Source organism: Silurus aristotelis, assembly GCF_946808225.1.
Source record: "Silurus aristotelis genome assembly, chromosome: 23".
NCBI lineage: Eukaryota > Metazoa > Chordata > Actinopteri > Siluriformes > Siluridae > Silurus > Silurus aristotelis.
In genome coordinates this window covers 1,696,964-1,762,921 of record NC_139596.1, presented here as the reverse complement: position 1 = coordinate 1,762,921, position 65,958 = coordinate 1,696,964, and the positions used below count along the sequence as shown (strand labels likewise).

The window sequence follows — 65,958 nt, the reverse complement described above, 5'->3', positions numbered from 1 at the left end:
GGGTATCTGCAAGAATGAAAGGGAAAGTTTATAGGACTGTGGTGAGACCTGCGATGTTGTATGGATTAGAGACAGTGGCATTGAGTAAAAGACAGGAGATGGAGCTGAAGGTGGCAGAGCTGAAGATGTTAAGGTTTTCGTTGGGAGTGACAAAGATGGACAAGATTAGAAATGAGTTTATTAGAGGGACAGCGCATGTAGGATGTTTTGGTGACAAGGTGAGGGAGGCGAGATTGAGATGGTTTGGACATGTGCAAAGGAGGGACATGAATTATATTGGTAGAAGAATGCTGAGGATGGAGCCACCAGGAAGGAGGAAAAGAGGAAGGCCAAGGAGGAGGTTCATGGATGTGGTGAGGGAAGACATGCAGGTAGTTGGTGTGAAAGAGGCAGATGTAGAGGACAGGGTGGTATGGAGACGGATGATCCGCTGTGGCGACCCCTAATGGGAGCAGCCGAAAGAAGAAGAAGAAGAAGAAGATCCAGCAAGAGACGCATTCACCTTCAGAAACACATTCAGAAAAACATTGACCTCCAATAAACGTTTGAAAAACCGGTTTCTGACAGGCCACGTGGCTTGTTTCTTGTGGAGCAGGGTATTCGGGTTCGAAGGATGAACAAAACTTTTGAAGACTTTCCACATTCCACTGCTTGCGTTAGGCTGTGCGGTAACAGGTCCCAATCCTCCTTGATACCAAGACTGTTACTTTTTCTTAAGTGCATTATTCGAACAACACCTGACCATAACACTGGTACTTTTTTGCACATCCCATTCCACGTTTAGTCCCCATTTTCCTGCGTAACCTCCACTCTTCTAGATCTATGACCTCTAGGGTTTTTTTTTTTTGTGGATATTTGTTCTCATTAAGTAACAAGGGTGTTAGTAAATTCAGGTTCTGATGAATTGCTGAGGAAGTCTGGTTTGCAGTCAGAGCTCACATCCATCATGTTCAATAGGGTTTGAGATCTATAGCAGGCCAATTAAGATCTTCCACACACTTCCACACACACAAGTATATCTTCATGGACACGGCTTTTTTTTGTTTTTGCCACACAGTGAATACTTAATGAGATAGTGATTAGATCAGAGGAGAATACTTATTTAGGGTGGAGTTAAGTTTGTTTTGAGACCAGAATGCTGGGGGGGAAGGTACATCTTTACCTGTAGAATACTATTTGTACTTCCAACTTCATGTTGGCATTGACTTCAGTGTATTTCTTTCTTCACATTTGGATTCAAGAGTCGTTTTTTTAATCCCCAAATAAAAAATGAATGAATATCCACATTCATCCCTCCAGATAACACCTAGCTGATCAATCATAAATACAATTTCTCCAATACCATGTTGTTCACAAAATTTTCACCCAGGTCAGCTGTGCGCAAAAACTAATTTGCCCAACACGAAATTGGAAAGGAAATGGGGGGGGGGGGGGGATTTTAAACTTTTTTTTTTTTTTTTTAAGTGGTAACTCACTCCTCCATCAATCTTCTATCCTTCATGTGCACACTTACCCAGGCAGATAGAGCGGTTTCCCAATGTCCAGGGAATGGTCAAGATAATTCCGTGAACTTCCGACATAGTCATTATGCTCGTTCAAGTAAGTCTCTGGATCCCCGGACACATCAGTGACCTGAGAACAAATATTTTTACAGATTACAACACTCCAACAACCTTCCCTTCCAACAACCTTCTAACAAACTTCTAACAACCCTCCAAACACCTTCCCTCCAATGACCCTTTAACAACCTTCCAACAACCTTCCCTCCAGCAACTTTCCAACAACCCTACAACATCCTTCCAAAAACATTTAACAACCCTCCAACAACCTTCCAACAACCTCCAACCTGCCAAAAACCTTCAACAACTCTCCAACAACCTCCAACCTGCCAAAAACCTTCAACAACCCTCCAATGACCTTTCAACAACCTTCCAACAACCAGTAACCCGGATTTGGTGTGTTTACTAAACAGGGGCCACTCTTTAGACTCTAAAGTTTAGAGAATTCCTAGAATATTTTGAAGAATATTCCGGCAACTATCAAAACATCATTACATCAAGAATTACATTGCCAACACAAGGCAAACTACTAAATACAGAACCCTGTTTATAAGGTCTCGTTTGTTGGGCGTTCCTCTGTCACTATTGATTCTGTTTTCTGTTGTTGTCATCATTTCTCTCTCTCTCTCTCTCTCTCTCTCTCTCTCTCTCTCTCTCTCTCTCTCTCTCTCTCTCTCTCTCTCTCTCTCTCTCTGTATTTTTCTCGATGGTAAACAAAATGCAAGAACATTAAGCCCTGGTAGAACCGGTTCCTCCAGTTCCTATCTGTAGATACCAGGACACAAAGAAGGAGGACGAAACTGCCCCAGCTTGTGCTGACATCAAAGTCCTCTCAGGCCCAAGTGCTGCCTCGAATGTCTAACGCAAATATGAAAGGAATTCGAAAAAAACAATAAGGAAAAGTCCAATAGTTTAATAATTAACACAGATACGTCTGATTAAACTTGATTTACTTCAAACAATAGGCGCTTTCACTGATTGTAAGTTAAGATGTAGCTAAGGCATTCAGGTATCTTGGCCACACCCAGAAACTTTACCCATGATGCCTTGTATATCAGATTCTTGAATAGGATTTGCTTTGGTTGTTTACCGCCGCAAAGCCTTAAAGCGTTCGACTCACCCATTTTTCAACTCCATGAGACAAACCGTCATTGAAAGATCGGGGTTCCTCCCAAAGCACGCGGTGTGGCCCATATCGGTTCATCTGGGAACGGGTTCTAATAGCAAACACCATCATAATGATGAGCCCGATGCTCACCAGGAAGCCCAAAACGATAGCAATGGCCTGGAAAAGAGAACGCAAGACTCAAAAGTAAGGAATGCGCCTTTTCAGGGGCTGTCATGACCTCTGGTACAACTGACGACTGCTCACCTCCTGAGGTTCCACAACACAATAGTGGTACATGTACTGGTTGATGAAGAGGCCTGTGGCCTGCTGTTGATTCTGGTACTGGGAACACAGCTGCCAGATCATGTTGTACATCATGGACCCGGTGCCCTGTGCCGTGGGGTTGACAGCCACCAGGTACACCACGCTGCCAATGAGCATGAACAAAGCCAGGATGGCACAAATTATAATGCTCGCCAGGTAGAACCTGGGGGATTTGGCTGTGCTCTGCCTCGAAATCACCAGTATAAAGATGATGAGCATGGCAAAGAACGTGATAGCGGAGATGCCAATGATGAAGCCTTTGCCCGTTGTAGGGTCCATGTAGTATCCGCCACCACCGTAGCCGTAGGACCCACCTCCAATGCCGCCTCCGTACATGTTGCTTCCTCCTCCTCCATAGGAGGAGCCCCCCATCCCGCCCATGCCCATGCCCATTCCTAAGCCCCCGAGTCCCATGTTATCCATGTCATAGTCCCAAGCCAGCGTTGATGCCACGCACGCGAACACTGCCACACACATAATGATGATGATGATGCTCAGGATCTTAATCACGCCAGGCGGCGAACCCCAGGTGTAGAAGTGGAGCAGCTTATCGTCCGGGTAGTGCGAGAACGTGTGTTGAGACATCCGGTGAGGACTGGAACAAAAATGAGAAACCCAATCACTCATGTCTTCTACGTATACATTCCCAAATCCCAAATCTATTTATAAACACAACTTACGTCCTCTTACTGCTGCTGCTGTATTTATGTGAAGGCATGATGGGTGTCTTCTGGTAGACGCGTGAAATTCCTGTTACCACAACAAAATTATTTCAGACAACAAACAGCAACACATGAGTTTACTCCCTCAAACACTGTTCTGGACTTCAGATTTTTGAATCGTATCCAGGCTAGAGTTAGGAGCTGTTGGAGAGCCCTGAGGGACGTGTTTTACATTCACCGCCGCAGAGTTTTGCATGCATGATGATGATTCTTCGCGACATGGCACGGAGAATGTGGATGCTCTTTTAAAAGTGCTTAAAGGAATAAGATCCAGATAGAGAAACGACTAATTCACGCCCTCAAGTGCTCATAAATAGACTTTCACAAAGAGAAAGAGAAAAACAGAACATAAAGGAGGTAAATGCCTCCTCACATGCATATTTGTTTTTTGTTTTTTTACATTTTTCTGTATTTACATTTTATAGAATATAGATGATAGAGTGTAATCACCGTGGATAAACTCAAAATCACAAACAAACAGAGCAACGTAATGCGATTACTCACCTGTTCACCTGAGACGAGCTCTCTCCCTCTTTCTTTCTCTCACTCCCTCTCTCTTTCTCTCTCTCCTTCTCTCTGCTGCTGCTGCTGTGAGACAGGTGAGCAGTGTGCAATAGGTATGTACAGGTACACAATCAAGCCACGCCCACTCGGGGACGGCCGCATCCCTCTCTCCGCAAAGGGCGTACACTATCGCGCATGATAATTTCATCTCCTTTGTGTTGTGCAAAATTCACGGCCTCCCCTGTATATTTTTCCCCACATTTCAAATGATTATCAAATGATTTACTAAAATTGACTTTTGAACTCATTTGAATGAGAATAAACAGTATACAATTATTGTAGGCCCTCGTATATCTGAAGAAAATTAAACACTCCGATCGACTGATTTCATGAAAAGTTTTGATAGAAATGTTTTGATTAGATCGGACAAGATTGCGCAAGTTACTGTAGAAGGCAGAGTAAAAATATTTACATATGTACAGGTTGATGCGAATAAATAATGAGAAACTAATGAATATGATATGAATAATATGATAAATAAATAGTACACAGAAAGGGGCTTTCCTTAGACTCTACTACTGTCCCAAATGGTCCAAATCACAAAATGATTTACGCCGTTAAACGTATTCTTTCAGTTTTCTCCTGTTTTTTGTTTGTTTTTTATGGTTTCAGGGTTTGACATCGATCTTTAATTTTCCTCTCCGTGTCTGTTTTGGTTTCCTCTGGTTTCATCCTACTGTTCAGAAAAAGGGTGATTGTTATGGTAAGTGCTATAGGTGTGTATGTGTATGTGTGTGTATGTGTGTGTGTGTGTGTGTGTGTGTGTAGCTCAGTATTCCCGGGATTGGATCAGGTGTCGCTTCAATCCTTACCAGAACATGTGAATGTGTTGTGAGGTTTTCATTTCCCTTTGTCAGAGTGTTTGGGTTACATTTTTTTTTTATGTTCCAGATGGCTGATTACAATGAGGTAGAAACTAATGTACTTCCTCTTGTGTTCATGACCATTTACCACTATAACACACACACTCAGAAACACACTGCATCCACAACAGCTTTAAAGTCTAATTGGAGATATTTCGAGCAAAAACAAACGTGTGTATCAAACATTTGAAGCTCTGATGGATCATTATGAAGGATGTCTAATAATATAAAGTACATTACTGTATAAATCACATTTCCAGATGAACGATACATATATTAGGCTTTCTATTTAATACTCCAGTTTCATTTATGATCAAAACTTTATTCATGAGGTATCAAGAGCATTGTAGAAGCCATGTTCCCATCCTCTCTCACACTCTCTTTTTTTTCTATCACTCTCTCTCCTATCTCTCCTTGAAAATAGTTGTGGGTAGTAAGGTGAAACTGGTGGCTACAAACCTGTCAGACCAGTCAATACACACACACACACACATCTTAAATTCCTTCATCACAACTCTGGCATTCTCAACACATCATAACACACCACACACCGAGAGCATGAGTACGCTGACAGGGTTGTTTTTAAGATTAAAGTAAACGATGAGAGAAACTTCTCTGTTGTATCATGCAACAATTTCACATATATAGGAGATTCTGCTCATCGAAGATGGAAAATATTTCCGACCTGAACACATTCGCATGTTTTTCTTTCTAAAAACTTGCTATCCTTCTTTAGTGGAATTGGATATTTTCTTAAATAATTTCCTTTTTTTTATTTTTGAGGTCAAAAACATCCAGAATTTTAGGACGTACAGGTACTCCAGCCTCAGAATTTGAAGGATCTAAGGGAGATTAGTCAGTAGACGAGAATCTGAACCATCACAAATCGCTTGGACAGAAATACAGACTATATGTTCAAACTCTATGGGACATGACTTATCCAGCCATGTGTGATTTTTCCTTAAACTGTAACCACACAAGATGGAAACACACAATTCTATAAAACATCTTCAAATGCATTAGCATAATTGTATATATTTTTTATAAAATGTTCACAAAATTCAGTGGAACATCCCCAGCAAATATGGACTGAATGTGGGATGGTCAAAAAAAAGGGTCCACACACTTATATAAGTAATGGGAGTTATATTACTGTTTTATTTATTTATTTATATTAATACTTTATTTTTTTTTTAAATCTCCTTCAGGGTTACAGCATCACCCATTCATATTGGTTATTTGGATTCGCTGAAGTTTAAGACGGAAATTTTCTTTTGAAACGTCGGAAGTGAAAAGTATGAGGTGAAAGTTTCGAGAAAAAACCTGAAAGTTTCAGAGATGATTTGTATAAATAAATAATGATTAAAAAAAAAAAATGACCACACACAAATAAGATTCTGCATTTTTACTCTCCTGAAATAAAAATGTAAAAAAAAAATTATAATTGATAAACGTCTAAAATCACCTCAGTGCCAACATTATGGTGAAAAGTAAAAAAAAGAAAGAAATTAATGATGATGTAGAAAACATTTTTTGGCTCAAAGGAAACAATTGAACATGAATCTAAAATGGAAACAAATCTTCAATCGTAATAAACAATTACAACACGTTCACATTTTTCAGAACCGGCAGCTACCGCAAGGAAAAAAAGCGATGAAACGAATGAAAACATTGCTAACATTCTAACAAAACACGATTTTTAGAAGCACGATTTCACGCTAAGCCACGCCTATTTTCGTAATCGTACGCTTTATATAAAACATTGAGAGCAAAAAAAAGTGTCAAATTACAGTTTTTTATGGCAGCTATTTACATAAGATTGGACAAAAGTATTGGGACACCTGACTAGCATGTATGTGAATCGGCGATCACAAACTTTTGTATGAATTGTGAAAGTCGGAAAAAAAAATCATTCCGCAATAAAGACCTTGTATAAAAAACGTTTTTCAAAGCTCCTCTTCTGCTCCAAACGGGTGTCTACGCAGTCGTTCCATCTTTGGCATGGAAATTAAAATCGTTTTTTTCAATGTTTTTCCTTCAAAAAAAAAAAAAAACTTTGTAAAGCGTTATGGTGTTCTGGATCTCCATGACCAGTCCTCGTGTTTATTATTGTTTTTTAAATGGAAAGTAAAGCATCGGATTTCACACACACTGATGATGCCGTAGAGCAGAGTGACGAGTTTAGTGGTACCCATCGTTCCAGTCCATCACTTTGTCGTATTCCTGGATCTTCAGCTTGATGTGCGAGAGTTTGCTCTTCAGGTACTCACACCGTTCCTTCTTCTCCAGGAACGTGGGGTCCTGTGAGCGCCCATGAACATGCACACAAACACATGTATGTAAATTTATGATTTCTAATCAACAGTACGAGTTCCTAAAACTGGGCGTCGGTTTTCCAAAACATACAAAATGGAACATTTGAGCCCTGCGCAAAATCTCAACCTTAGAGTGTAAAGCAGTGCAGATGATCTGAAGCAGAAGGATTCAGAAAATCTAAAGCTCCAAAATCATTCGAAATACCAAATACGCTGCGTAACAGTGAAATAGACTTACGTTCTTTTTCCTCTGGTACTCCTGCACAAGTTGACCGATCCGCTCTTGTTCCTGTGGGAGTGGAAACAAAGGTCACTAAAGGAAGCAAAAATAACAGAAGAGCGCTTGAGCTGCAGCCGAATCTCTCGTACGGATCGTGGAAGTTAAGTGCTCGTCGCTTGATGAGAAACGGCGCCTCCCTGACCTGAGATCATCGTGTTTGACTTGGAGGTCATGAATGGAAAGTTCATATCCTGTAGCAGATCTCACACTGTTAGAAATTGCTGTTAATTTATGGCAGAATTTCAACAGTATAATAATGTTATGTTCAAAAGCAGTAGATTAATGTTTTATTGTTGTTGTAAAATGATGTAGACACAATATAACGGCATTTTGCTGTATTTATTACTCAGAGAAAATAAAACATTACATTACAGTATTTTTTATCCGAAGACTTTTATCCGTCTTCATAACATTACCCGGTAAGTTTCCTTTTTGTTTGGCAGCTAACATGTATGGTGGATATTGGAAGTTAATCGATCTTCTATTTGCTTATTTTCAGTGATTAATACGTCAAATGCATCACTGTGTTGTGCAGCTGGATTTCAGACTCGGGTGGCATTATTCCCAATTCCGGGGTGAGTTTCATTCAGAAAAATGTTATAATCCTTCTGTAAAGTTAATTTTTCAAACTCCATTGCACTGAAATCACATTGTCCTTGTATCCCACTAAAATGACTGGTGTTTCCGCTGCTTTTCTGAAATTCGTGAAGCCTCCAGCGTTAGAAAAAAACCCTTAATTATCGGTGTTATTGTGTTTTACTTTTTGCCCAAAAGATCTGCGTGCTGTAGCTTGTTTTCTTTCCGAAATAAAAACCGTTCTTTATACAAGAATATACTTTGCTATATGTTCTCTGTGAGTAATCATTTCCCCTCCACTAGTTCTAAACACACTTTGTTTTGAAGGGGGTTATTCGGGATAAATCTGGAAAAGAGCACAAGCCCGTAGGAGTATCAAAGCGGACGTGTCTTCAGTCCACGTAAATAAGAATCTGTGTTGTTTTCTTTAATGTTATTTAGGTTTTATACTAAGACAGTTTAATAAAGAAGAGATGTTTTGAAACAACTCTTTAAAGCTGATTTACTTCTGTTAAAGAGTACATTTATACATGGTAGTAATGTGGTGTTTTGTAGTTAAACTGGGGCAATTTTTTTTATCACAAGGTTTAAAAAAAACTGCTAATTATATTTTCAGAAATATACTTTAATGTATAAACAGTGTTATGTTGTATTTGCAAAAACAGTAGCCAACTGTAAATTTCACCAACACCAAGACACTGGTAATTTTACAGTAAGTTGCTGGCAACCGTGCTGCCAGTTTTTCACTGTTTTTTAACGGAAAACTTTTTAACAGTGCAGGTCAGGAATCCAGTTGCTAAATGGCATGAATGTAAACAAACCGAAAACAGCCTGAATGCAAAGTTTAGGATAAAGATTAAGGTTGATAAACTCGTCGTAGCAGAACAAGAAAAGGAAAACCTAAAAACCAGGTCCAGGATCGAAACGCGAATCAGGTCGGGTTTTGGAACACGAGAGTTAATTACCATTTGACTGGACGGCTGCGGCGGCAGACTCTTAATCAGACTGTCCATCTCGTCAAACTTCTTGGCCAGCAGCTGAACCTCGGCGTGGAGCTCCTTATACTCGGCGTACTGATCGTTAAACACAGCCTTGTACTGGTCCCGCTCCTCATCGGTGCGGATGGTCGAGTATTTTCTGTATGGGGGGAAAGAAATCATCAAAATGTGGATGGAGAAACTGCTACACGTTCCTTAGAGGGACCCCGAAGACATGACCAGCATCATGCAAACTCATAAAAATATTAAGACTTGAGTATATACAGGTGTGTGAAAGTACCAAGAACAGGTACTTCCTTCAATACAACCTCATAAATCATCGTCGACATAAAACTCAGAACAAGAGATGCAACAAGAGAACCAATGCTGCAGGGAAATCTAGCTAGGAATAAAAATGGCAGGTTTTACCAATTGATAACTAAGAAATGCCAGTTTCAGTTAACCATAAACACATCTATCCATCTTTTTCTCCATCAAATATTTAGCTACTTTGCTACCCATAACCAACTCGTTAAATGCGCAATTGATAGGTCGTTTGGAACTCACGCCACGTAGTCTGCGATCACCACCGGTTTAGGGATGTGCCCTGCTGGGATGTGACCCCTCAGGTACTCCGGCTCCATCGCAACCGGCAGAGCATTCATATCCCCCCCACCATCAGGGGAAGCCATCGCATGAGACTTAAAGATCGGTCCTGATACGCTCGATCCGGCTCCAATCTGGGGATGAAGTGGATTAGTGCCTATGAATTGAACCGTTTCAATTGTAAACGAGAAACTTTTAGACCGTGAAAGTATTTACCATTGACAGCGGTAATGACGCGTCAGTCTGACCCTAAACAGAAAAATTGAAGAAATGCCATCAGACTTCATAAGTTAATTAACTGAATATTGCTCGAGAAGCTCATTCCACCCAATTGGTTTACCTCTCGCGCCAGGGCCTCTCGGCGAAGTCGTGCCCTTTCATGCCTCCACATTTTGAGACACACCCCGGCCCCCACAAAATACAGCAGCATGGTGATGAAAAGGAAGATGATAGCGGCCGTCTGTCCCGCTTCGGTTCGACAAAAGGCGGCGCTGGGGCCGTTGTTGAAAAACGGCGAGTAGCAGAGGCCACCGCGTACCGTGTCATTCACGTAGACTATCGCCGAACACATATACAAGATCCCCAGAACTATGTTTATGACGCACTCCGTCACCGGCCACCAGTTGGAGTCGAGCAAGATGGTGCGGTAGTACATGGTCATCCCCAGCACGAGGAGAATGACCGTGACAATCCAGGCCAGTCCGGCCACCACCAGGATGAAAGGTGTCTTTGGTCCCCTGTAGTTGTATCCGTAGTTACCATACATCCCGCCCATGGATCCTCCGTAACCGGCCCCGAAGCCGGCCTGATTGTAGCCGAACATGTTATACCACTCGTTATCCTTGTGCACGTACGCGCACACGCATGCGAAAACGGCAGCGCCAAGGAGGAGCTCGGCGCAGCCGAGGATGCGCAGCAATCCCGCCCACGACTTCATATATGCGTAGCGCAGGTGATAATCCTCCACCTTCTCGCTATACGTCATGGCCGTACGTGCCGATTGACCAGACACCGATTCGATCGGCTCGCCCAGCAGCGCCATCTGCTCCTTACGTGAGGCATAGCTACCCCCAGAGCCACCGTACGGATCAGTGTAGGAGCTGGCCGCATTCGGGGAAGGCGGTCGAGAATGCGGGGGTGAACACGGTACACCGTTGCTCGTGCTGTTCACGATTTCCGAAGGCGGTGGTGGAAACGAGTTGGTTTTGCTGCTCCGGAAGCTGCCCCCACGAAAGAAGTTCTTCACAGAGTCAGGGATGAACCGCCGCACTGGTTTGATGTCCATCGCTTCGTCCGTTTGCTCCTCGACTTCGTTCGGGTCGAAGCCCAGCCCCACCGGCAGCTCGTAGGGAAGAGGAGGAGGTGGCAACGGATCGGCGCTGATCGCCGACACCCCACCAACGAGGGGGTACGGGAAGTCCTGCTCCCGAGCCAGGGACCCCAATGGCACTTGGTCATAGTGAGGGCCTCGGACGTGATCAAACCGCCCTGCTGACCCGTACGCCGACGACATGGGTTTCGCTTTTAGTTTTTTCTATATCTCAGTTCCTTAAGATTGAAAAGAAGAAAATATCAGATTTAATAATAAATACAGAGCCCAAAATCTATCAAAAAACAACTTTTAGGCTTTAGAAGGAGTCGATAAAACGTTCTTTCAGTCAAATAACTGTATTTTACAGCTAAGGGACAGGACTCACGGCATAACTCAGGACATGTCTGCGTCCTGGAGTGAATGAGAAACTACAGGAAAAGCAACGAGATCAAAAAGAAAGAAAAAAAATCCAGATACTTTACGATGAAGAAACGTTTCTCACGAATCTCATTTTAGATTCTATTCCAGCACAATGTTTACTCATATCCGTGTTTGTTGAAAAAGAAAACGATATAAATAACAACAGCGCGCGCGCTTACCTTTAGGGTCGAACACTCCTCCTTCTACCTGGTGGGCAGGTGAAATCGGGCCGCGTCACGTGACCGAAACCGGTGATGTCATTGGCGGTGTTTAAACAAGATGTCGCGCAAGAAGAGCAAAAAAAAATTTAATTACTCATAATTATTTATAATATTTTGCGGATTTGCTCGTCTTATCTCACGTGTGCGCTTTTACTTCACGAAACACGTTGACAAAATAATTCTACATCCGTTTATTTATGTGTATTGCGGTAGTGAGTGATTTGGGACGCGGCCGCGCAGAGCAATAGCCATTTCGGAAAGGTTCTCACACACACACACACACACACACACACACACACACACACAAACACACCCCTTTAGCACATATAAAACACGCGTACAATAAACTTTGGATTGTTTATTAGAGATATTTGGGTTATTTTTTGCTCCAAGCTGCAGTTATTTATGAGGCTGTAAAAGTGGCTGTGTCCCAATCCCCACTTACGTACACTTGAGGTACACCTACACTATACGGACAAAAGTATTGGAACACCTGACTTTCCCAGCCTCTTATTTTCCCATCAAACGTATTGTACTGGACGTCTTTGGATACTGGAGCATGAGGTTTTCCTTTCACTGGAACTACAAGACCCAAAGTGCACAAAGCCAGCTCACTGAAGATCTGCTCTACATGGGGTTAAAGTGTGTGGAAGATCTCCTGCTCAAGAGCTTTACCCCTCAACCCTACTGAACCCCACCTCACCTCCATCAGTACCTCACTTTACTTACACCATCATAGATGAATCTCACACAAATCTTAACAAACTCTAGTGGAACATCTTCCCAGAAGAGAGGAGCTTATTCTTGAGGGTTGACACGTGGTTGTGGTGAAGAGGTTTTGTGTAGGATTCCATCACTGGGATCTTGATGCTGCTTGTAGGACCATGCAGTGACCAGATTTGTGGAGTGTGTCTAACAGCAGATCATCTTTTCCTCCATCCTCAGCATTATTTTTTTTTTTTACCGATACCCCCCCACTTGACCAAACGTCACCTCAAAACGTCGAGATATAAATTCAAATATAAAAAAAGTTTTCTCGAATCCTAAAAGCACAAACACACATGTATCATGGAATCGATTTATTCTGAAAAAATAGAGGTCCTGCAGAACACTCTAGAACCCTGTTGGGTTCTTTGGCACGGAGGGAATCCTCAGAGCGTCTACGCGTAACCGTACAGCGTTGGGTTTCAGGAACATTTAAACGCCTTTTTAATTGAAGTGTGCACCGTGTCTCACTACATGATGGTTTGTTTCTTCTCAGCGTTTTTTTCCCTTCCAGGTGCTCGATCGTGGCTCTGAGTCACACCGGTTTAATGGAATAATTGTGTGTGTGAAGGTGCATCAGTGTGTGTATATATATATATATATATGTGTGTGTGTGTCTAATAGTGCGTCGATCAGTTATTGTCCTTCATCCATTGCTCGATCCACTGTGATATCTGCTCCAGGTTCCTCTCCAGGTCATCGGGGTCGTTGCTGGGCAGCTGGTGCACGATCTCCTCTTTGTACGCCTCCATGGCTTCCTCGTAAATGGTCTGGAAGATCTCGCACTGAACGTTGTCCTGCAGCTTCTTGCCTGTGTAGCCCCTGTACGAGAAAGAAAAAGAGACACGGAATAAGGAGGACGCAAGAATCATCACGAGCCGACATGTGTAGGTTTTCTGTTCCGCGGCGACGCCTCTGACCTGCTCTCGAGGCGGTTATAGAGGTTGGTGTTGTCCGTGCGGAGGACGAACACGATGTGAAACCAGCGCTCGGGGAAGAAGTCGCAGCCGTGGTAGTCAACGATCACGCCTCCCTCCGTCATCCTGTCCTCCAGCTCATCTACAACCTGGTGGAACAAACGACTCGAAGTTAAAGGAACCAGAAGCACCCGAAGCGCTTCTCCGCAGCGTACGTGTGCGTCCGTGTACTCACGCGGTCTTCATCCAGAATGGGACACTGGTATTCGTCGTCGAAGCCATCGAACAGCTCACCTGAGATCACAATCAAATGATCATCACCGTGGACATTCTTCTTTAAAATTGCTCCGCACGTTTATATCATACCAGTGACATTAGTTTACCTTCCTTAGCCAGATCTCCAATGTTCACGTACGTCAGTCCGGTCCTCTGTGCCAGCTCCTTGCCAAGCGTGGTCTTTCCTACGCCCGGCGTTCCTGAAAACACACTCGATTCAAAAACAATGCAAAACTCTCCTGCTACAAATGGGCGATAAAATAAACCAAACGTGACCCCATGTTGCTTTACTCCCTCCAACCTATTCACTTCTTCGCTTTACTTTCAAGATCTTTCACTTTTTCCCTTTGAGCCAGATCTTCATCTTTATCTTCAGGAAGTATGATCATGTTGTGTCTCGTGAGAAACTCACTGGACTCCCAATGTACAGAGGACCATGTCTTTCTGCACACTGACTTATGAAGGGCGGTGCTCCCTGTGACTGTGCAGGCTGCTGCCATCTGTTGGCGTGTTACGGAACTACTCTTGAAACTTAGTCTTTAGATCAGAAGGTCATGAGCTCAAATCCCAGCCTCACCCAGTAGTATGAATCAAAACAAATTTAGGGCAAATGTCATAAATGTAAACATAGAGGTGATTATTGTGGGATTAGAACCAACACAATCGAGGCAATTGAAGCCTGATTTGTCAAGAATAATAATAAAAAGATGGACATCAAGATTGTGTGTTATTATGGTTTTGGATGTTTCCATGAAACTGCCTAGATCCCTGATTCTTATAAAAATCTCCTTCGACATCACAATCCTGGATCCCTGATTCTTATACATGCCATTTAATTTACTACTACTTATAATTAATTTGTCCTATAACTTTAACATTATGTATTATAGTGTCTACATGCTGTAACACATCTCTATAATCAATAAAATGAGAAAAACTCTAGAACCATTTCCACACCAATGGAAGCACATTGAGTTTATGTATCTGAAAGCTCACCGGTAAGGAGGATGTTTGGTCTCTTCATGATCCTCATCGCACGATTTCTACTTCACTAATCTTCAGATTTCTTCAGCAACTAGGCCAGTCTCGAGAACTTGCGAACACTGATAAAAGAACACGCAGGTTTTAGAGATTTCACATTATATACTCGACTCCTGGATCAAAACAAAAAACGTGCGCTGCAATGTGCTCAGTTACGTCATCAACCCGCGACCGATTCGGCGAGAGAACATTTATTTATTTTTCTTTATCATAGTAAGATGATTTTTTATTATTATGAATAATAAAAATAATGAATAAATAATAATAGATTGTATAATAAGAAAAATAAAAGCTATATTAAATTTTTTAATGATAGCCAATTATCATTTAGAAGGGTGGCAATGTTAGCCAATCACAGCACAGGAGGCGGGTCTTATGACCAAAAACCCCCTATAGATAGGCGGACCGTTGGAACTTTAAAGGGATATACAACTCATAGGTATATATCAATATATTAATGTTGACGTCATCAAAAGAGCGCAGAAGATTTAGGGCTTTTATTCAGCGCCGGAAATGACTGCGGTGAGTTCTTATTAGGTGTAAACTTTAATTTAACACGATTAGCTTAGCGTCACTAACCAGCATGCTAACTCAAACAGGCTAACGGTCAACAGCAGGGGACCAGAAAATGTCCTCAATGTGTGGAAAAAAGGGCATGCAATCATTTCTAGGGCAGGTTACAAGATAAAATACGTTTTTAAAGCACGCATTTTGTGCACATATCTATTGTTTGTTTCATTTACCTGGTAATGGAAACGAAACCTGTGGCTGTATTCCAAATTTCGTTTTATTCCCTATGTAGGAGCCCTAACGAGTGAACACTCAGTATACTCTGTACATTCCGTATAGTCCACTATATTATACTCAGGGCGCTGTTTGGTACTCGGCCCACTGATGCTCAGTGTGATGTACGATTTTCCTGTCAGTTTTTGTTGTTATGAAGGACTGAAATAATTAATTCTATCTTGTGCATCTTTAATATATATTTTGCAGTTTCAGACTGATTGAGCCGCCTGTGTGAATGGGAAGAGCTGATAATGTCAAAACTTTCTTTAGGAAGAAAGACGTCCTCTGGAAAAGTGAGTCAAACTGCTGGTTCTTCATCATCAATCATTATCATGAATCACGTGTTCGATCACTGTTGCAAAAATATTCACGATATTATAGATATGCATTGCTGACGCATCCTGTTCTAGCGTTCTGCCCGTCCTATCAGGTTTCTAGAATGGATATGCCCCGCCCCCTGGCCTGTGTCTTGCTCTACAGCAGCAGCTCAGCAAAACAGCTATTAAATCCACATGAATATATATGAGCTTGTGCAGTTTGCTACAGACGCAGATTGCAAGCTCTGACTAGTGTCGGAGGACGTTATTGGACACCTGCTAGATGGCCCCTAGTGTCACCAATCTGATTGGCTAAAGCTACAGCTTCATTGGTATGGATTTAAAGCTCCAGGCGCCCTCAGTGGTGATTCTGAAGAATCAAGACAGATGTTAGCGGACACTACAGAGAAAGCTACATAATGAAGATAAGACTTCTTCTTTCGGCTGCTCCCATTAGGGGTCGCCACAGCGGATCATCCGTCTCCATACCACCCTGTCCTCTACATCTGCCTCTTTCACACCAATGAAGATAATAGACTATTGTTAATAATTGAATGCAAAGTTGGCCCTGACCGCCAAAATTATCACTAGAACTCCAGAATCCACGTGGTGCGCCATGTTTATCTAGATCACTTATTTGCTGTCAGGTTTGTTTCAAGTGGGCTGGAGGTGCGGCTCGGTGCATCTCAGATGCTATCGGCTGTGGGATAAGTCCCTCAAGCCGAAAGAAATGAGATTCTATGACGACTTTGATAAGATTTCCTTGCATTTCATCGTCTTCAGTTAAGTAGCTGGGTCCAACCATCCTTCGGTGATTTTTCCGGCGACTCCGGCTTGAACAGCGTCCCGTCGTCGAAGGGACTTTCCGGAGAAAGCAAGTCCAAAGCGCGATCCTCGAGCACGGACGTCGGCGGCAAGAAGCCAAAGAAGAGAAAGGGGGAGCCTCAGAGTTCTAAACCCGAGCCTGGCATCTTCTCAAACAGACCAGGATCGCAGGATGAACCCTGGGTGGACGTGCATGCGCCTCAGACACAGGTGAGGAAACCATTCGAGTACATGGAATATAGATCACGTGTGTGTGTATAACACGAGTCACTGAGGTTTCTTTCCTGCACTCAGGCTGAACTGGCAGTCCACAAGAAGAAAGTGGAGGAAGTGGAGACTTGGTTGAAGGATCATTTGGACATAAAGAGCGGTAACAAGGTGTGTAAGGTTTTTTTTTTTATTGTTGTTTTTGTTTATCTTTATATATGAAGAAATGTATATATATATATATATATATATATATATATATATATATATATATATATATATATATATATATATATATATATATATATATTAAATAAAACACACTCTACGGTTCTGCGAAGGGCGGATCGGTTCTGGTACTGACCGGCCCCTCCGGCTGCGGGAAAACAGCCACGCTTCACGTTCTGGCTAAAGACTCGTCCTGTCACATCCAGGAATGGATGAACCCGACTACGGCGGAGTACAGGACGGACGAGTCGTTCAGGGACAGCTTCGATCCAGGTGTGGGGACGTCTGGCACAGTGTGTGTGTGTGTGTGTGTGATTTTGCGAGCGTGGTTTTGTGACGTGACGTTCCGCTTTCAGCCTCCAGGTTTAACAGTTTTCACAGCAGCTCACAGACGGCAGCGTTCCAGGAGTTTCTGCTCCGAGCCAACAAATACAACCGGCTGCAGATGAGCGGAGATGATGCAGGGGCTCCGGAGAGGAAGATCGTCCTCGTAGAGGTGCAGTGGCTCAATACAAGGCCATGCCTGATCTTTTTGGGCTTTGGGGCACCTGCTTTGAGCCCCCAGACCGCTTTCCCGTTATTTATCCTGGTCTACTTGTGCCCCCGCAGGACTTTCCAAACCAGTTCTACAGACAGCCAGGATGCTTGCACGATATCCTCAGGTATGTCGTTTTATAAGCAGTCTGAGAAGAAAAAAACAACAACAGACAAACGAGGCTGTGTGTGTTTCCTGCAGGCGTTACAGGCGGACAGGGAGGTGCCCCCTGGTCTTCATCGTCTCCGACAGCCTGAGCGGAGACACCAGTTCCAGACTTCTCTTCCCCAAAGATGTGCAAGAGGAGCTGAGCATCCATAACATCAGGTTTATATTCTATCTATCCATCCTTCCTTTTTGAAATCCATCCAATCACCCATCCATCTAAGAATCAGAAGGGCTGCTTTTGTTTTTTCCCCCAGTTTTAACCCAGTAGCCCCCACCAGCATGATGAAGGTTCTGAGCAGGATCGCGACTCTCGAAGCGAGCAGGGTAACGACCGATTAAACCCTCTGACTCATTTCTTCACCGCCCACTTTCGACTGCTTTTGCTCACGCGGTTTCGTTTTCAGAGCGCTGGGAGGAACTCGGTGCCTGATAAGGCGACGCTTGAGCAGCTGTGCTCCGGAAGTTCGGGAGATGTCCGGAGCGCCATCAACAGCCTGCAGTTCTCCTCGTACACCGGCGCAGGTTCTAGCGCGAGACATTTTGTTTGTTTGTTTAGTAAAAACTAGTTATAATAATAATAATTTTTTACGATCTCTTTCCTTCTCGTTGTTCTCCAGACTTCTCACTGGAACAGAGCCTCTGGGCATCTAAGAAGGGGAAATCTTCCACAGCCGCATCCAAACCCAGATCCAAAGGCAGGGGTCGGGCCGCGAAAGCCAGCGCCGCCGTGGAGGAGAGCCCCGCGATCGGCGGGAAAGACGCATCCCTCTTCCTGTTCCGGGCGCTCGGGAAGATCCTCTACTGCAAGCGTCAGTCTTTCAGTTTCACTTCTACTGCACCGAGTTTTGAATTTCATTTAGAGTGACGTCGGTTATAATTTCAGGAGAAAGCTACGAAGAAGGCGCCGTTCCCGAGCTCCCAGCTCATCTTTCTGAGCACCAGAGGGATAAACTGCTGGTTGATCCTGAGGTACACAGAGAATATGAACCCCCGAACCACTGTGAGAAAACAGTGCGATTCTGATGCGTCTTTCTTTCTCCCTCGTCTCTCATTAGCTTGTTATCGAGCGCTCTCACATGTCAGGCGAGTTCTTTAACCTCTACCTGCACCAGAACTACGTGGACTTTTTCTCAGACGTGGAGGACGTGGCACGGGCCAGCGAGTATCTCTCAGACGCTGACTTCCTGACAGCCGAATGGACCGTGAGTTCAAATCCAACAAGGAATTTTCAGGATGCACCATATCGGGAGAGATCTGCCACTCTTGGGCCCTTGAGAAAGGCCCTTAATTTTCCCCCAAATTTCTAATTAATTCCCCAAAATTCCCATCAATTCCTGGTGCTATGCCAAAAATAGAACTTTCCAGAACTTAAAATACCAGACGTTTTTCACCCATTCTTGACCCCAGACACAATATATATTAAGCACCCTGTTTCTTCACAGTCCAGGTCCACCATGCTGGGGTACGGATCCTCAGTGGCCACCAGAGGGCTGATGCACTCGAACGGCGCCCGTGCTAAGGCTGCCCACCAGTCGTCCGTCGGCTTTAAGCCACTTCACAAGCCCCACTGGCTGCATATCAACAAGACGGTAACGAAGAAATGCAGCGCTCTTGTTCTCCGCTCGCTAAAGAACGAACGCCACGCATCTCATTATTATGGTTTGTTTTGTTTTCCGGTTCAAGTTCCGAGAGAACTACCTGACGGCCCAGTCGCTCTTCATCAGCTTCTGTCTGACTCCTGTGAGCCTCGTGACCGAGTTAGTGCCCTACTTGGCCAAGCTCAGCAACCCTATGAGGAATCAGGGTAACACACACACACACACACACACACACACACACACACGTGTTATTTCCTGGATGCCATTGTAAGAATCAGACTGAACAATACTAAAAGCAAGTCTCTTAAGAACAAAGTGCATTAATATACAGGAAGTATACCATTGTTGATCTTCTTCCTCCTTCAGCTCAGATAACCTTCATCCAGGATGTTGGCCATCTGTCCCTCAGAAGATTCCCCGGCAGGTAAGTGAACTAAATGACTGTGAACACTTGAAATGACTCGGATCACTGGAAAGTCCAGAGTAGATGGAGATGGGGCATGTGGAGACTGAAAGGTGACCCAGTATGGGATGGAGATGGGGATAAGGTCTGTGAGGAGATGGACTGCAGATAGGGATGAGTGCAGAGATATTGTTTGATATGAACACAGAATTTCAGGGACTATAACAGATAAATCCATGTCGGGTTTCTTTCAGATTGCAGCTTGAAGCACTTGGTGATAAAGACCCCGGTCTGCTGGACCTGGACAGCGATCACGAAGACACGGGAACTAAGAGCACTGAACCTAGCACTCAAACCCCTCTGTTGGGAGAAACCATTGCTGTTCCCACCTTCCCAAACAGCCAGGAGCCAGGGGGCGACCTCCCCGCCAGCCAGCCCCAACCAACCACCTCTCAGGCTTTATTGGACGAGGAGGACCTTCTAATAGAGGAGTATGACAGTGACTGATAGAGGGAAAAAAAAAAGTCACTCCTGTTTTTCTCCACATCCTCCACCATAGTTGCCTTGAGAAGATCGGGTTTAGGTTTCACTGCCTTTTTTTTGCGGATGGTTTTATAATGTGAATAATGAGGTGGTTTAATATTTATTTGGTTCCGCACAAACCGTTGTGTTTGTGTGTACGTCTGTACTTCTTGGGTACTATCAGACTCATTGGGACATACAGGAAGTGAGTGTTGTTATTTGTTTTGAATGAAAAAGCATTTGGACTTTGCTGTAATTCTTTTTCAGTATACAGAATAATATAATTCTGATGTGTCCTTTAATACGTGCCACACTGGAGTAGGCAATAAAATTTGTTTTGCAACTGTGGGGTCTGGTTTCGGGAAGCACATTACAAACGTGTTTTTGTTTATGAATTTCATCTGCCCAGCTGCTGCATAAACACATGTAGGATGCATCACAGACAGTAGAATCCTCAATCATAACTCGCACTACAGCCAGCCGAAATAGGTACTATCCAGGTACTTTCGGTGTCACTAAATTGTTTGTTCAATTGACACCCTAACTATAAAAGAACAGGTCTTGAATTGTGTAGTAAACAAAAAAACATGTTAAACAAACCAGAATGTTATATTTTTCTTCATCTCATCAGAATTATGAGATCATCACCTGAGATGGTTTCCAACAATTTTGTGGAGTTTCCAGAGGTATCGAGGGCTTGTTGGCTGCTTTTCTTTCACTCTCCATTACAAATGACAAACCATCTCAACTGGATTTAAATCAGGTGATGGTGGAGGCCAGGTCATCAGATGCAGCACTCCAGCAATCTCCTTAACAAATAGCTCTTAGAACTGTGTTTGGGGTCATTGTCATGTTGGAAAACAGATTATAGTCCTAAGTGCAAAACATATGAGTTGCCATGTCACTGCAAAAACGCTGTAGTAGTCACGCTGGTTGAATGTGATCTCAATTTGGAGTAAATCACCAACAGGGTTGCCTGTATATCACCTTCACCTCCATGCTTCACAGTGGGAACCATACATTCAGGAACCCCAAAATAATTTCCACTGATCTCAAGTACATTGCTTTTGTAACGTGGACTAAGCAAGTCTCATCTGCTTTCTATTTTTCAATTCAATTCAACCACAATGTCAAGACTCATGCAGTCTCCTCCGAATCGTGGATGTCAAAATTGACAGTTTCTGGGGCTGATCATATGAATAAACTTATCCTTTGCAGCAGAGGTAGCTCTTGGTCTTCCATACCTGGGACAATCGGAATTTTCAATTTAATTTTAATTCAAATCAACCACAAAGTCAAGACTCACGCAGTCTCTTCCAAACCGTGGATGTTGAAATTTGTCAGACATTAACTCCGGAAGCATTTATGTACATCAGCGGTTTCTTGTGCTGATTATATGAATAAACTTATCCTCTGCAGCAGAGGTAGCTCTTAGTCTTCGTTTCCTGGGACGGTCTTTATGAAAGCCTGTTTAATCATAGCGTCTGGCGGTGTTGCAGACTACATATGAAGATACATCGAAAGTTATTTTTCTTTCTATTTCTTTCTATATGTTCTTTATTATGTACAATGTTGAAAATAATAAAAATAAAGAACAAAAGAAACTGAAGGTAAGTGTGTCCAAAACTTGACTAGTACCTTGTGTGTGTGTGTGTGTGTGTGTGTGTGTGTGTGTGTGTGTGTGTGTGTGTGTGTGTGTTGGCACTCACAAAAAAGATTCGACTCAAACAACCGACTCCTTCGTGAAGGACACATCACCTCTGGAAGTCTTAATGGACGTCTTCAGAAACATGACCATCTTAGAGAAAAGCACCAGGAGGACTGAGTTATAGTGTAGTTATAGTATAGTGTATGTTGTGTAGTTTGTGTTTAATCGTTTGAGAAGGAACTGTTTAAAGCAGGAGAAAAAAAATCTCCTGTAGATCCGCTTTACTCAGATCCTGGTGTTAACAGTCGGGCTGGAAGTGTGTGTGTGTGTGTGAGAGAGAGAGAGAGAGAGAGAGAAACAGCGACACACCCGTGTGTGTGTGTGTGTTTGTGTGTGTGTGTGTGTGTGTGTGTGTGTGAGATCGCAGTGGTGTGTGGATGTGGACATCCTGTAAGCTTCACAGAACAAACACTACTTCTGTTCCATGCTTTTATTTCCGCCATCGTCCATTTTTTTTTGCTCTGTTGCTCGGACAGGTGTTCGGACTACAGGTGAGTCCCGCGATGTTCCTCGCTCGCACACACACACACACACACACACACGCTTTGATCGCACTTTTCTGACCAGGTGGCTCTTGAAGCAGCTGCTCAGTCGCCATTCTCCTCCACACCCTTCACCATGATCCTGTAAACCTTCTTACAGGAACATCCACATCATCTACAAGTCATTCTTGAGTTTCTCAATTCCATCTACGGCCAAAAGAATTAAAAGAGTGCACACTGGAACTGTGTGTCTTCTCTGAAGGAACCATAAGAAGGTCCTGTATTATACACAGTACAAGGAGAACCGTGTATCCGAGTTACTAATAAATAATCCCGTAACTAATAAAACACTCCATGTTGTAGGTTGTGGAGTAATAATTAACGACGGTAAAGGGTGGGATGAATAGAGCTTCAGGTACAACCCCCAGAGCTTGTTATGTTACAGATCATAACATAAACAACAGCAATTTTTTGACTAACATTTTAGGAAAGAACGCCGAAGCTGTTATTTTAACCAATCAGATTGCGAACACCGGGGCCATCTAGCAGGTGTCCAACAACGTCTGCAATTTCATGTTGGTAGTTTTTTTTTTAAGTTGTGATGATTTAATAGCTGTTTATTTCTTCCACAGTGACTAGCGGAGGAGACGAAATCGATCCGGTCGCACCTACGAAGACATTCACAAGACGGCCTATTTAAGAAAAGAAAGCTGGACCTCGTAAGGAAACGTCGGCCAGACACTTCAAAACGGTTGTTACGCTTTTTTTCATGAAGCATTTCTACTTTTGTGTTTGGCGTTGCATTTCAAATTTTCCACCAGGTAAACTCACAGAAAAAATCCAGGGAAAACCCTAGGTCATTTTATGAGGTTAATATCGATGATTCTTCTCGAGCTGGTGTACGCGGATGGAGCAGACGTGGCTACAGTGAAAAGAGACATGTTAAATTGTGTCCATTGGTTTACTTGCTTTAGTAATAAGAGGTGCATTAATATAAAACTGATTTGGTAGTTGTAAAACTGCCAGAACTGCTGTTCCAGAAAACCAGTCAACGCTCTGACCAATCAGAATCCAGAATTCTGTCGCCTCGACTCAATTGCTAGGAGTCGTTTTTTTGCGCGTCTGTGAACGTAATCTGGTTTATTGATCTCGTTCTACAGGGCGGCGATTAGAGGTCAGGCTGGATACGATGCAGGCAAGTCAAGAACAAGCGAGCAACACTGATCAGGTCTCAGAAGACGACATGGCTGAGGGAGATCTCGGGGACGGGAGTCAGTCACGGAACAGGAGCAAAGGGGACTTCTCGGATGTGCTACTACCCCAGGCGAGAGGCTCGAAACGGGGCAGTGAGTGCAGTGGTGGATCTTTCTCCTGGACCTCATGCAGTGCGATGTACACGGCTTTCAGAAACGAGCTGGAGGCAGAGAGGATCTCTAGGTGGAGGGCCAGAGATTCAGGTCAGTGTGAATCACCTGGAAACACTGTATCTCTCCATAGAAATGACCAGTTCAGGGGTTTCTTGCTTAATTATTTGTGTTGACTTAAGTATCCAGAAGGTAAACGTTCATGCAATTCTCCCATTACTTGATCATAAACTAAATGCTGAAATCTGAGACAGTCCTGAGCCACTGCAGCTTGTTGACTTTGGTGCTCTTTTTGCGAGCACGTTGATGTTTCTCACATTCTAATGTTACTTTTCCACCAGAGAGCAGCGGTGGTGAGTCCAGCGAGGAGCTACAGAGGAGACTGCAGGAAGTCACTGAGGTGCAATAACACTATCACACTGAAGATCTAAAGCTGATTTCACTCAATAAACTCTCCAAAGCAGAATCCAATGCTTCCAAGCTGACCGTTTGGGTTTCATACATCTGGCAACCGTCTATTCAATAGAACAGAACCTGAAACATTTGATATTATTCGCGTCTCCGTTGTTAGCAGGTACACGGACAATTTGCTGAGCACCGAGTGTGTGTTCAGGTGGTGAATGTGGATCGTGTAGATAAACGATGAGGGAAATCAGTGATTGTTTGAAGTACACGTAGTTCAGTTTGATTATTTGCTCTGTCTCAAATTGGGAAATGTCCCGAACCGCTAGGGGAAGATGTATTACCCACAATGCTCTGCAGGCACTCATGTTTCACAAGAGAACAGAACAGGTTTAACATCTAAAGAAAAGTGTGAGAAAATAGAACAAGAACCGTTTTTTGCATTCAATTTTCACTTTGACTTGAATTAGAAAACCCAAAACTTGGTCCAGCATGACAATGCTCCTGTGCACCAAACCAGCTTCCTGAAGATCCGCTTTCCATGGTCCAGAAGTGTATGGAAGTTCTCCTGTATTAGAGCTCTGACCCTCAACCCTATTGAACATGGATGTGTGTGAACATTGACTGCACCCCCAGGCCCCCTCTCACCTTCTCACCTACATCAGTACCTGACTTTACGAACACCCTTGTGGCCAAATGAAATCTCACACAAATCTCCACAAAATCTAGTGGAACATCTTCCCAGAAAAGTCGAGGTCAAACTGGAGAAATATGGAATAGGATAGTGAAAGAAATTCATAGAAATCATATGCTCAGATGTCAGTGAAATGATGGCTGGATGGATGGATGGAGCATCTTATCATGTGTTGTTTTGTAGGAAATGGAGCTGTTGAGGACCGAATTGGAAGTGACACATCGACACCTCGAAGGCAAACACGAAGCTCTGAGAATCCTGCAAGGCCAAGTAACACACACACACACACACACACACACACACACACACACACACACACACACACACACACACACACTCTATTCATTGTACACTGTATCCTGACTATATTATATGCATTTCTTCCATTCAGTTTTTAATTCATTCATTTCTTTCTTTCTTTTTCTTCCCCTAAAAGGCGATATTAGATAAAGCCACCAGTCACACCAAGATCTTACTGCAGAAGAGTGAAGAGCGGAACAAGGCTCTAGAAAAGGTGACTCCAACAAATATCACATTATTATATATTCTTAGATCTAAGCATCTGATCTGATCCTGATGCTCTCCGATGTGCAGGAAGTGAACGCCCTGCAGTGGGAGATCACCTTCAACCAGGTGCGGTTTAAGAACGTGGAGCAGGCCTGGGAGCTCAAATACGATCGGTACGATCTCGCTTTAAAACATGACGGAGAGGTAGAGGAAACCTGTTGGAAAATAAATACTAAAAAAATAATACTAAAACAGAAGCGTGTTACAGGGTGTGTGCCGAGAACCAGGCGTTGAGGAAAGCCCTGGATGAGAGGCTGGAACAGTTCCAGGAGCTGCACAGAGAGAACGCATGTGAGTACAGAGAAACTCTGTCGCTGATGTCGCTCAATATAACCACGTTTGAAATTGTATGAGTGTGTGTGTGTGTGTGTGTGTGTGTGTGTGTGTGTGTGTGTGTGTGTGTGTGTGTGTTTACTAGCATTAAGTCAGCAGTGTCTGGAGCTCCTGGGCTTACTGAGCTCTCGGGAAAGAAGAGACTTCCAGAAGACGCAGCCACCCTGCAGCCAACACAGAGAGGGATCTGCACTGGAGGTACCATGAGGGATGAGTGAAAAGACAGAGAGCAACCTCGATTTATGGATGGATGAATGGATGGGTGCAAGGATTTCAAGATGGAGTTATGTCTGGATAGGAACCTGGTGGATGGATGGATATAGGTGAATCAATAGAATTATGGATGTTGGATAGACTGGTGAAAATCTAGAAGCACCATAATGGTCAGATTTCAGGAAGGAGGGATGTTGATAAAGGTATATAATGGTATATGGATTCAATAGGACACATTTATTGAACAGATGTTTGGATGGATGGATAAATAGGTAGATGGATCTCATTTTGACATGGATTTTGAGATGGAAAGACAGTTGTGTGCCATAGATGAATCATTGGAAGTATTAATGATAGAAAGGTTAGAAAGACTCTGTACATATACAGATATCTAGAATGATTGGGGGCTAAAGCATGACTGAATTATAAATAGAGTGGATGTATGGATGGACTGATAAGGATTTCAACTGAATGATGATTAAATGATGATAAAAAAATATAATGAATTGAAGCATGAATGGAAATTTGAAGGTATACAGTGGTTGATAGACAAACGGACAGATGGATGGATGGATGGCAGGATGGATGGATGGATGGATGGATAAAAGAATAGGTAGATGAATCTCATTTGACATGCATTTTGAGATGGACAGATAGACTAGCCTTTGATCTATGATATGAAGTATAAAAGATGGAAAGGTAAAAGTGTATAGATTTCAAGATGAATTGTTGTACATCTGTCTTCTGTGTATGTGTACAAATAACTAAAGTATGTGATTGGGGGCTCTGGGATGGATGGATGGATGGATGGATGTGGATGGATGGATGGATGGATGGATGGATGGATGGATGGATGGATGGATGGATGGATGGATGGATGGATGGATGGATGGATGGATGGATGGATGGATGGATGGATGGATGGATGGATGGATGGATGGATGGATGGATGGAGATTTGTTTGGGTAGAAACCCAATGAATAGATGGATATAAGTGTATGGATGGAATTATGGATTCTGCATAAACTGGTGCAAACCTAGAAGCACCATAATAGATGAACGTATATAATGGGTGATGGATTCAGTAGGACACATATGATGGATAGACAGAAAGTGAGTGATAATTAGATGATGAAAGATGGATAGACAACATCCATCTACTGTTTATGTATACAGACATCTAGAATGATGGGGGATAAAGAATTGAATGAATCCTAGTAATGTAGATAGATGGATGGATGGATGGATGGATGGATGGATGCTGGATAGACAGGAAGTAAGTGATAATTAAATGATAATAAAATATAATAAATAGAAGCAGGACTGGACATTGGAAGTTCAAATGGATGGATGGGTAGACGGATGGATGGGTGGATAAGAAGATGAATTGTCCATCTTCCTTCTTATTTGTCGTTCCATTCTTTTATCCTTCCACTCATTCATCCACCCAGAGGAATGACAGATGCATAGACAGATAGAGTGAAAGTGATGAAGGTGTAGGAGGTGTATGTTGTGTTTTCCAGCTGGCCGTGTACGGGGCGTGTAAGTGCAGCTCCGGTGCAGGAGAGCCGTGTTCCTGCGCCAAGAGCTCAGCTGCGAGCCGAAAGCAGGTCCTTCAGCTTAAACAAGAGGTGTGTAGAAGTTAGTCGAGAGAGTTTGTGTTTTTGTCTACATGTTAAAGTGTGTGTATATATGTGTGTAGCTGGAGCTGCAGAGGAGGAGGAAGGACGAAGCGTATGTGATGGTGGATGCATTCAGGATTGCGTTCGAGCAGCAGCTGAGGAGAGGGAGCGAGAAAGTGCTGCAACTGGCAGAAAGTGATGTACACACACCGGACAGAGGTGTGTTTACTTACACACACTTCTCATCTAATATTAATGGTGTACTCATTTTTGTAATATCACCGTCTAACGTACCGTCGTGTGATCGCAGGGAAGCAGGGCTCGGCCGGCGTGACTCGGGCCCTCAAGAGGTTTCTGCCGTCTCTCCGAGAAGGAAAGGTCCTGAGCAATCCGAGAGAAACCCTGCAGCTGCTGCTCGACCTGGTGTGTATTCCAAAAAAAAACACACTCTGTATTTGATCTGCATTATGATGATGTGGGATATTTACACACACACACAGCGTGTTCAGGTGGGAGTGTAGATAAGGCAGGTAGAAAACATCGAGAGAGCGACTCATTTCTCCATGCAAACATGAAACAGCAGACATTTATCTTGTGTTTCAGCTCAGCGATAAAGAAGAGGCTTTGGCCCACCAGAGGAAGGTCAGCTTTATGTTAGCACGGAGCTACGAGGACCTGGAGAAGCGTCTTCAGGCACAGCTCAAGGAGTCGGACGTCTCGAACCAAGGGGGCGACCCAAGACCACAGTCGGAGGAATCCAAATCCACGGTGGACTCCGGTCATCCGTCATGTCCGTGCGATGATGCACCGGTGGTCACGGATGAGCAGAAGGAAAAAACTAAAGCGGAGGATTCGCAAAATAAAGATGAGGACGATTAAACAGGACGTTATACCACATTGTTTACAGGGTTTAGAAGTTTCTCCAAAGACTGAGTTTTAAATATTTTTATGAAAAATTTGACTGAATCAGCTTTTTGTTTCATCGTCATTACACCAAATCACATTCCTGATTCAGGAGTTAATATCGAGCTAGAAACACTTTACATTGTGTTGTCTTGTTTTGCACATTTATCCAGTTTGTATTTGGCTTCAATTCACAATCGAAACATATTTGGATCCAAATGAAGTTCAAGTGGTTTTTGTGTGTCTTCAAAGCAGATTTACAGAGAGATTAAGAGGTTATATAGTATGAATTTATATGTTTATGACTTAAAATTTTATCCCCAATGAGCGAACCGGTGGTGACTTTGATTAGGAAAAACGCCAAGATGGTACGAGGAAGAAACCTCGAGAGGAACCAGACTTCAGAACCTCATCTTCACATGGACACCGAATATCTGTGTTATTACAGCTGTATAAATCTAAATAGGCCCCAATATCGAACCGGAAATATATTTTAGACTTATTAAACAGATGACTGTTTTAAACTGAACATTAAGAATATACTGTGTACATGTTTGGGGGAAATATGACTTGATTGGGTTTGTTGTGGTTTTCTGAGCCCTCTGAGGGTCTAAATGATATCAAATCAATATTATTTTATTTCTATAAAATGGAGGTAGGTATGGGTATTGAATAAAACCTAGTATTCAAGTATAAACACCACAAAATAATACTTTAGTGTGGCAATGGAGATATAATTCATCCTGTGTGCTGAAACAGACCCACACAGAACTCAAAAGCCCTTTTTAATTAGTTAAATGCGCTCTGCAACACTGAATTAACTTTATACAATATATATATTAAATTAATATTATGATTTTTTATGTTTTTAAGTTTCAAAAATTATTCGGTGGACCAAAAGCGGAACGAGGTGCCGCAAACCGGAAGTGCGCGCTCATTTTCCGTCCGTGCGGAAACGCAGATGTTTTGCACCTGATTTATCCGGTGTTTTGAGCAACTTTATGGGATCAAAGCGACGCGATTTGCGCCTTTTTTGTTTATTATCGTCTCTCATCGTTGCAGTTACGTTATGGACCTTGAGCTTTATGGGCTCTGAAACTCCATCAAGCAAAACAGGTATCTGGAGCTCAGTTCCAAAATCTCAGCCACTACTTTTGGTTGTGAAATTTACAGTTACACCAATAAAAGTGTCTCTATTCCATTGATAATCATTTCATTATTACTAATCATTGCTTGGATCTGTTAAATTGATAATGTATGCACTGGTTTTGATGTAAACCATCTTCTCCAGCAGCTGCAGGACCCATGCCTGACCAAACCCTGGCCTACTTCCTACAGAAAGGCTCTATAAAAGAGCACAATGCTGCAGATATCCAGTGGTACCATGCAGCCAACAGCAAGCACAAGATCACAGAAGCCCTGAGAGGTCAGAGTATAATTACTTTGCCTATTTTTCACAAACCTCTATCCAATAAGATCTTGTTTGGATTCCTGATCTGTGCACTCCTACGTTAGACAGGACACAGATGATCGAAGCCGACGTGCTGCTCCGGGGCCGTGACCCGAAGGAACCCGTGATGGCACACCCACCACACGATGACAGTGACATCACGCTGCGAGAGTGGCTGGAAATGGTGGGGAACTCGGACAAAGGGATCAAATTGGACTTTAAAAGGTTGGGAAGGTTTCAAAAAAAGTTGGGGGTGAATATTTTTTGCTCCTTTTTCATCCTTTACTTTTCTCAAAGCCGAGCAGAGGTGTGAGCTGTGGATCCTTTGGTACCAGGTAAGTGTGTGAATGAAAGGGAGGGCAGTGGAGGGGTGTGGTTGCAGGGAGAAGAGGTGGAGAAGTTCAGGTACCTGGGGTCAACAGTGCAAAGTAATGGAGAGTGTGTTAGAGAAGTGAAGAAAAGAGTGCAGGCATGGTGGAGAAGAGTAAAAGCAGGAGTGATTTGTAATAGAAGAGTATCTGTGAGAGTGATAGGGAAGGTTTATAGGACTGTGGTGAGACCTGAGATGTTGTATGGTTTAGAGACAGTGGCATTGAGTAAAAGACAGGAGGTGGAGCTGAAGATGCTGAGGTTTATATTGGGAGTGACGATGGACAGGGTTAGAAATTAGTTTATTAGAGGGACAGCGCATTGAGGACGTTTTGGAGACAAGGTGAGGGAGGCGAGATTGAGATGGTATGGACATGGGGTTTATCAGTAGGAGAATGCTGAGGATGGAGCCACCAGGAAGGGGGCAAAGAGGAAGATCAAGGAGGAGGTTTATGGATGTGGTGAGGGAAGACATGCAGGTAGTTGGGTTAAAAGAGGCAGATGTAGAGGACTGGGGGGTGTGGAGACGGATGATCCGCTGTGGAGACCCCTAATGGGAGAAGCTGAAAGAAGTTGTTTATATTTTACAGTAGTAATTTGTTTAATTATTTGTTTTTTTTTTTTTAAATATTATCAGTGAATACATTACATATAAATTAAATTATTGCTTTAATTTGTTAAATTAACAGAGTACAGTATGAAAACCCCCCGAACCGATGACTCCTGCGTAGGCTAGGCCATGTCTTGACTTACGATATTTTCAAGTTACAATGATGTAATTGTAACGCATCTCCTTCGTCACTCCGAGCCCACCTGCAGCACGTATATAAGAGTCAGTGGCATAATTGTCTTGCGTGAAACTGGGAAACAAGCACTAATGTAAACCATCCTCACACAGTGGAAGGGCTCATGGTGACTGGGTTGTTCACTGACTGCCTCAAGTCCACCAGGGAACCTTCTGTTTTTCTACTGTGTATCAACTAAAATCCAGGTGTGGTTAATGCTACAGCGCCTCCTCGAGGACACACAATACTTTGACTGGATGTCCGTGTAATTATAAATAGGTCTGGTGATGTAATTAGCCCCACCAGGACTACATTTATGGCATGTGGCAGATGATCCCTTATACAAAACCCTTGCTTTGTTCATTGTAGCCTGGATGGAGTGGTGGAGTCGATGGTTCTTCTGGACAAGGTTCGTCATCGACTAAAGGGGCCTGTGTGGCTCAATGCAGACATCCTGAAAGGGCCTGGAGGCATGGCCACACCTTTGGACGCTCAGGCCTTTTTACAAGCAGTGGCCACGAAAGAAGGAGACACGCTTTCTTTGGGATGGACCACTGGATGGTCTCCGAATAAAGACAACCCAGGTAACACACGACTTTTTCCCAGTGGCAGGTCTTCCTGGTTTGAAATAAAGAGTAGTATATAACAATTATCTACAATTATGATGTCGGTCTATTCTAGGAAATGTTTCTTTTCATTTATGTAAGGAGGCCTTAATCGACTTAGTTTTGATGCCAGTTGCACTTGACATTGAGTTTTATGTCCAAGGTTACAGCTGGGAGATGGTTCAGCAGATGGAGGAGGTGTGCAAGAACCTGACTCAGCAGGTGACATTCCCAGTGCGAGCCGCTCTTTTACCTCAGTCCTTCGTTCAATTCCAGTGGCTCCTGCGACAGTCAGACAGGTGGGACTTGTCAAATTAATCTCAACAGCACATCAGTATTCACCGTACCAAAGACAATTAAGGCTACATCTGCAGCCTGTTTGCTTCTTAAGGGCTTGTTAGTGCTGAACTATTGATTGCCATCTTGATTGGATTCGTGTTGTGTAACAAAAACAGTTGATCAGAATGCCGTTGCCACACGTTTGGTGTAATTTGGTACCGGCCCCCCCCCAGGTATACTTGTTTGTCACTATAACAGAAGCACTCAAAGGAGTCGAAAGGTGTATTGGAAAACTGGAGTGCGGGATCTCAGAGAGAGGGAGGCTTGTTTTTTATCTCTCTTGGTTTTTTTTTTTTTTAGGTCTAGTGCACTTTAGTGGTCTGGTTTCTGTCCTCGAACAGTGACTGTGCAACTTAATGCTGTCCTTGACTGCAACAGCACTTGGAATATTTGTCATAGTATTCTTAATAAAGTATTCATTCTTCTTTTTATACTTTTTGATAATGTGGATGGAGACAGAGTAGGCAAAATCATTGCCGTTGCCTTAGTTACAGTACTTTTCCACTACCTGACCATGTCCAACAATAAAGCCTATTGCACACAGGCTTTGAGGTACTAATTTTTCGTCTTGCTTAAATAAATTACACTCATTTCCATCTCTCTTTCAGATACACTTTGACTATTTGGACAGGTCAGAGTGATGTGCTCAATGTGGAAGATCTGTTACCCTACAGGCAAAGTTTCAGCAAGTCCAGGATCTACTATGACCTCTTAGAAAATCAGATTTCAAAGTTTAAAAGCTTACCCGGGTACACACTGTCACAATAATAACACAGCTCTGAGATATTTTCCATCAAACTGGGTGCAGGAAGTGGGAAATGTGTGTTGGAGTTGATTCATGCCTCTATGATGTTGATGATGGTGGTGATGATGTGTCTACAAAAAAAAAACAGAAGTAGTATACACACTATTACATAGTGCCACGTTTTGATGGGCTAAAGCCAAAGACCAAATCAAGGGCATTGGTTTTGTACTTTTAGGGCTCCACACAATGATGGCACGTATCCACAAGACCTACTTGAGCTGTAAAGTGTAGTAAAACGTGTAATAAATGACTATTTACTAATGTTTTTTAATTTCAGTGTCTTTATTTTCCGTTATTTTTTTGGCTCCTCTTTTCCTCCTATATGATGTTTAACAGAGAACACAGAAAAATAATTTTGTCCAATGTCTGACATATCAGAAGAAATATCGACACACTATTTCCTTTATGTGACTTGATACAATATCGTACATTAGTGCACTTCATTGTCCGTAAATTTCCCCAAAGTTGGCCAGCCGTTTAATCTGCTCCGTTTGCATCGAGTGTCTTCTCAGCAGAGTCTTTTTGGTCTTCTGGTCTCGGGGAAGGCTCGGGGCACAGGGGACAAATTGCCTTTGAGCGGGAGCAACAGGTTTGTTTATTGTTCCGGCCACAGAGGCAGGACCAGGTTTGGTTCCCCGATCAGCGCTCGTGTTGGTGATAACTTTTATATCTGGAATGGGCGCATGTGGGTTTAGTGGCGGCAGGTAGCCTGGGCGTGTCTGTGCAATATAATCCAGCAGAAGAGCCCCAGATCCTCTGCGCTCCATCATCGCTGGGCTTCTCCTGTGGACTATGCTTTCCAGAGACTCCCTCGAGCCAGACAGGGTGGAGGATCGGCTGTAAACCAGCTTACGCTTTTCTGCCCCTCCTCCCCCCAGTGTGCTGGCTTTGCCCACCTCTTCAGAGTGCTGACTCTGAAACTGAGGAAGTTGGGAATCTGAGCTGTAGTGGTCCATCCCGATGTTGCGTCGGCGCACCACATCCTGCAGGCTGGACACAGCTAGGTTGGGCAAGCAGTCCTGGTCTTTATCCATAGGAATGGTTTCGCTGCCTGCAGGTTCTTTGAGCAGGTTCTGGTGTGAGGCGGAATGTGGCAGTGAAACGCCATCATAAGACATTTTTCTGCTCAGCCACTTCATCTCCTTTTTTGGTTCTTTCTCAGATTCAGTTGTTTTGTCAAATGCTCTAAGCAGACCAGTGGAATCCATGCTTTGATGCCGTGCAACTGGCGGTGCCCGTTGAGACAAACGACGCTGGCCATTAAAGCCAAAAGAGAGCTCTTCTTCTGGGGTGATGTCTAGGAGTTCCTCTGTAAAGGAAGAGGCCTTGCTCTGCTGCAGCAACAGAGATGGTGGGATCTTTAGAAATGGCTCAGAGTGTAGCCTTTGAAGGTGAAGAAGTTTGGCTATACTGGCTGCTCTCAGTGGACTCGGGTCCCTTGTAGGTGACCCTGCCCTTGAATTAGAAGCAGTCGCAGGGGTAGAACCCAATGCTTGGTTTTCTGCCAGGTGTAAAAGGGCATTTTGTGACTTGCTCATGACATGAGAAGGGGAAAGTTTTATTTCAGAAGGCGACATGCACATGCTAGGGACACAATGCAACCGATCCTCCAAATCTGGCAGTGGAGGGACATTCAGATACTGTTTGGTCATTTGTCGGCCAGAGGGGAGTTTATCTGTAGTAATTATGATGACCTCTTTGCCTTTGGCCTTACAGGCATCTAGTAACACTCGCAGAGCTTCCTTGTCACCGGCATTTACCGCATACACCAATGCGGAGGTACCCGAGTGGTCCTCTAAACTCAGGTCTGCACCACTGGACAGGAGCTGGGACAAAACCTCCTCTCCAGCTCGCTCCACACAGGAGTGCATTAGAGCCGTCTTACCCGATTTGTCCTGGATATTTGGGTCGGCACCATTCTCAAGCAGATACCTACAGAAACAAAGGAATTACCATTTAATTGCGGGAAATCCTACGTAAACAGCAAAGAAATAAATTTTTTATATCCAGTCTAAACATTACTACGACCCCAGTCATGCCGAGACTCAGTGGTCAGTTCAGCGGTTTGCAAATGCCAAGTCAAACAGTCAGAGACATGAACAATATATACCTGACTATCTTGTGTTTCGGAACACTCTGAGCATCCGTATGGTGAGTCTTGCAGGCGATCATGAGCGGTGTCTCTCCACGCTCATTGCTCTCGTTAATATAAGCCCCGCCTTCCAGGAGCAGCCGTGTCAGCCGCAAACGGCAAAGGTATACGGCCTTCAGGAGGGAGTTGCCGTCGGTCCACACCTCTGTTGAATCCTCCATGATGCTTCTTCAGACAGACAGATGGCTCAATTGTTTAAGGACTCATGGACAAATTGTAAGGTGTCTGAGCTTTGGAGAGCTGCGAATGGACGACAGTACAGAGAGTCAGGAATGTAGTTCTGATATTGATGTATGTAATATTCTATTAAATACATTGTTCACCAGTGGCATTTTGCTAGTGCTTTATTGCCTCTAAACAAGCACTAAAAAGCTTCAATCGCCAAAATGCAGAAGGAAAATAATGTCAAAGATTCAAGCTTTCTCAGTTATCTAACCCCTTTACATGTCTCTAGATTACTCTATTGGTCCAAGGTTGTTGCTTTATTCTCCTCAACATCTGAAAGTGAATATGTTCTGCCTTAAAAAAAACATAAGCAATGATGGAAAAAAACAGGTAGATAGAAGCAAGTAATGCCCTGAACAACCCTGCACCAGTTTAGATTGCACCAGGCATGATCAGACTGTATTTGCTAAACCCCCCAAAAAGAAGAGGAGGGGGGGGGGATCAGGAGAGAAAGCATGCCGAGTCGCTGAAAGGATTAAACTTCTCCTTTGGTTCACTGATGGAGTCTATTGTGTTTATGACCTTGTCCTCAAATCTAAGTGCAACGCCGAAGCCTGTCGCCTTTTTTTTTTTTGCTGAAGAGACGGAGAAGCTATTAAATGCAACGGGTTTCTCAGCATATGGCTTGTGTAGATTGAGAAGCAGTTTTGAGACGTTAAAAAACAAATAGGTAGACGTTTCGATGATGCGCAGGAGGTGCATGGGATTTGGTTACAGTGCATCCGGAAAGTATTCACAGACCTAATTCATTACTTTCCTCAAAATTCTACAAACAATAATGACAACGGGAAATAAGTGTGTTTAAAATCTTTGCAAATTTATTACAAATAAAAACAAAGATAGAAATATCTATAATAATTCACCTCTACATAAGTGTTTGCTCAATACTTTGTTGAAGCACTATTGGAACCAATTACAGCCTCAAGTCTTCTTTAGTATGACGCTACAAAGCTTAGCAGACCTATTTTTGGGCAGTTTCTCCATTTTTTTTTGCAGAACCTCTCAAGCTCCATCAGGTTGGATGGGGAACGTAGGTGCACAGCGAGAGATGCAGGTGCAGAGATGTTCAATCGGGTTCAAGTCTGGACTCTGGCTGGGCCACTTAAAGACATTCACAGAGTCTTCCTGTAGACACTTGTTTGTTATCTTGGCTGTGTGCTTAGGGTCGTTGTACTGTAGGAAGTTGACAGTGGTTCCAAAGTTGTTTCATTTACGGATGATGGAGGCCACTGTGTTTCATTGGGACTTTCAATGCTGCAAAAATGTTTCTGTCTCTTAGACATTCCTTGGACTTCATGGCTTGGTTTGTGCTCTGACACGCACTGTTTAATGTGGGACCTTCCATAGACAGGTGTGTGCCTTACCGAATCATGTTCAATCAACTGAATTTACCACAAGTGGACTCCAATCAAGTTGTAGAAACATCTCAAAGATGTTTCAGATCAATGGAAACTGGATGCACCTGAGCTTAATTTTGAATGTTATAGCAAATGCTGGGAATTCTTGTGTTCTTGCGCATATGTGCTTCTTCTTTCACGATGCCATTATTGTTAGTAGAATTTGAGGCAATGTGGAAAACGTGAATCTCTGTGAATACTTTTCGCACTGTATATCGAGGTCATCGGCACACTTTGAAAGACTTTATCAGTTTTTATACTGTTTACTAATTACACCATACGCAAATTGATCAGCATTAAGTAAAAGCAGGCAACCAGGAAATGCCATGGGCCAGCCCTCTGGATTGGAGTGCACACACTCGACCGGTAGGATATCCGAGCCGTGGCTCCTAATGCAGTGCACCACTGGGATGGCATTTATAGCCCCGGCGTGCTTTGTACACTCGTCTCTAGGCCTTCAATCGGTCTCCTGAACAGAGAGAATCCTTAATGACTCCTCTCCTCTTTCTGTCTGCCTGCCACTGAAGAGCGTGGAACAAACGAGCATCACCAGGCTGATCAGATCTCGAGAACGAGGGCACTTGACGCTTAATGGTGATTCACACTAGATATCGCAATGTTGAGCATTTGTAATACTTTTGGTCGGGGCTTCGTGAATTACAAAGTGCAAAGGTCAGACCTTTGTGTTTGCTCTACGGCTATTTTAATGCCCTTAAATCGGACCAGAACTGGGCTGGATTTGTTATAATGTACTTCAGATGAATATCTGCAGACTCCTACTTTGCACTAATACACCTTTTCACAGATCCAACATTTATAATTAATAATAATAAAAATGCACATACCTCCGGCTTACCTTGTTTCCTGCAGATCTTCAGTCCTTGACCGGGTTTGCTTTGGCGAAGTCGCTCGCTACAGCAAAAAGGCTGAGTGTTATCCGATACACCGGATCAAAAGAGTCAACAAGTTACGGATAAACGAGGCAGAGAGTGGATGAATTCATGTGCGAGACAGAGGAAGGGAGGGAGGAAAGGAGGGAGCACGAACGAGGGATGGAGAGGGAGAACAGGTGTGTGAGCTCTCAGGTCTGGAGGCAGGCAGTAACTTACAGTAGAGTGTGTGCGAGAGAGAGGGAGAGGGAGAGAGGAACGAGGCGGCAACGTGACGCCGGTATTCGCGTATGTTATTATTCTGACGTAAACGAGGTGGCGGAGCTCAGCTAATCTGCCCCCACAACCGACACGCTTCCACTGTCACCGCATCCCTGACCTAAAGGCCACCGTGGAGTGTTCGCATCATAATGACGCTGTTTTTTTTTCCCCTCCTTTTTCTTCCATGAGGCGGTGATTCTAGCGCACTGGCATTGACTGCGCTGACGAAGAATGCGGTTTCGATACTTCAGAACATGGCAAACTATTCAAAGTTGGGAGAAGTAGATCAGTAATAGTCTTTGACACACTATCAAACATCTCCATTTTTCCACAGTGAACATCCAAAGCATTCGCAGCATACAAAGTTCTATACATTAGAGTTTCTATCCAATCAGAACTCAGCAGTCACATCACGTGTTGCAGTTACTGCTTTAACTAATACGATTTCAATTTGGGGGCCATCTAGCAGGCATCCGATCATGTCTGCATATTCACGTCCTTTGATTGGACGCTAGTCATAGCTCGCAACCCTCATATGTAGCAAACTGCACAAGCGCAAATATTTATGTGTGGATTTAATAGCTATGTTTTCTATTCCACAATTTTCTTTCCTGTCGAATTTGCACAAAATTACAAATTCATTACAAAGCCTCAGGAAAACCTCAATGGACTGGGAAAAAAAAAATGCACAAAAATGCAGAGAAACTCTGGGGTCATTTCATGAGGTGAATATCGATGCTTCTGCTGGAGATGATGTATGTGGGCGGGATTGTGTTCATTGGGTTTTCTTGCTTTAGTATTGACATTCATTCTCACTGCTCGAGATTCCTGTCTGTTATGCAGCAAATATATATTTATATAAAGATCACAATAATAAAGGAGGCGGCGCTTCCGTGGCTGTTGTGTTTGTTTCAAAACTCTGAAGCATGAAGATCAGTTTACATATAAATGATATTATAAACAAACAATCACAAAAAAAGAGAGGAAAAAAAGCATTATAAATAACATGGCTGTAGTATCATCCTGGGTGTTTTTCTTAAATAATAAATAAATAAAAATAATTAAGAATTGCACAGTTCTTTTTTTCCCTTTTTCTTAATATATATTTATTTTTATGGATTTAATATGCAAGTATGAATGTTATCGATGAAAAAAAATCCAACGAACTTGATTTCTGACGTGGGGCATCACTGTGTTTGTGCGTTCAAACTTTATATTCGTGTTTGGCTAAAATCAGAGCGTGATCTTTAACAGAGGTAAAATATAACAGACACTGTATTTAACACCGCTCCGTACTGGGGGTGTGTTTATGGACCGGAAGAAGGAGACAGGCTTATGTAATGATTCGGTCTGAAATGAAGTGTCGTTTAAGGAGTGAGATGAGGGGAGATGAGGGGAGACGAGGGTTTGGGATGGGGGCTTCCGATCACACTAATTTCCAGCTTAGCGTTAGCCTCCTGCTGGGACCTGAAACCAATCAGCCTCAAAGGTTAGAGCGGATTGCAGCCTCTGGCTTTTGTTAAACAGGGCTGGGGCATTAATGCAGGATGAAAGTGTGTGTGTGAGAGCATGTGTGTGTAGATGAGCTCCATAAAGGTTTTCATTTAACACGAGGAGCTTTGTTAATCATCAGCTCTCGAGACGAAAGACAGAATGCATATTTATGAGAGGAGTGAGGCTGGAGGGGAGGGGAACATTTTTCTCACACACACACAATGGGGACGAGCTCGGACCAGGTGAGGATGAAACCCAGCCATGAAGATGCTTTAAACGGTGGAAACTAGAACAAAACAGGGGGATTCTGAGAAAGAGAAATTATGACATGTTCGGTACTTGAGGTTACTTGGCTACAGAGACGGTGCCTGTGAGCAAATCCTACAAAATCGTCACACACACACACACACACACACACACACACACACACACACACACACACACACACACACACACATCTCAGTAATAGGCAGGTGTGTGAGGTCTTTCAGCACCACTCTTAGCACTGTTCCACACTCTCGTACACTTCGAATACGTACTGCAGCCCGTTCTCCTCCTGCAATCCCGACGCCACTCCGGGGAACCTGCGAGAAGAACCGGGAGACACGTCAAGCCACTGAGAACCTTCTGATCTCGAAGGCAGTCTCGAGAAACAAGGGTTTACGCTACACATTTCACATCTCGTTTCTATAGTAAGGTCTCACTCACTTGTTGGTGGACGTACATGATGGGGCAAAGTTTTTTTTTTTTCAGGAGGTCCGATGGAAGGAGTCTCCAGTGTCAGTGTGATAGAAGCGCTTTAATGGAACGCTGAGGATCAGCAGAATTATTGGCACCCATCATAGGGGGTAAATTCTGTTAAATGACTGGCAACCAAGGATTATTGGTTATTATTAGTTAGTTATTCTAATAAAGCATTGAGAGAAGGAGGAGAATTTGCAGCTGGCTCATGGGGTTTCAGTTTAATGTCTATCAGTGCAGCTAAGCTGCTCACACACACGCACGCACACGCACACACACACACACCATCTGTTCAGTGAGATAATAATAACCATAATGGCTTGTCAATCCCCCCAGTGTTCCCCCTGAATGGGTGTCTGAGTGGAAGAACTCGCCTTTAATCCCACGAGCCACATTTATGTTCCGTAAGAGCGTTTTTATTTTTTTATTTTTCTCTCGAATGGGACTTTCGGATTCACGCTAACGATACGAGCCAACAAATCCATTCGCGCCATTGTAATGGAAAAAACGTAACTGGAACGGCGGCGTGACCTCTGATATGGAACTTTATAGAGAACCTCTTTGGCTATGAAGCACCGTGTAACTATGGGGTCACTTTCTGCCGATATACAGACAGTTTTTAACCCGTTGGATTTGTTGTTGCGGAAAGATGAAATTGGGCAAAAAAATAAATTTAAAAAAGCCAATTGGACGAGGTAATACTCACTCGGGGAGGAGCCTGAACTTGTCGGGATTGATGTCGGGAATGAACGTGTCGCAGTCGAACTGCTTCTGGATCCTGGTTACGAACAGACGCCGAGGCCCCGAGCTCTCCATCACCTCCTGCCGTAAAACGGACGTTTCACAAAGATGAGAAATCAATTAATAAATAATTAAATATCTAAATAACACATCTCAAATCTCTGCTACTTTTCTGCCATAAAGTACATTGTGTACAGGAGGAACAGCTGAGCGTCACGATACACCCCCCCGCAACCACACACACTAATTATCTTTCATTACTAATTAAAAAGGATTTTGATGTTGTTCGGGGGCAGTGGTGAATACCATCGACTCGCGAAAACATTTTTACAAAACGAGTCTCTGAGAGTAAAAAAAAGAGAGGCAGAGGGAGGAGGCGAAACGTGAAACAGGACCACGGAGAAAGAAGACGCGTCCTTGAGCTTTGCCGTTGCCGTGCCAACCGAACCGCAGAGCGACTATAGGCAACACGTTGCTGTGTGTATGTGTGTGTGTTTGTATGTGTGTGTGTTTGTATGTGTGGGTTTTCAGAAACTTCAATGCCACACAATGCATACAAAAAATTAGACACTGGACACACACACTATCCATAGTGGACCGATGCTCATATGACCTAGTCATATCGTTTGGGACACGTCCACAGTGAACAGATGTTTATAACGTGGGTTTATATCCATGTGATTTGGGACACGCCCACAACTTAGAGAGGTGATTTTGCAGTGGCCTATGCAGTGACCTTTGTGTCATTTGGGTCACAACCGCAGTATATAAGACACTGAGGGTCCACAATGGACTTAAAAGTAAAGGTGCATCATTGTGATGGCCTTTAATGATCTGCAGTGTGTGTGTGTGGTTTGGGACACATCCAGTGAGGTAGTGTGTGTGTGTGTGTGTGTGTGTGTGTGTGTGTGTGTGTGTGTGTGTGTGTGTGTGTGTGTGTGTGTGTGTGTGTGTGTGTGTGTGTGTGTGAGACCTTATAGAGCGAGCTTCCACCAATAATCCACACTTGATCAGCTTGAGCTTTGAGCTCTGGTTCGTCCAGGAGATGAAGTGCTGAGCTTAAGTCGGACGCTAGGTAGTGTGCTTCCTCAGGGGGCGCTCTAAACCCAACAATAAAACAAATCATTATTGAACAGTGTTCCAGGAAACCGTGAAGTGCACTTGACCGAGTATGCTCTTGTTAAAGTTCTTACTTCAGTTCTCGGCTCAGGACCACGTTGATTCGGTTCTTCAGAGGCCGGTTCTGCACCGGTATCGAGTACCATGTGTTCCTGCCCATGATGACCACGTTCTTCTTACCTGTCACACACACACACACACACACTGCAGCCAGTGGATACAATAATACTATATATATTTGGTAAAGGTAAAGAACCTAAAACATGTGCAGTGTCTCAGTGGTTCAGATGTTGGTTTTCCAATCAGAGGGTCATGAGTTCAAATCCCACCACTAAGCTGCCACTGCTGTGCCCCTAAACAACCCCCTCAACCCTTAACTGCTCAGTTGTATAAATGAGATCATTGTGAGACACTCTGGATTGGGCGCATCTGCTGGTGTAAATAAAGGATGTAAAGAACGTGGTGGACGTTTAGGATTTTACCTTCTGCTGAAGGAGTCATGGTCATCTTCTGAAAGTGCTTGAATTCCTTACTGCAAATACAAAGAGGCGAATATTACAATCATACCATTACATGTTTACACACACACACACAAAAGTTCGAACACTTTTTCCTTCAGGGTTTTTTCTTTGCTTTTTATTATTTTCAACATGGTACATTAATACTGAAGACACCAATAACCCAGAGTATGTTTTTAGATTTTATATTTGTCCAAAAGTAGCTCTAACTAAACATTTGTTTTTACTGAAGCGCCAAGTCTCAAATCGATCCCCAGAATCCGCCATAATGCGCAATTCCGGCAATTAAAACCAGCCGTGTGGAAACATAGCAAAGTTCCGCTTGGAACACAAGAATATTTCGTCTTCATGCTCTATGTTAAATTCAGTTTCACTAATAATAAACATGCCCATGTTGATCGGAGTATTTAAAACTGAAAGGATTTATTTAAGGTACATTTAGAACATAAAATCTCCTCAGAAGAACTCCTGTAGGTCAAACTGCTGAAGGTTCATATTGTTATGGCTAATCAGTGTGTAGGAGTTCAAATCCACCACTAACACTAAATATTCAATATTTAATACTTAATATTTAAAAAAAATATTTATCACGTCACAATTAATGTTATTAATTAATGTTTTTATCGATAATCAATATAATGTAAATCACAGGAACAGTCGGCCGAATACCAAACGAGTCGCTAGTGACCATGTAGGTGTCCTATGAAGGGGTTAAAACAGAAGAGTTCTATATCCATGTAGTGCACTATGTTTAAAAAGCTGACACGTTTGGGACACAGCCGGCTTTACCTGAGTCTGATCGGGTGCCATGGCAGAGTTCCGTTTTTCCCGATGCCCATATCAGGACAAACCGCAACAATGCAGTTCAACACGCGGCTCATAGTGTTCGTCTGTTCGTTTGTTTGCTGAGAATGAACGCGGTTTCAGTGCGCACGCTCCCGGTTATAAATCTCCCGGTGAAACCAAGTCACGTAGAGTAGAATTCCCGCCAGTTTTTTTTACACCAACCGGAAATGACGTTTGACAGTTACCGTAACGCGGTCTGAGTGTTCACCTACAGGCGAACTGGTGCAATAACATGAGCTGAACTTTCCTGTATTTCCATTTCAAAACAAGTGCAATAAATATATATTTTGTAAAGTTATAAAGCAGCAGATTTAATTTATAAAGATTATATTTGGGCCAAAGTTATTCTTTTATATGTTAAAATAAAGTACAATATATTTTACCCTCGATGTTCACCTCAGAATCACCTTTATTGCAAAAGTATCATGGGTGCTGGTGTTTCATTAAAACAAGTCCCTTGTGTGTTTTTCTTTTTAATTTGATATCTGTGAAGCTGCAAACCTTTATATATTTTCTACAAACATATCACTGGGTCGAAGCAAAAAAGCAAACAAACGTGAGCAAGAGAAGTTGCTAATAAGTGGTTTTATTTATTTAAGACACACCGAGCAGGAGGCGAGAACATCAGATGATTCGGGTCTTCACTTGTACTCGTACGAATAAGTCAGCGTGCCTCCTTTGCTCAAAGTGCACTTATAGGTGTAAACGCCACGCTGCAGCTGAGCGTAACAAATTCCCAAAAGGTCGTCTTTCTTAGCATCCTGATCCCAAACCTGCAGTTTCAGGCTGTTTGTGATTTGAGCTTTACTCCAGGTCAGGGATGAGCTCCACGAGGGGTTTGAGTTGCTCTTAATCACATAGGTTTTGCTCACATACTCATCTCTGATGAACAGCTTCACGTAGGCATCAGGAGCGGTTCCAAAATCACCTTTCAGCCCTTTAGCACGCATGCCGTACACACGCAGGCCAGCACGGACAGGAAGTGGCAGGCAGAGTAAAACGAACATGGTGAGATGCACCAGCCGGGGACTGGAGGAAAACGTCATGGTTTTATCTGTGCGCCAGAAATTCATTGGGATGCTGTTAGCGTATGTCATATGCACACGTTAGCTTTAAATATGCCTGTGAAAAGTATGGAAACTCCTATGTTTCAGGGTTTTTTTAAAAGGCACCTGAAGATTTTCTTCAACCCAACAAATCTATAAATGTACAGATGTTCTATATTATTTGCAATGAAAAATCCTAACTCAGCCTGAAAAGCAGCCCTTTCTCCAAATGTTCCGCTGATAGACTTTGACGTGCCTCTTGTAAATCTTGTCCGAGATGTTCTACACTGGTTGTAGGTTTCTTGTGATCCAGTTCATCCCAGTGCAGGTCAGGATTTAGGTGCTGTGGCTGGGCAGGTGGTTCCATAATAGATATCACTCACCACTGTTTACTCTGTAAATAACACAGAACTCAGACGTACGCTTCGGTTCATTGTCTGAAGTCGGTTTCAATGAGCCGCAGTCCAGACGGAACTGCATGGCGTTGACTTGTGGAACCTTCACCATTCAACCTACATATATATGAGTTAGCGTGTTCTCCAAATATCGACAAAGCTACATTCATTTCATACAAATTCTCCTGGCATTGCCCATGGTGACAGTTTAGTTTTTTTTTTTTTTTTTTTTTTTATTAACTCCATTAAATTTAGCACATGAACAAAACAAACATTAGTCTCTTTTAAAAACCATAGAAGATGAGGAGTTTCCACACTTTTCACAGGCTCTGTATAGGATAAAAAGTAAATGATTCATGTAAAAACGTTCAATTTATTCATTCTGTGTGACATTGCAACTAATTAGAGAGCAAAATACGAGAAAACCAATATTATATTGAAAACAAATTATGGATTACATAAATACAATAACCTGGTTTGTGTAAAAGTCGCTTATCAGTTCTCACCTGCTTTTGTGAAATAAACCTCTCTCTCTCTCTCTCTCTCTCTCTCTCTCTCTCTCTCTCTCTCTCTCTCTCTCTCTCGCTTCATTTTTTAACGTCAATTTAAAGGCAACACAATCACAATATCATCCTTGACCTTATCAGCTGTTTTATATATATATACATATATATATATTTATAGGACTACATCTATTGAGGACTGTTTTTAAGACCTTGACAAACATTTTCAAAACATGTATTTCTTCAGTATTGAAACAGCGATAAGAACCTTGGTATCTGGTGCAGTGAGAAGAAACACACATGCTGGAAATGACTGTTATGTCACTCGTTGAATGAAGGAATCAAAAAATGCAGACTTTTAGGAGTTTTCTTGGAAATCGGTTATTTTTCTTTGGTGTCATTTCATTATAATGCTTTAAATGCAGCGAGAGACTTTAATGTCCATTGGAAGCATGTAAAAGCATTATGTAGCTTCTCAAGGTCAGGATTACATAAAAAAGAAATGTGGAAAGGTTCAATATGAAAGTTTGCAGCGTTTGTAAGACGGTATCGCGTACGGGTTCCTTGATCGTCCAAGATGGATCTCAAAATCTGTACCATTGGCGTTGGGAAAAGAGTCCAACGTAGAAGAAACCCGAATAATGTGCAGATTAACTGTGCAGGACAAATGAGGAACTCGTAAACAGCAATCACAAAACCTTCAAGCAATCGTTGATCATCAGACGTGTGTGTAATTTGTGTTGAACCAATTCATTGAATGATTATTGCGTTATTATGGGGACTTATTCAGGGCATATGTAAACTTAAGACCTTAACTGAACATGTTCTGGTGGAATATGGAGGTCCTGGTGGTGCTGAAGGAAGAGGAGCACGAAATTTGGATACTGACAGCAGGTATTTGACTTCCTTTCATGCAAACGTTTTTACGTATTTGTTGAATACATTGTGTTATATGGCAACATGGTAGATTTCTGGATTCTGATTGGTCAGAAATTGTTCTACGTAAATCGATTTGGAAAAAAACGTATAAGAATGAGTCTCCAATGTCAGTGCTTTTTTACATTATATATTATTTGTATCTGATCTCTTCCTAAGTATGGGGATTTGTGATCAATCCGGATTGCGTGTAAATAGTTGAAATAGAAGCGTGTTAGAAACAAAATTTGAAAAACAAACAAGTTTTCTTTGAAAGTCTGCAGTTTTATTGAACACATTTGGTCACATGACACACAGAGGTCTATGCCAGATTATATCTGTAATAAAAGGTGCCTTTCTTCAAGGAGGTACACTTCAGCTCTTTCCCAGTGCCGTTCGCACTAGTAATTTTAACGTAACAAGTACCCAAAAGATCATCATACTTAAGGTCTTTGTCCCAAATCTCCATTTTCAGAGACGCCCCCTTAATGCAGTGAATAAAGAAGCCCGTGTCCCAGGTGGGATTGTGCGTTCCTTTAATGACCTCGGTTTTGCTGACGATTTGCCCACCGCAAGACACCTTGACACAGGGTCGGGACGGTTGCCTGCGGCGTCTCCGGGCAGTCCGATAGCACGGAGACCCCACAAACGGAGCGGTACGGAGGTCATCACATGAGGCGACGAGACCAGTATGAGAAGGGACACGAAGTGAAGAGGAGACATCATGGTGATTTTTTCCTAAAAAAAGACAAAACTAGATCAATCAAATTGCACAATGTGTAGCAGAAGAAGATGCTAAAAATAAAACGTAATACGATAGCTAAAGATAAAGCTGTGCTAAATGTACAGATTTATATATAGATATTTAATTCTAATGAAAGTGTTACCCTGGAAAAGCAAAACACCCAAATGCTGTCTGCTCGGCTCTGCCTCATTTTTAAAGAGGATTGAATCTTTATGGCAACCTTGGGCTTATCAACAGGTGATGATGTCTCACAAATTTTTGGAAAATCTATTTGCCGAAACACAAATATTATGTAGCTGGGTTGTTGGCATATTCCCAAATCCCAGGAGGACATTCTTCAGTCCCCTTAGGTTTTCCTTTTGTAGGTTCATGTTCAGATAAACTTCTTTACCTTCTTCAGCAAGCATTTTCCAAAAAGTTGAACTTCAACAGGGTAAAATAACCATGCCTCAACCTCACCGAGAAGAACTGGAAAGTCTTGTGGCTGAATTGGAAAACCATTCCAACAACTACGATTGTAGTGAAAAGCTTTCCCAGATGAGTGAAGTCTGTTATAACAAGCACATACTGGTGTGTTAGTCAGGTGTCCACATACTTTTAGCAATATACTGCATAGCAGTAAGATTTTCTGAAAACGGGACCCCCGGTATCAAGGAACCTTTCATTTTGATGGATTCCTAACTGGATGTTGTTGCTAGGAATGTCTTCTGCACTCTACCAAGACGAAGACAACCGTTTACCAGGAAGTCTGCCCAGACACCTCCACCAGCATTAGATGAGCTGAAGGAAAATCTGCACTTTACTGTGTGAGACAGTGATCTGTCCTATTCTTTACATCTTGTGTGTTATATGGTGGACAGATAGAAGGAGTTCTCACAAAAAAAAAAAAAAACGAGAAAAAAATGTAGGAAAAAATAAATCGCACAAGGATTTCATTGTTCGTAAAAATCTACCTCGGGTATGTAGATCTATTTCTACTGTATCGTCAAGACATTTCACGTGCTGCATTGTACAAAATATGTACTATTTTTTCGTATTGCTATCGTAAGATCGAAAAATTGTCAAACCCCTGTAACTCGTAAACGTGGACTCATAGAATAAACGTCTACAAATTAGCCCACCGATTTCCCACCGTCGCTATTCTCATGATACGCAGCTAGTTCTAGCGAAAACTGAAAAACTAACACGTCTAGTGTCCGAGGTCGGAAACCAAAGAGAATCTGATCTGCTTGTATTGCAATGGGAGCCCTGAATCCTGCATGAACGTCCCTCAAAACAATGCAACGTGTCGAAATTTGAAACAACAAATCGACGGTGAACCACCCCTGAAGAAATCTCATAATTAAATAAAGGGTTACAAGAAAAAAAACAACACAAGACACATTGTTAAAATCATCAATTCGTGTTTTAGGTCAAAAGTGCACAGATCTCACACTTTAAATACACATGTGAAGAACGATAGTGTTGAACTGCATCGATAAAAAGACAACTTGTTTTCGTGTAAACTCTTGCGGCGAGGTAGAAAGAACCGGCGACTTTTTATGTCCACACGATGTGGAGTTTGCGGCGCCTCCTCCTGACTCGGCTCTGCAATTTAGTGATGTTGCTCCGACTCAGATTCCAGCATCCGCTGACATCCAGAGTGCTCAGGCGGGGACAGGAGTCCACGAGTCGCGTCGCCGTTTCCATGGTGACGGTGGAGCGCTGCAGGTTGGCGAGTCGGAGACGCCGGAGAGGTTGGACGTGCCGGTCCAGGACCAGACGGAACACGGGGTCTAGGCGACACGGAGCAGCGATCAGAGACAGCGTATGGAGATGAAGGGAGCCTCTCAGCACGGACCAGAGCACCCCCTTCAGGGACGTCCAGCACAGCACAGGCTTCAGCTGTCTCTCTTCCAAGGAGAAGCTGAAACCAAGAATAGTAAACAAAGCAGTCAGTATATTAATGAAAACGAAGCATGTAGTGATACAGATTTAGTGTTTCTTACATTAGTGTTAAAGTGCGGAGGTGTGGTAAACACGGTGAATCCCAGTCTTCAATATCTTCATCTTCGTCGTCGTCTTCCTCCTGGTTGGACCGCGGAGGGTCGATGTGAAATGTAAGTGCGGTGAGTTCAGGGCAGGCACGGAGCAATGCAATGAGATTTAGGTTCCCGTCGGCTTGGACCCCCTCCAGAGTGAGGGAGCGGAGACAAGACCCGGAAACCTGCAAAGGAGGAACCAGTTCATACAGGGGGCCGGAGAACCGCAGTGAGAGAAAGTGCAGCTGACCTGACCACCGAGTCAAACCCCGAGTCAAACGCATGCTCTTGGAGGAACCTTCATTATCATCATCCTCAACGTCATCATGGCAGTTTAGAGATACAGAGTGAAGGTCAGGGCACAAATCGCTGACGGCGTCCAGGCTGTCCAGGGTCAAACCCTGAACCTCCCGGAGATGTAACGTAAACTTCCAGCTCGGTTTATCTTTGCTTTTGTCTTCATGTAAACTTGAGGATCTGTCCATTTTCTCCTCCAGAGCCACATCCTCATTGTTGTCCTTAACTCTGGCATCCCATAATTCCTGAAGACAACTCACACCCTCCCGAGTGGTAAAGCGATCAGTCAGGGAAAAATCCCTATTCTGGATCATCACGCAGGCGAGTCCGAGACCCTCGATGGCAAGCCGGTGCAGACCAGAGACACCCAGCAGAAGGATGGCAGCTGAAGCCAAGCCGTCTTCCTCGTCCTCTCCTAATCCGATGTCCAGAGCCAGCACGCTGCTAAGACGTTTAGGTCCTCGCAGCGCCAGGGGCAGAAGGGCACCCGGGGGCAGTTGGAGGCACCGAGAAACGTCAAGGTGCTGAAGCAGCGAGCACCGACTGGCCACCGTAGAGATTACGGCACGGTCACTCAGAGTTCCAGCCAGGGAGAGAGAGTGAAGGGAGGACAAGTCGCTGAGAAGGGAACACAAAGTGGCGGAGGAGATGTTCTGCGCTCCACTCAGGTCTAAACTCTTCAGAGACTGAGAACAGGACAGAGACAGTGAGAGACATCAGAAGTCATAAATAAAATATCAAAAAGGCATCAGATAAATATTAGACATAAAAGAGACATCAAATAAACAAAAAAATAAGAAATCAATTACATCAAAAACACATAAAAAAGACATCAGGTGAACATCAAAGAGACAAAAGAAACACCAGATAGGCATCAAAGGGACATCATAAACACCAAAAGACACATCACAGACACTACAGAGACATCAATTAAACATCAAGGATGCATCAGATAAACATCAAATCACATCAATGAGCGATCAAGGAGACATCAAAGATGTAGCAGATAAATATCAATGCGAGATCTGAGAGGCACCAGACAGACATCAACAAGATATCATAGACACAAAAGAGACATCATGGACGCAACAGAGACACCAAAGAGAAATCATGGACATTACAGAGACATCAAAAATACATCAAAAAAACACTGGGATAAACAGCAGAGACATCATAGACACTACAGAGACACCAAACATACATCAATATGACATCAAAGAGACATCAGACAGACATCAGAGTGGCGTCGTAGACACCAAGGACACATCGCAGACACTGCAGAGTCATCAAAGACAAAGACACACCCAAGAGACATCAGACATTAAAGTACTAAAATGACAAACTGACACACACACTTATACAATTTTATACTGCAAACATGACAAACATGACACTGTGTGTGTGTGTGTGTGTGTGTGTGTGTGTGTGTGTGTGTGTGTGTGTGTTACCTGACAGCGCACAGTGATCAGGCTGCACAGGTTGGCAGTGACGAGGTTACAGGAGTGGGACAGTAAGAGTGCGTGTAGTTGCGGCAGTAGGAGGAGATGCAGCGCTGCACGAGACAAGAGCTTCCTGTGAGACAGGACACACAGCAGCTCCTCGATCAGATCTCCTGCTGTAAACAACAACAACATCATCATCAGATTTCCACTGCTTCAACACTGCTGTGGGAGATTTAACACACACACACACACACACACACACACACATACGCAAAAGGCTAAAGGGCCCCATGACGTAGCGGAAGAAGTAGTGATCCATGTAGTTGTGAGCGTAATCCTGCGTCCACACGTCCTTCATGTTCTCCGCCAGACTTAAGACACAGAGACGCCTTAGTGATAAAGGCTCGTCCTCCTCTTCCTCTTCACACCCATGCTGGGGACTCTTCTTCTTCTTCATCCTCTCCCTGCCTATTTCTCCATCCTCCTCTCTCTCCCTCTCGGGGGCGACCTCGGCCTGCCGGAACAGAGGCATCGCTCACTTCTCAACCCAGGGACCCTGAAACACAGTGGGGCAGTTACTACACTGTAGTGTCCAAGAGAACAGCACTAAGACACTAACGTGTCCAAGAGAAGGGCATTAAGACACTAGTGTCCAAAAGAAGGGCACTAAGACACTAAAGTGTCCATCAGAAGGGCATTAAGACACCAGTGTCCAAAAGAAGGGGACTAAGACACTAAAGTGTCCATGAGAAGGGCACTAAGACACTAATGTACATGAGACAGGCACCAAGACACTAAAGTGTCCATGAGAAGGGCACTAAGACACTAAAGTGTCCATGAGAAGGGCACTAAGACACTAGTGTCCAAAAGAAGGGGACTAAGACACTAAAGTGTCCATGAGAAGGGCACGAAGACACCAATGTGTCCAAGAGAAAGGCAATAAGACACTAATGTACATGAGACGGGCACCAAGACACTAAAGTGTCCATGAGAAGGGCACTAAGACATTAAAGTGTCCATGGGAATGGCAATAAGACACTAATGTACATGAGAAGGGCACTAAGACACTGTAGTGTCCATGAGAAGGGCACTAAGACACTAAAGTGTCCATGAGAAAGGCAATAAGACACTAATGTACATGAGAAGGGCACTAAGACACTGTAGTGTACATGAGGAGGGCACTAAGACACTAAAGTGTCCATGAGAAAGGCAATAAGACACTAATGTACATGAGAAGGGCACTAAGACACTGTAGTGTACATGAGAAGGGCACTAAGACACTAAAGTGTCCATGAGAAGGGCACTAAGACACTAATGTACATGAGAAGGGCACTAAGACACTAGTGTCCAAAAGAAGGGGACTAAGACACTAAAGTGTCCATAAGAAAGGCACTAAGACACTAAAGTGTCCATGAGAATGGCACAAAGACACCAGTGTTCCAAGAGAAAGGCAATAAGACACTAATGTACATGAGACGGGCACCAAGACACTAAAGTGTCCATGAGAAGGGCACTAAGACACTGTAGTGTCCATGAGAAGGGCACTAAGACACTAAAGTGTCCATGAGAAAGGCAATAAGACACTAATGTACATGAGAAAGGCACTAAGACACTGTAGTGTACATGAGAAGGGCACTAAGACACTAAAGTGTCCATGAGAAGGGCACCAAGACACTAAAGTGTCCATGAGAAGGGCACCAAGACACTAAAGTGTCCATGAGAAGGGCACCAAGACACTAAAGTGTCCATGAGAAGGGCACTAAGACACAAAAGTGTCCATTAGAAAGGCAATAAGACACTAATGTACATGAGACGGGCACCAAGACACTAAAGTGTCCATGAGAAGGGCACTAAGACACTAAAGTGTCCATGAGAAGGGCACCAAGACACTAAAGTGTCCATGAGAAGGGCACCAAGACACTAAAGTGTCCATGAGAAGGGCACCAAGACACTAAAGTGTCCATGAGAAGGGCACCAAGACACTAAAGTGTCCATGAGAAGGGCACCAAGACACTAAAGTGTCCATGAGAAGGGCACCAAGACACTAAAGTGTCCATGAGAAGGGCACTAAGACACTAAAGTGTACATGAGAAGGGCACTAAGACACTCAAGTGTCCATGAGAAGGGCACTAAGACACTCAAGTGTCCATGAGAAAGGCAATTAGACACTAAAGTGTCCATGAGAAAGGCAATTAGACACTAAAGTGTACATGAGAAGGGCACTAAGACAATAAAGTGTCCATGAGAAGGGCACTAAGACACTAAAGTGTCCATGAGAAGGGCACTAAGACACTAAAGTGTCCATGAGAAGGGCACTAAGACACTAAAGTGTCCATGAGAAGGGCACTAAGACACTCAAGTGTACATGAGAAGGGCACTAAGACACTCAAGTGTCCATGAGAAAGGCAATAAGACACTAGTGTACATGAGAAGGGCACTAAGACAGTGAATGAAATAAAAGCGGAAATAGTGAGAGACAGAGGAGATCCTCACCCTGTGTGTGTCCATCAGTATTACAGAGCAGCGATTAGATTTGGAACGAGTCCTGTATGTTGAAATGAGACACAGCCCGCCGGATATGTCCTACTAAACATCAGCGAGGTTTTTGTTCTAAATCCACTAAAGCGTCCCTAAAGCGCTGTTAGACGAGTCTCTACTCTGAAGTGTGACTTCCGGAAACAGACCTCAAAACCGGAAATACGTTCCCATACGTTCTGTAAAGCCCGCCTCCTCTTTAATGATTGGCTATTCCTAATCTTAACCGTCCAATCATCTCCTTTCATAATCAACTCACACGTTCAATAATAAATATATGTATAATAAATATATCAGTTAATTATGATATAATAACCCGTCCATGTTCAGTGTAATATTATCATTAATATATAATTAATGATTTCACACTTTTTCAAATATTAAAAAAATATTGAAACTAAAGAAAGATTTTTATTTCACGTTTATAATAATAATAATAATAATAATAATAATAATAATAATAATCATCATCATCATCATCATCATCATCATGATAAATCCAGTGGTTTTTCTGATCCAGTCACAGCCGGACTGTGGAGCAGGTCTGGGTTTCTGCACAAACAACAAAAATCTCCTACAGATCTCATTTTATATTCTCAATAAAGTTTATAAGTGAGAATTACAATTTACTTCATGGCTACTAAAATTACACACGAGTTTTAATCTCCAGATAGACTTAATATAGAATTACAGTCGAGCTGCTGATCAGCTTCATCAAAATCCTAAGATTCCCACTTTTTTGTTATTCAGAGTTTTGTAATGAAACAAAGTGAGAAAAAAATCCTTATAATGTTCTTTATTTACAGGTTCATCAGTAAATCTAAACATTTCTTACTTAAAATATATTAGTTCAAATATATATATACACACACAAAGTAGGCAATTTAATACAATGAAACAAAATGTCTTCATTTTGGATTTAAACTTTTAAAAAAAAGAAAGTGCAAATGTTTAGAGATAAATAAATACATATCTAAAAATATTAAATTTACTTTTAGTGAAAACTCTGCATTATTGATCAGAAGGTCATTGGTAATAATAAAAAAAAAAAAATATATATATATATATATATATATATATATATATATAATAATAATAAACAATAGAGCAAATATTCAGAACCGTTTCAGTTATAAAAAATACAAAACATGGTGTAAAATTGTGGCTATACAAAAGCAGCTTCACTTCACATTTCATCTAGTGTGGAAAAAATACATGAAATAATCGGAATGCCACATAATATAGGGAACGGATTCGAAATCTTGGCATCTTGTGATTGTACTGCATTTCTTCTTCAGGCAGATTGCAATCGAAGCAAAAAAAACAACACCTACAGAAAAAACAACTAAAAAAAAAAAGATAAAAATCAATAGTTTGTCTGGTCCTGCACCTGGTCCTGATCCTGCACCTGGTCCTGATCCTGCACCTGGTCCTGATCCTGCATCTGTGAAATCAGCACAGAGTCTTTAATTAGCAACCATCAATATTAGTGTTTATCATCAATAAATCAGCTTTCACTTTGTAAATCTGTAGATTTAGAGAAGGGTTTCTCCGTCGTCTCTGTCTTATAGAGTTATTATTAGATAATTATTATTAGATTAGATTATTCTGAAAATGGTTACAAATATGAAGGAATCCAATTATGAGCCACGTATGAGCTTCGATCAGAGGTCACACAGAGCACAGAACAACTCTCTTTACTCCTCACTGTGTTCATTCTCACCTTTAGTTTGATGAAGGAGCTCCTCCACACGGCTTAGATGATCCTGGAGGTCTCCGTGGTCACCTGACATGCGGGTTTTCTCACTTTGCCAGTAATTTGGCTCGTCACCATCAATCTTTTTTATCCACTCGGTCTTGGGAATCACCTCTGCATCACTGCTGCTGTAGGACACGAAGGTCTCGCCGTCCAGCTGCCCAGTTGTGGTGGCGTTTTGTGATGAGACGACAGTGTGATACTGCAGCATGTGGGAGCCTACAATAATATAAACAATAATTTCATGAGGAATTGATTAAGGAATAAAACCTGTTTGTTACAGGACTGCATGATACACCGGCAGCTTCACGATGCTACAGCTTTCAAATCATCTCCATTATCAGTGTGTTTTTTTAACAGGAAGTGTCGTTAATGCGGGAAATAAACAAAGTAACGTCCAGATTGTAGCAGTTAATACCATTTTCCTCAAAACGTTTCATTAGATGCTTGTTTAAATCCACATCAGAGTCAATTTTTGTGATTTTTCTTATATCTTATTCCCTGGTTTTTGGTCTGTAAAAGGAGCGAAGCCTATTTTTTTCTTATCACTTGGTGGAATGGTGTGAGATGAAACAAGGAAGAACCCGCTACATTTCCAAAGGGGTAAGAGCATCAAACAAATGCCCTGAATGAAAAATGTAAATGACGAAGAAAGTCAGCAGTGCATGGACTCTCTCACATCCTCATCATTGCACAAGCTCTAATAGCTTCAATAACATGAAAACATCCAAACTATGAAAGAACAATCGGCAGGTTTTACATGGATGACAGGCTTTGCACACGTTCTCTCAGTCGGCCTCATAAGGTCGTCACCTGGAACGGCTTTCCAACAATCTCATGAATCTGATGTAATAATGCCATGAGTTTGCAAAGCCACGTGGACATGAGGGTGGATAAGGAGAGAGTTGTGAATAAACCAAACGCATACACGAGGGAAACCTGACCAAAACACACACACACACACGGCTGCATAAACACGTGATTCATAAAGACTCGCGCTACATGTGGGCACTTCCTGCTTACTGCCCTAAACAGAGCGAGAGGAGAATCTCTGACACTGTACATCATCAGTAATATGAGTATTACAAAGAAAATAAGTTGGTGTGTGTGTGTGTGTGTGTGTGTGTGTGTGTGTGTGTGTGTAAGATTTTACCTTGATTCACATTGTTACTGTATGTCAGATACTGCTTTAACCACTCTATGCATCCAGACTTCAGGTAGCGCGTCCAGTGTTTGGCATTACGCCCTGCATGCTCCCAGGCTTTCAGGAACTGCTCAGCTTGATGGTTATCTGCAGTCCAGGTTTCACTGCTGAGATTCAGCCTGATGAAATCTTCTCCATCATAAAGGAACTGAAGTGATCCTCTAGTTGTGTGGTCATCACTGAGCTCACATGTGTACGTCCTGGTTAGTGTATGAGCTCCTGCACACACACACATTGTACATTTAGTTTGAATTGAACATCTCCAAATATCATCCATATTAAAACACAAACAGGAAATGCTGATATTCGGCTCGGCTTGTTCCGAAGATTCATTTTCTAGAAGAGCAGCTCTGTGCAGGTTCATATTAATGTGCGAGTTTGAAAGAATAATAATAGAAATGATTATGATCACATGTACAATAATTGGAGAAACAGAAAAGTTTTGTATATAATGATGGTATCTTTTATTTTAGATCTTAATGAACACATTCAGGAAAATCAACCAAACGTTTCAGTTTTTTTCATTGAGTCAAAAACCATGTCTTGTCTGAATCCATGTCTTTTTTTTTTGTGTGTCCCTCACAGGATAAAATGGAACTTAACACGTTTTAATTTACAAACTAGCAGAGTTACAACATGCCTGGTGCAGGAAACCAGGAGGAGGAAACTCTGAGCCGATACCTCGGTCAGATGAACCGATTCATCCTACTCATGGCGCCGCAGGAGTTTTTAATGTCACTCCTACTGTCCTGCACAGTAAATCCTAACTAGAATGTGACATTTCTTAAAGGAAATGTGAGTAGTAATAGTAGTGCGTGCCAGTCATATTGGTTTTAGTGCCGACCACAAGACGCGACCGCAATTGTGACGAGCAATTCGATACCGCGCACGGCTGTTTTTGCCAGTTTTTTTTTTTCAAGGGGGCGGGGCCAGACCCGTCAGGTAACGTCATTATACAACCCGCGACATCACTGAGTCTCCTCGCCGTGCCGAGTGAATAGATATGTCACACGCACGTGTCGCCGGAGATTCACCTGACCGTGTTCGTTTATTCCCCTATTTGGGCTTATGGTGTGGGCGTGACATGAGGACAATGCAATTTGCCCGCCCCCATTTATTATAGAGTTCTAGCATCTACCATGCAATTCCTGTGTGCTTTCCCCAACTGCCCGTCGATCCCGGGGTCATTGACGAACGGGGGGTGTACGGGTGTGATCCGGTCTCTGCCCCGGACGAGATGATACGTCGTACGAGCGTGTCGGGCGAACGCCGGCCGATCTGTGGCGGCTCGGATTCCCCATTCATTCTCTATGGGGGCCTGTTTGACGAGGAATTCCCGGAATTCCGAGCGGATCTGGAATTCCGAGCCCATACAGATGCGACCGGCTACGGATCCCCTACGAGTGGATATGCCGTATGTGCGTGTCCGATGCTCGAGGGACGAGCCGTGGCTCGATCTTTTAATTCTCCATTCATTTTCTATGGGGAACTAATTGCCCCCTAGCTATTGCCCCCTGGGGTCAAAATGTTTGGAAAAATTCCCCCGTGGTGCTGGGACGAAAACTGCGGGACGAGTTACGCGCCGAAATAATCCTGATGGGCCACAGCATTGTAATAGTAGTAGTGCGCCGCACACACCACTAATACATCTCACAAAAATATCAAAGTGGAGAAAAGATGAACGTACCTGTAGATGACACTCCAAAAATAACAACCGTTAAAACAACGAAGACGTCCATAATGTTCATCCCCGCGTCCCACAGCGAAAGACCTGTTTTTGGGTGTGTGCGCGTGCGTGCGTGTGTGTGTGTGTTCTCACTTATGGTACTTTTGGGTACATTCACCAGAATACACACCGGTGAAATGAGGACCACGTTGACAATTGAGTACAAATGTTATGTCGTCATTTGTTTGACTATACTGTAGCATTCAGCATGCTCTAAAACAGTGTAAAGGATAAAGATCATTCTAAAAGATCAATGAATAATTTAATCCAATAATTAATGTTTAATTCAAAAAATATAATTTACACCAGAAAAAGCGCTCATTATTTACAGCCATTATTTGTTTCCAACTTTGAACCTTATATAATATATATATTTAATTAAATCTATAATGAAATGTATAATTCTGTCCCCTCCCCCACAGCAGTTACAGGTTGAGATGAAGTTATGAGAGGAGAACATGGGATGGGAATGGGGTCTGGAATTCAGTTCAAATTGGTCCAAAATTGTATTATCTAGAAGAGCAGCTCTGTGCAGGTTATTAATATTAATAACCTGCACATATTAATGTGCGAGTTTGTATGTATAACAGTAGAAATGATTATCATCATATACAATAATTGGAGAAGCATCTTGCTTTGGAATGCAACCTTTGTATAAGGGCTTTACCAATAACTAACGGTTTTTATATAATGATGGTATCTTTCATTTTAAATCTTAATGAACATATTCAGAAAAATCAACCAAACTGTTACATAAAATGGAACTTAACACGTTTTAATTTACAAACTAGGAGAGTTACGACATGCTGCTGTTTTAATGAGCATGTGATCATCGTCCATCAACACTTGTGTATTGTAGTTGTACTGGGAATAAAAGTAGAAATGGAAAACTTTTAGCTTTTTATGGCATTTTATTCACCAGATGAAGTCCTGCCCTGGTGTTAGTGAAAGTTTTAGTGTTGTGATACTTCAGGTGGTGGAGTATCTTCCAGTGAGGCCAAATGTGGGTGAAGCACTGGACAGAAAAGATTCAAATAATTTCATTCTAAAAAACTTGTCTTGATTAGGAAATGCTATTTTCCTGTTTTATTCACAGTTTTTTGTGTTTTTCTGTCTCTGAATAGAACCAAATTATCACTTGGTCGTGGGATGAAGTTTCATAGTCAAAGTTACTGATCAGCCCATTTTGTTATATCCTGTGGTAATGAGTTTTTTTTTTTATTTGTCTCGAAAAGTGAGTAATTCAGTTTCTTCTGGACGTATCGCAGTAGGGCCCTAGATAATTTGCGCATGCGCGTCCATATGAGTCACATAATTCGTTTGTCGACTCTGTAACACTACAGTGTCAAGAGCAGGACGAATGGGTTCCTCTGACCAACGAGTTTGGTTTCCTGCACCAGGGCTTGGAGTCCAAAGCAGGTTCATAAAGCCAGGAAATGATGATGGAAGATCGGATTCTTTTACAAGAGCTCACTTCATTTCTAGACAGTTCTAGCAGGACATTCTTGACATTTACTAGTTTACGGAGAAACGAATTATCTAACACAGGAACATGGAGTTTCTTGAGATCTTCGAGATCTTAAAGATGGGATTTGTGAAATGGGTTTGATTCCCAAAGTGCAGTAGGAGAAGCACAGAAAATCATCTCACATCTACATCTCACAAAAGAAATCAAAGTTGAGAAAAGGCGAACAAACCTGTAAATGACGCTCCAAAAAATAACAACTGCTGTTAAAACTACTAGAACGCGTTTCATCTCTAAAGCAGGATCTCGGAGGAAACCGTAGTGAACCAGATGTGGAGTAAGCAGGTGTGTAAGGGGTTATAAAGGGTCGTAGGTGCCACGCCCTCTCCGCGCTCAAAAAAGGTCGGGGGGCCGCTGGTTTAAAGAAGTTCACAACGCAAACAGCGTAAATTCAAACATCAGCGTCCACTGTTCATTAAATATTGGTGCGAGAACGCGCATAGCTCCGTGCACGTTACCATGAACGCGCTTGGAGAACAGTCTGCTGTCGTGTCATAAAACAGTCATTTAAAAATCACGTTTATAATAATAATAATAAATCCAGTGGTTTTCCTGATCCAATCACAGCGGTTCAGGAAGTGTGATGTGCTGCAGGAACAACATGTGGGAATGAAAAACTCCTGTTTACTTCATGGCTACTAAAATTAGAAACAAGTTTCAATCTCCATGTGTGTGAAATTAATATAGAATTACAGTCGACCTGCTGAACAGCTTCATCAAAATCCCACTTTGGTTTTGTAATGAAACAAATTCAGAGAAAAGTTTATTATTTTTAGTGTTTTTTTTATTTTCATATCAGCGTATAAGAAACATTTTCACCTAAAAGAAATTACTTATAAAATAGTTTTTGTTTAAAAAACCTGGACAAGTTTTGAGGTGAAAAAAATGGCGCAAAAAAAAAGAAATGAAAAGAAAAATTCCCTTTTAATTAAGATTATTGGTTGTTGATCAGAAGGTCCAGGGTTCATCCCCCCACACCGTCACGCTACAACTGAGAGATTCACAGAAAATACATTCACAGTGCTTAAAGGTACACATGAGACGTAAACGTTTCTTCTCTTTCCAGTTCATAAGTATAATTTAAGGAGAGAAATTTGAGGGAGGAAATAAAAAGAGCAATAAATAAATAAATAAATAAACTTACACTACTATTATAATTTACATTGATGGCATTGTTTAGATCCGTAAACAATGTAACCTACAGTTATACAGCTGAGCAGTTGAGGGTTAGGGGCCTTGCTCAAGGGCCCAACAGTGGCAGCTTGATGGTGGTGGGACTTGAACCCATGGCCTTCCAATCAAATCTATTCCCATATTATTAATAGTTGTAAAAAGAACGAAATAAAACTCAGTAAACATCACAGTAATAAATCTCTGCAATAGATTTCTAACAACAGGAAATGAGGACACACACACACACTTCCTCATCAAGATCAGAATCGTCTTTACTGCCAATTATGATGGGTTGCATGTATAAGAAATGTCATGGTGTGTTTATGCTATAAAAATAGAAAAATAAATACAGTAATAAATAAAGATAAAAGCTATATGTTGGATAATAAATATATGTTTGTGTTTGTGCAGGCAGATCAATGCTGATGGTGGGACTTTGGTCTTGTTCATGAGGTCAGTTGCAAAGACGCTGTTTTTGGTCCTGATGGTCTGCAGCCAGTGGGAAGTTATTTAAAGTGCATCTAATGTGAAAGGGGTTTAGTACCGATCCTAGCTGCCCACTTTTGGGTTCTGAAAGTGTACAAGTCCTGTAGAGGTAGAACATTGCAGCCAATCACCTTCTCAGCAGAGTGGACGTCAAGGTGCAGTCGGATATACTCTTAAACAGCGTACAAGATGGTGATGGAGGCGCGAAGTATGATGGAGGTGTTTGGTAGGTTCGGTTTCTTCGGCTGTCACAAGAAGAACAACCTTGGGTGAAATGTTTTTTTTAAATCAGAGCTGGTGTTCGGTTCCTACTTGAAAGACCCGAGAGATTTCGGTTGCAGGAAACAGAAGCAGTTGACAGTGTCGGCAGCAGAGTTACGCTGTATGGCGATGGAGGGTGGTGCTGGGGTCTTCATCAAAGCAGGACTTGTGCACTAATTTAAACTGGAACGGGTTCGAAATCTCGGCGTCTGATGCATAAAGTCAGACACTTGACGAAACTGCTAGGTTTTAGAATTTTGTTAAAAAATTCCTGAAGTCTTTCCCTCTTCATGTAGGACACAATTGGAGCAACAACAAAAAAAAATAAAATCAGGATTAGAGCAATGATGATATAAATTATATAATGTGCTCCTTCCTGTGCTCCTCCACCTGCTCCTCCATCTGCTTCTCCACCTGATCCTCCACCTGATCCTCCACCTGATCCTCCACCTGCTAAATCATCACAGAGACTTTATTATGTGCTGCATCAGTAAATCAGCTTTGATTCTGTAAATGTGTAGTTGTATAGAAACCCTCTCAGAACTAGACTGATAGACGAGACATTAGACAGTATAAAGTTCTAAACGGGGTTATTTAGGTGGAGATTCAGCAAATCTTTTTACTTTGATTACTTTGCACACGTTCTCTCAGACGACCTCGTGAATCTGATGTAAGAATGCCATGAGTTTGCAAAACCACGTGGACATGAGGGCGGATAAGGAGAGAGTTGTGAATGAACCTACGTCATAATATGAACGAACCAAACACAAGCCCAAGAGACACCTGACCAAAACACACACACACACACACACGTGGCTGCATAAACACGTGATTTATAGAGACTCGCGCTACATGTGGGTACGTCCTGCCTACTGCCCTGAACAGAGCGAGTAGTCTCTGACACTCATCAGTAATATGAGTATTAAAAAGAAAATAAGCTGAAGGTGTGTGTGTGTGTAAGATTTTACCTGGATTCACACTGTTACTGTATGTCAGATACTGCTTTAACCACTTGATGCAGGTCTTGTTCAGGTAGTTCGTCCAGTGTTTGGCCTCATCCCCTGCATCCTCCCAGGCTTCCAGGAACTGTTCAGCTTGATGGTTGTCTGCAGTCCAGGTTCCACTGCTGAGATTCAGGGTGATGAAATCTTCTCCATCATAAAGGCTCTGAAGTGATCCTCTAGTTGTGTGTTCATCGAAAATCTCACATGTGTACGTCCTGGTTAGTGTATGAGCTCCTGCACACACACACATTGTACATTTGGTTTGAATTGAACATCTCCAAATATCATCCATATTAAAACACAAACAAACAACAAGAACTACTGGAATTCAGTTTGAATTGTTCTGAAGAGCAGCTCTGTGCAGGTTCATATTAATGTGGGAGTTTGTATTAATAATAGAAGAAAATATCATCATCATATACAATAATTAGAACAACATCTGTTTTTTAATAATAACTTGGTATAGTAACTGTTGGAAAACTGCTGTGTTGTAGGAGAAACATCACATTCAGGACGACATTCAGAAAATAATAAACATCTGTCACCACCCGATCGATGAGTATTATTCAATTACAGAATGTCTTCTCGTTTTAATTATTCTGCCAATGGTTACAAATATGAAGGAATCTATATAAGGCACACGTATGAGCTTCGATCAGAGATCACACAGAGCAGCTCTCTTTACTGCTCACTGTGTTCATTCTCACCTTTGGGTTGATGAAGGAGCTTCTCCACAAGGTTTAGATGATCCTGGAGGTCCAAGTGGTCACCTGACATGCGGGTTTTCTCGCTTTTCCAGTAATCGGGCACGTCAACATCAATCTTCTTTATCCACTCGGTCTTGGGAATTACCTCTGCATCACTGCTACTGTAGGACACGAAGGTCTCACCATCCAGCTGTCCAGTTGTGGTGGCGTTTAGTGATGAGACGACAGTGTGATACTGCAGCATGTGGGAGCCTACAATAATATAAACATAATGATTTCATGAGGAATCGATGAACCCTTTAACGCCAAATGTATCATATTTAATACAATCGTTTTTAAAACCTCTGCACCACCTGCATTAACACTTTCCTCAAAAACCTGTTCAATACAATCTGAGACTTGTCTTCTGAGGTTTTTTCTTCATGCCTGCCTTCATAAAATGACTTGCTCGTGTTTTGCAGGGACGTCTTTGCAGGATTTGGCAGTTAATACTATTTTCCTCAAAATAGATGGACACTTGCCATTTTGTGTCCCTCACAGGATAAAATGGAACGAGTTATTAACGTTATTAACGTGTTCATTTTGACAACCCTAATGTGTTACCTAATTGCAATGTTCCAAAACACAGCAGCAAGTCCATCTCTGAATAGCTGAAGAAAAACAAAATGAAGACTTGAGTGACCTGAAGCCCATTGAGATGCTGTGGCACCTTAAAAAGTTGGTTCCTGCTTAAAACCCCCCCAATGTGGCTGAATTACAACAATTCTGCATAGATGAGTGGATGAGTTGGTTAGAGTTGGTGGATGAGTTGGTTAGAGTTGGTGGATGAGTTGGTTAGAGTTGGTGGATGAGTTGGTTAGAGTTGGTGGATGAGTTAGTTTGAGTTGGTGGATGAGTTAGTTTGAGTTGGTGGATGAGTTAGTTTGAGTTGGTGGATGAGTTAGTTTGAGTTGGTGGATGAGTTAGTTTGATGATCTGAAACATTAAAGTGTGACAAACATGCAAAATAATAAGAAAACACTGTCACACCACTGTAGAACACAAGCAGAGAAAAGTTGATGATCACGTGATCTACTTCAGAAACTATTCCTCATCTGTACTGTTTGAGAGAGAAACCGGAAGTTACAGCAAATAAGCTGATTGGCTGAAAACGGGTGCTATGAAAAAAAAAAAAAAAGGATTGACATTTCACCAAATAGATTAAAACTAAAGTAATGAGTCTGTTTTGAAAATGTAAGAAGTAGAAAGTAAAAGATTTTTGTGTAAAAATCTAATGAGTGAAAAGTCCAAAAAATAAATGGAAGTAAAAAAAAGAAAAGAAAACTGATAGCAGAAAAAACTACTTAATTACAATAACAGTATTTATACTTCATTACTGTTGATCAACTTGGAAACTGTAGAAATAACTGTAGAAAAGAATCTAATCTTCCACTTCCTCTGCAGCAGAACGCGTTTGTATCCTCTCTCTGTCTCTCTGGTCTAGATTTCACACTGCGGTTAAGCAGCCGCACTTTGTTTAGTGTTGCGCGTCTAATCGTGCACTTACGGTACGGGTGGTGTGAGCGGTCAAAATACATGTAAAGCCGCTTCAGAACGGCGTTTCAGTTAAGAAACAGAAAAATCAGTGCATTTGAATCACCATATTCAAACACTCATAACATTTTTTTATAGGTTTGCTTAATATTTTAAATAATTCTTATTTAGCGTGTCTCTTTCTATTATTGTATAAATTTTCAAATCGTTTTACTGTGGAGTTTTGGAGAAAAGTGAAGGCAAAAATCACGCCAAACATCAGTGCTTTTTTTAATCATGTCCCATATTCACTCTAAAGACAGAGACACTCTGAATAAGAATTTTGAAATATTGAGCAAACCTAAAAAAAATGTTATGAGTGTTTGAATATGGTGATTCAAATGCACTGATTTTTCTGTTTCTTAACTGAAACGCCGTTCTGAAGCGGCTTTACATGTATTTTGACCGCTTCCACCACCCGTACCGTAAGCGTACGATTAGACGCGCAACACAAAGAAAAGTGCGGCTGCTTAACCGCTGTGATTTCGCCACCACTCCTCCTTAAGCCCCCTCTACTCCTTAAAACCCTCTGCCACACTTAACAACTCTACAGCGGCCACACGGAGTTTCTAGAGACCCTCGAGATCTTAAAGACGGGATTTGAATTAGAAACTTTTGTTTTTTTTTTTATTCCCAAAGTGCCGCATTTCTGCAGTAGGAGTAGCACATTAAATCCTAATACGTCTCACAAAAATATATAAAAGTTGAGAAAAGATGAACATACCTGTAGATGACGCTCCAAAAAAAAGCGTTAAAACAACGAAGAAGTCCATAACGGTCATCTTTGAGCAGGATCTCCGGCAAAGTCGTAATGAATCGGCGCTTCGTCCGATTTACTTATATACAGGTAAAAGTAGGCGGAGTTTTAAACTCACGGGGCGGGGTTTGGTGTTAAACCCACAATGATGAGAAAATGCACATGCATAAGGTGCACAACAACGACAGGGACATGACACATTCCTGATCATCATATCTTCTCTGCTTGTGCTCTTTATGCAGGATGTTCCTTCTGGACACATTTATTTGGTAACAAAATGTGAAATTCGTTTTGTAATAATTCATTAATTAGGGCTGTGAAAAGTAATGCGTTCCAAAAAATAATTTCAATGGCAAATGATGCAAAATGAAAACCTTCAGCACAACACATTTATTCTCCACGTCCTCTCTTTTTCCTCGAATATAACC

The 65,958-nt window shown here is 42.5% G+C and overlaps 10 protein-coding genes and 1 long non-coding RNA gene across 29 annotated transcripts in view; 3 read left to right on the top strand and 8 right to left on the bottom strand.

The window, feature by feature from the left end:
- Positions 1-4,334, bottom strand: part of oclnb (occludin b) — a 10,847-nt gene extending 6,513 nt beyond the window's left edge. The window contains exons 1-5 of the mRNA XM_083527218.1: positions 4,218-4,334; positions 3,672-3,741; positions 2,932-3,586; positions 2,680-2,844; positions 1,514-1,632 (exon numbers count right to left, since the gene is read on the bottom strand). Of these exons, the coding sequence (XP_083383344.1) occupies positions 1,514-1,632; positions 2,680-2,844; positions 2,932-3,586; positions 3,672-3,709 (977 nt within the window). The 5' untranslated portion in view covers positions 3,710-3,741; positions 4,218-4,334. The remainder of the gene's footprint in view (positions 1-1,513; positions 1,633-2,679; positions 2,845-2,931; positions 3,587-3,671; positions 3,742-4,217) is intronic.
- Positions 4,335-6,304: 1,970 nt separating this feature from the next.
- On the bottom strand, positions 6,305-12,016 carry marveld2b (MARVEL domain containing 2b). 2 transcript variants are annotated; one of them, XM_083526465.1, is made up of 7 exons: positions 11,806-12,016; positions 10,235-11,442; positions 10,111-10,143; positions 9,856-10,028; positions 9,277-9,448; positions 7,694-7,744; positions 6,305-7,441 (listed from the first exon to the last, which is right to left on the bottom strand). In XM_083526465.1, exons 2-7 carry the CDS (start codon positions 11,405-11,407, stop codon positions 7,322-7,324), a joined length of 1,722 nt encoding a protein of 573 aa, XP_083382591.1. In that variant the 5' UTR covers positions 11,408-11,442; positions 11,806-12,016; the 3' UTR covers positions 6,305-7,321. The 2 variants fall into 2 exon arrangements, with proteins under 2 accessions (XP_083382591.1, XP_083382592.1); XM_083526466.1 differs by having other exon boundaries at positions 11,592-11,835.
- An 895-nt stretch (positions 12,017-12,911) lies between these two features.
- ak6 (adenylate kinase 6) lies at positions 12,912-15,018 on the bottom strand. Its single transcript, XM_083526467.1, has 5 exons — positions 14,802-15,018; positions 13,913-14,005; positions 13,765-13,823; positions 13,533-13,678; positions 12,912-13,434 (listed from the first exon to the last, which is right to left on the bottom strand). The coding sequence occupies exons 1-5, from the start codon at positions 14,836-14,838 to the stop codon at positions 13,245-13,247; spliced, it is 525 nt and encodes a 174-aa protein (XP_083382593.1). The 5' UTR covers positions 14,839-15,018; the 3' UTR covers positions 12,912-13,244.
- Positions 15,019-15,214: 196 nt separating this feature from the next.
- rad17 (RAD17 checkpoint clamp loader component) lies at positions 15,215-20,778 on the top strand. 5 transcript variants are annotated; one of them, XM_083526328.1, is made up of 17 exons: positions 15,215-15,368; positions 15,846-15,925; positions 16,733-16,984; positions 17,069-17,152; positions 17,323-17,482; positions 17,566-17,705; positions 17,819-17,871; positions 17,946-18,071; positions 18,167-18,236; positions 18,317-18,434; positions 18,530-18,721; positions 18,796-18,881; positions 18,968-19,114; positions 19,355-19,501; positions 19,596-19,716; positions 19,877-19,934; positions 20,168-20,778. In XM_083526328.1, exons 2-17 carry the CDS (start codon positions 15,884-15,886, stop codon positions 20,418-20,420), a joined length of 2,049 nt encoding a protein of 682 aa, XP_083382454.1. In that variant the 5' UTR covers positions 15,215-15,368; positions 15,846-15,883; the 3' UTR covers positions 20,421-20,778. The 5 variants fall into 5 exon arrangements, with proteins under 5 accessions (XP_083382454.1, XP_083382453.1, XP_083382456.1 ...); XM_083526327.1 differs by having other exon boundaries at positions 15,840-15,925; XM_083526330.1 differs by having other exon boundaries at positions 15,266-15,285; positions 15,840-15,925.
- A 1,382-nt stretch (positions 20,779-22,160) lies between these two features.
- Positions 22,161-29,430, top strand: ccdc125 (coiled-coil domain containing 125). Of its 2 annotated transcripts, XM_083527213.1 has the most exons (13): positions 22,524-22,634; positions 23,265-23,376; positions 23,786-24,082; positions 24,331-24,389; positions 25,269-25,355; positions 25,522-25,599; positions 25,680-25,765; positions 25,861-25,943; positions 26,071-26,183; positions 27,722-27,829; positions 27,901-28,039; positions 28,131-28,243; positions 28,424-29,430. In XM_083527213.1, the coding sequence occupies exons 3-13, from the start codon at positions 23,815-23,817 to the stop codon at positions 28,697-28,699; spliced, it is 1,410 nt and encodes a 469-aa protein (XP_083383339.1). In that variant the 5' UTR covers positions 22,524-22,634; positions 23,265-23,376; positions 23,786-23,814; the 3' UTR covers positions 28,700-29,430. The 2 variants fall into 2 exon arrangements, with proteins under 2 accessions (XP_083383338.1, XP_083383339.1); XM_083527212.1 differs by lacking the exon at positions 23,265-23,376 and having other exon boundaries at positions 22,161-22,634.
- A 192-nt stretch (positions 29,431-29,622) lies between these two features.
- Positions 29,623-33,337, top strand: fam151b (family with sequence similarity 151 member B). 2 transcript variants are annotated; one of them, XM_083527250.1, is made up of 6 exons: positions 29,623-29,839; positions 30,018-30,149; positions 30,239-30,398; positions 31,697-31,911; positions 32,096-32,231; positions 32,880-33,337. In XM_083527250.1, the coding sequence occupies exons 1-6, from the start codon at positions 29,725-29,727 to the stop codon at positions 33,037-33,039; spliced, it is 918 nt and encodes a 305-aa protein (XP_083383376.1). In that variant the 5' UTR covers positions 29,623-29,724; the 3' UTR covers positions 33,040-33,337. The 2 variants fall into 2 exon arrangements, with proteins under 2 accessions (XP_083383376.1, XP_083383375.1); XM_083527249.1 differs by having other exon boundaries at positions 29,625-29,839; positions 30,015-30,149.
- Positions 33,338-33,363: 26 nt separating this feature from the next.
- Positions 33,364-39,043, bottom strand: ankrd34bb (ankyrin repeat domain 34Bb). Of its 4 annotated transcripts, XM_083527210.1 has the most exons (4): positions 37,696-39,043; positions 35,665-35,747; positions 35,187-35,468; positions 33,365-35,008 (listed from the first exon to the last, which is right to left on the bottom strand). In XM_083527210.1, the coding sequence occupies exons 3-4, from the start codon at positions 35,387-35,389 to the stop codon at positions 33,517-33,519; spliced, it is 1,695 nt and encodes a 564-aa protein (XP_083383336.1). In that variant the 5' UTR covers positions 35,390-35,468; positions 35,665-35,747; positions 37,696-39,043; the 3' UTR covers positions 33,365-33,516. The 4 variants fall into 4 exon arrangements, with proteins under 4 accessions (XP_083383334.1, XP_083383336.1, XP_083383337.1 ...); XM_083527208.1 differs by lacking the exons at positions 35,665-35,747; positions 37,696-39,043 and adding an exon at positions 37,132-37,673 and having other exon boundaries at positions 33,364-35,008; positions 35,187-35,396; XM_083527211.1 differs by lacking the exon at positions 35,665-35,747.
- A 364-nt stretch (positions 39,044-39,407) lies between these two features.
- dhfr (dihydrofolate reductase) lies at positions 39,408-43,644 on the bottom strand. Its single transcript, XM_083526302.1, has 6 exons — positions 43,404-43,644; positions 42,579-42,628; positions 42,171-42,276; positions 41,951-42,077; positions 40,943-41,058; positions 39,408-40,079 (listed from the first exon to the last, which is right to left on the bottom strand). The coding sequence occupies exons 1-6, from the start codon at positions 43,493-43,495 to the stop codon at positions 39,995-39,997; spliced, it is 576 nt and encodes a 191-aa protein (XP_083382428.1). The 5' UTR covers positions 43,496-43,644; the 3' UTR covers positions 39,408-39,994.
- A 382-nt stretch (positions 43,645-44,026) lies between these two features.
- Positions 44,027-45,534, bottom strand: LOC310718346. The gene is made up of 2 exons (XR_014531119.1): positions 45,408-45,534; positions 44,027-44,514 (listed from the first exon to the last, which is right to left on the bottom strand). It is a non-coding gene; the product is annotated as an uncharacterized lncRNA (long non-coding RNA).
- Positions 45,535-48,450: 2,916 nt separating this feature from the next.
- LOC310718657 (uncharacterized protein) lies at positions 48,451-53,532 on the bottom strand. 2 transcript variants are annotated; one of them, XM_083527575.1, is made up of 5 exons: positions 53,318-53,532; positions 51,095-51,380; positions 50,831-50,997; positions 49,053-50,068; positions 48,451-48,970 (listed from the first exon to the last, which is right to left on the bottom strand). In XM_083527575.1, exons 2-5 carry the CDS (start codon positions 51,354-51,356, stop codon positions 48,604-48,606), a joined length of 1,812 nt encoding a protein of 603 aa, XP_083383701.1. In that variant the 5' UTR covers positions 51,357-51,380; positions 53,318-53,532; the 3' UTR covers positions 48,451-48,603. The 2 variants fall into 2 exon arrangements, with proteins under 2 accessions (XP_083383701.1, XP_083383702.1); XM_083527576.1 differs by having other exon boundaries at positions 50,831-50,994; positions 53,318-53,522.
- Positions 53,533-55,041: 1,509 nt separating this feature from the next.
- Positions 55,042-65,598, bottom strand: LOC310718427 (H-2 class I histocompatibility antigen, Q9 alpha chain-like). 8 transcript variants are annotated; one of them, XM_083527252.1, is made up of 4 exons: positions 65,498-65,598; positions 63,202-63,453; positions 62,459-62,728; positions 55,042-55,334 (listed from the first exon to the last, which is right to left on the bottom strand). In XM_083527252.1, the coding sequence occupies exons 1-4, from the start codon at positions 65,553-65,555 to the stop codon at positions 55,057-55,059; spliced, it is 858 nt and encodes a 285-aa protein (XP_083383378.1). In that variant the 5' UTR covers positions 65,556-65,598; the 3' UTR covers positions 55,042-55,056. The 8 variants fall into 8 exon arrangements, with proteins under 8 accessions (XP_083383378.1, XP_083383379.1, XP_083383382.1 ...); XM_083527253.1 differs by lacking the exon at positions 62,459-62,728 and adding an exon at positions 56,269-56,538; XM_083527256.1 differs by lacking the exon at positions 55,042-55,334 and adding an exon at positions 60,333-61,928 and having other exon boundaries at positions 65,498-65,597.
- Between the last annotated feature and the right edge of the window lie 360 nt (positions 65,599-65,958).

Excerpts from the sequence above, each read along its gene's own strand:
- marveld2b (XM_083526465.1), bottom strand. The coding sequence starts at position 11,407 with ATGTCGTCGGCGTACGGGTCAGCAGGGCGGTTTGATCACGTCCGAGGC. Across the intron at positions 9,449-9,855 it reads GTGATCGCAGACTACGTGGC|AAAATACTCGACCATCCGCA; the intron begins GTGAGTTCCAAA and ends CCCCCCATACAG. Across the intron at positions 7,442-7,693 it reads AGTACCAGAGGAAAAAGAAC|GACCCCACGTTCCTGGAGAA; the intron begins GTAAGTCTATTT and ends GGGCGCTCACAG.
- ak6 (XM_083526467.1), bottom strand. The coding sequence starts at position 14,838 with ATGAGGATCATGAAGAGACCAAACATCCTCCTTACCG. Across the intron at positions 14,006-14,801 it reads ACCAAACATCCTCCTTACCG|GAACGCCGGGCGTAGGAAAG; the intron begins GTGAGCTTTCAG and ends GTGTGTTTTCAG. Across the intron at positions 13,824-13,912 it reads TGGAGATCTGGCTAAGGAAG|GTGAGCTGTTCGATGGCTTC; the intron begins GTAAACTAATGT and ends TTGTGATCTCAG.
- rad17 (XM_083526328.1), top strand. The coding sequence starts at position 15,884 with ATGTCAAAACTTTCTTTAGGAAGAAAGACGTCCTCTGGAAAA. Across the intron at positions 18,722-18,795 it reads GAAGATCCTCTACTGCAAGC|GAGAAAGCTACGAAGAAGGC; the intron begins GTCAGTCTTTCA and ends TTATAATTTCAG. Across the intron at positions 19,935-20,167 it reads CTCAGAAGATTCCCCGGCAG|ATTGCAGCTTGAAGCACTTG; the intron begins GTAAGTGAACTA and ends GGTTTCTTTCAG.
- ccdc125 (XM_083527212.1), top strand. The coding sequence starts at position 22,568 with ATGCTTTTATTTCCGCCATCGTCCATTTTTTTTTGCTCTGTTGCTCGG. Across the intron at positions 24,083-24,330 it reads GTGGAGGGCCAGAGATTCAG|AGAGCAGCGGTGGTGAGTCC; the intron begins GTCAGTGTGAAT and ends CTTTTCCACCAG. Across the intron at positions 25,766-25,860 it reads TGGGAGCTCAAATACGATCG|GGTGTGTGCCGAGAACCAGG; the intron begins GTACGATCTCGC and ends AGCGTGTTACAG.
- fam151b (XM_083527249.1), top strand. The coding sequence starts at position 29,725 with ATGGGATCAAAGCGACGCGATTTGCGCCTTTTTTGTTTATTATCGTCT. Across the intron at positions 30,399-31,696 it reads ATCAAATTGGACTTTAAAAG|CCTGGATGGAGTGGTGGAGT; the intron begins GTTGGGAAGGTT and ends TGTTCATTGTAG. Across the intron at positions 32,232-32,879 it reads CTCCTGCGACAGTCAGACAG|ATACACTTTGACTATTTGGA; the intron begins GTGGGACTTGTC and ends TCTCTCTTTCAG.
- ankrd34bb (XM_083527208.1), bottom strand. The coding sequence starts at position 37,178 with ATGGCATTTCCTGGTTGCCTGCTTTTACTTAATGCTGATCAATTTGC. Across the intron at positions 35,397-37,131 it reads CTTAATGCTGATCAATTTGC|AAGCATCATGGAGGATTCAA; the intron begins GTATGGTGTAAT and ends GTCTGTCTGAAG. Across the intron at positions 35,009-35,186 it reads CCGAAACACAAGATAGTCAG|GTATCTGCTTGAGAATGGTG; the intron begins GTATATATTGTT and ends TTGTTTCTGTAG.
- dhfr (XM_083526302.1), bottom strand. The coding sequence starts at position 43,495 with ATGAGCCGCGTGTTGAACTGCATTGTTGCGGTTTGTCCTGATATGGGC. Across the intron at positions 42,629-43,403 it reads TGGCACCCGATCAGACTCAG|TAAGGAATTCAAGCACTTTC; the intron begins GTAAAGCCGGCT and ends TTGTATTTGCAG. Across the intron at positions 42,277-42,578 it reads CATGACTCCTTCAGCAGAAG|GTAAGAAGAACGTGGTCATC; the intron begins GTAAAATCCTAA and ends TGTGTGTGACAG.
- LOC310718657 (XM_083527575.1), bottom strand. The coding sequence starts at position 51,356 with ATGCCTCTGTTCCGGCAGGCCGAGGTCGCCCCCGAGAGGGAGAGAGAG. Across the intron at positions 50,998-51,094 it reads GGGGCCCTTTAGCCTTTTGC|CAGGAGATCTGATCGAGGAG; the intron begins GTATGTGTGTGT and ends TGTTGTTTACAG. Across the intron at positions 50,069-50,830 it reads TGATCACTGTGCGCTGTCAG|TCTCTGAAGAGTTTAGACCT; the intron begins GTAACACACACA and ends TCCTGTTCTCAG.
- LOC310718427 (XM_083527252.1), bottom strand. The coding sequence starts at position 65,555 with ATGACCGTTATGGACTTCTTCGTTGTTTTAACGCTTTTTTTTGGAGCG. Across the intron at positions 63,454-65,497 it reads TTTTGGAGCGTCATCTACAG|GCTCCCACATGCTGCAGTAT; the intron begins GTATGTTCATCT and ends ATATTATTGTAG. Across the intron at positions 55,335-62,458 it reads CAGTAACAGTGTGAATCCAG|GCTCCCACATGCTGCAGTAT; the intron begins GTAAAATCTTAC and ends ATATTATTGTAG.